The 69,826-nt window shown below is 42.3% G+C and overlaps 5 protein-coding genes across 7 annotated transcripts; 2 read left to right on the plus strand and 3 right to left on the minus strand.

Moving 5' to 3' along the window:
• Nucleotides 1-3,579: 3,579 nt before the first annotated feature.
• cdk13 (cyclin dependent kinase 13) lies at nucleotides 3,580-13,017 on the minus strand. The gene is made up of 14 exons (XM_079361543.1): nucleotides 10,863-13,017; nucleotides 9,953-10,519; nucleotides 9,703-9,861; nucleotides 9,482-9,621; nucleotides 9,203-9,373; nucleotides 8,922-9,111; nucleotides 8,768-8,824; nucleotides 8,555-8,656; nucleotides 8,100-8,177; nucleotides 7,448-7,564; nucleotides 7,230-7,361; nucleotides 6,914-7,110; nucleotides 5,725-6,243; nucleotides 3,580-5,089 (listed from the first exon to the last, which is right to left on the minus strand). The coding sequence occupies exons 1-14, from the start codon at nucleotides 12,032-12,034 to the stop codon at nucleotides 4,404-4,406; spliced, it is 4,287 nt and encodes a 1,428-aa protein (XP_079217669.1). The 5' UTR covers nucleotides 12,035-13,017; the 3' UTR covers nucleotides 3,580-4,403.
• A 1,651-nt stretch (nucleotides 13,018-14,668) lies between these two features.
• Nucleotides 14,669-22,311, minus strand: ralaa (v-ral simian leukemia viral oncogene homolog Aa (ras related)). The gene is made up of 5 exons (XM_079361919.1): nucleotides 21,983-22,311; nucleotides 19,629-19,826; nucleotides 19,303-19,511; nucleotides 18,922-19,096; nucleotides 14,669-18,131 (listed from the first exon to the last, which is right to left on the minus strand). The coding sequence occupies exons 2-5, from the start codon at nucleotides 19,740-19,742 to the stop codon at nucleotides 18,009-18,011; spliced, it is 621 nt and encodes a 206-aa protein (XP_079218045.1). The 5' UTR covers nucleotides 19,743-19,826; nucleotides 21,983-22,311; the 3' UTR covers nucleotides 14,669-18,008.
• On the plus strand, nucleotides 20,579-30,089 carry med1l (mediator complex subunit 1-like). 3 transcript variants are annotated; one of them, XM_079361918.1, is made up of 17 exons: nucleotides 20,579-21,225; nucleotides 22,961-23,061; nucleotides 24,060-24,135; nucleotides 24,230-24,284; nucleotides 24,406-24,532; nucleotides 24,608-24,636; nucleotides 24,790-24,861; nucleotides 24,953-25,027; nucleotides 25,516-25,592; nucleotides 26,266-26,331; nucleotides 26,403-26,514; nucleotides 26,619-26,743; nucleotides 26,868-26,986; nucleotides 27,089-27,287; nucleotides 27,399-27,494; nucleotides 28,128-28,230; nucleotides 28,447-30,089. In XM_079361918.1, the coding sequence occupies exons 2-17, from the start codon at nucleotides 22,969-22,971 to the stop codon at nucleotides 28,805-28,807; spliced, it is 1,785 nt and encodes a 594-aa protein (XP_079218044.1). In that variant the 5' UTR covers nucleotides 20,579-21,225; nucleotides 22,961-22,968; the 3' UTR covers nucleotides 28,808-30,089. The 3 variants fall into 3 exon arrangements, with proteins under 3 accessions (XP_079218044.1, XP_079218042.1, XP_079218043.1); XM_079361916.1 differs by lacking the exon at nucleotides 20,579-21,225 and adding an exon at nucleotides 21,295-21,984; XM_079361917.1 differs by lacking the exon at nucleotides 20,579-21,225 and adding an exon at nucleotides 22,373-22,461.
• A 595-nt stretch (nucleotides 30,090-30,684) lies between these two features.
• Nucleotides 30,685-54,059, plus strand: LOC306835419 (F-box/LRR-repeat protein 7). Its single transcript, XM_079361924.1, has 4 exons — nucleotides 30,685-31,076; nucleotides 36,299-36,388; nucleotides 50,849-51,466; nucleotides 52,639-54,059. The coding sequence occupies exons 1-4, from the start codon at nucleotides 31,040-31,042 to the stop codon at nucleotides 53,373-53,375; spliced, it is 1,482 nt and encodes a 493-aa protein (XP_079218050.1). The 5' UTR covers nucleotides 30,685-31,039; the 3' UTR covers nucleotides 53,376-54,059.
• A 1,178-nt stretch (nucleotides 54,060-55,237) lies between these two features.
• LOC306835188 (TNFAIP3-interacting protein 1-like) lies at nucleotides 55,238-58,825 on the minus strand (the record flags this gene model as incomplete). Its single annotated transcript, XM_079361615.1, has 10 exons — nucleotides 55,238-55,894; nucleotides 55,990-56,115; nucleotides 56,694-56,771; nucleotides 56,897-57,025; nucleotides 57,118-57,252; nucleotides 57,352-57,417; nucleotides 57,500-57,574; nucleotides 57,822-57,912; nucleotides 58,015-58,133; nucleotides 58,796-58,825. The coding sequence occupies 10 exons, from the start codon at nucleotides 58,823-58,825 to the stop codon at nucleotides 55,775-55,777; spliced, it is 969 nt and encodes a 322-aa protein (XP_079217741.1). The 3' UTR covers nucleotides 55,238-55,774.
• Between the last annotated feature and the right edge of the window lie 11,001 nt (nucleotides 58,826-69,826).

A 69,826-nucleotide genomic window follows, 5' to 3' on the forward strand; every position in this document is an offset into this window, starting at 1 on the left:
TAGAGCATTTAAGGCCTTTACGAGTCACCTTGGTAACACAACTGTAAGAGGGACAAAGACTTGGAGAGAGAAAGGGACCAACACAACTCTGAAGCAAATGTACATGTGAAGTAGACTCTTAACATGTTGGTGATGAAGGCTAGCTGGTTTCACTCCGCTCCCTTTGACCTGTGTGTTGGGAGATGATGATGGTCAGTGATTCAACTGTTGGTTTATACACATTGTAACCACATGTACATTTCCCTTGTCTGGGATAAACAAAGGTTATCGGATTTTTAAGGACTTAGATTAATTAGTTGTACACCTTAACTCTGCCCCATTGTCAGGTTGTATCCTGTATGGAGAAATGTGTTTGAAATTATGCATAAAAAGAACATGTTTGAACTTGTTTAAATTGTGTTAAAAATTGAAGCCAACTTAAATCTACCCAAATCCTATAGCTTTAAACTCAGGTATAGTTCTGGAAAATATGTTTGGAAAATAAGCTTGTTGAGAATAAGTGGAGAAGATGTGGCTATAGTGCTAACAGCCAATTAGCTTAAGTTCGCTTGGAGCAAAAAGTAGAAATGTGATTTTAGCTAACAAACAAAGGTACTTTTCTGGAGGTGTCTTTGTTGCCTGTTCAACTTGTTACAAACTGGTAACAGGAACATCCAATTTCTGAGGTAAATGGAGAGCAACATTAATTTTCAACCATGTTGTTGTAAGCAAAGCAAATAATGCTAATTGTCTCTCCATTTCGTAACCACAAGCTAAACAGGACATTTGCTAAGCTAATTTGCTGCTGACGCCAGCTTCAAACCTACGAAGATATGTGAGTGATATCCATCTTAATTTACTCTGAGAAAAAAATGTCAAACATGTAGCAGTATGTATGAAGTATGTATGTTTTAAAGTCACTGAGAAGGCATCAGTGTTCAAGAGTTGAGCTTTCAAAAATGGTCGTATGAAATGTGACCTCAGTTGTCACGACTTGGGAATAAGCTCTCCGTTACGCGGCTCAACTTTTTTTTGGCACTGAGAACAACGAGGCGCGACAGGCAAAATATTATGCACAGCGTTGGAATTGCCACTTTTTTTTTCTCCATTTGAAATATTCGAAGGCCTCTTTGTAAGAAGTGGATTGCAGCTGGAGTTGAACAGACGTTTATCAAACAGCTACAAGTGGGTGCTGTGTTTAAACACCATACCGCTCCTGTCTTCTCCTCCTCCTCATCTCCTCTTCAAAATCGTACTCACTGTTATTTCAATCAGTCACACAAAAATATGTTGCTGCCAGTCTCACCGAACCCGCTGCGGAGTCTGGGCAATCCATCATCCACACAATATTAATCACAGACGAGCTGCCATCCACGTTCTGAATTAGCTTAGCAGAACGGAAACCCCTCTGAGATAATCACCTTTTCATCAGCAGCAATGTGACGTGTGGATATGATGGGTAAAACATAAGACAGTGTGTTTCGTCAGATTCACATCCAGTAAAAGTCATTCGATGGACAATGTTTACTCTACTTGTGGCTTCAGTAGTGCTCCTACAATTATTTTTTAGATAAATAATTCACCTTAGAGTATTAATATGTAAGACAGCTTCTACATTAAAATGATAAAATGGCCTTTCTATACGATCAGACATGAAGGCAACATGCTGAAGTGTTGAATGCTGTGTTTCTGTTTTGCCCAGAGAACATAGGGGGGTCTAAGCCATGACCACACGGCCATTTTGGACGGCAAACGAACAACTGTTGTAGCGATGACACGGGGCAAGCAAACAGGTTCAGAAATAATCAGCTCGCTATTCTAGACCCAGTGTGGTTCCAGGGTCTGTTGGGGCCCAAGGCATAAATTCATTGAGGGCCCTTCCAACTATCTGTCCTCTATTACCTCTTTTTTTTTAATCACTCCCAAAGAAAATGCCTCTTAAATTACCTCCGTTGACAAATTTGGGTTCAATGCTGTTATTTAAAGTTTGTCAGCAGGGGGCCCCGAGCAGTTGCCTGCCTTGTCTATTTGAAAGGCAGCGCTTCTGTTTAGACCCGAAGAAGCCTTTTGGAGGAGAGGTGAAAAGTCTTCAGGATCTTCAAGTAAGTCCAGTTTGGGCCTTTGATTTACCATGACCTGGATGACAAACATCATGCTATGGTATATTAGTAGTTACTCTGTACTTTTTTCAAGAAATTAGCTGACAGGGTAGTAGTTGGTGCTCACACCCCATGTACACAGGCTGTTGTCCTCCCAGCGGGCAGCCCGGTTTCAAATCCGACCTGTGGCTCCTTTCCCTGCATGTTGTTCCCAACTCTCCCCGTCTTCTGTCCTGTCTCTACAATAAAAGCACAAAATAAATCTCTTTCTAAAGATATCTTTGGAGAAATACAGTTCGACATGACGGGGGAGAAAATCTTTTGAAAGATTTTTTATTTTCCTTGAGAGCAACATTTTACTTGATAAATGTGAAAAAGAGGGGGGGGGGGGGAAAGAAGCTAACATCCGGAAAAACTCGCATCAAAGCTGGCGCAAATAGGGAACATTGAGGAGGACGGGTGAGTGATCTCTGAGAAACTGTTTCCCATTACGTTCAAAAGCTTCAGTTAAAGTGCTTGAAGATCGAGTCTGCAGGGAGCTGACAGACATTGGAACGCTTTTTTATTTTTTTCCTTCCTGACAGTCGTACAGCTCTGAATCAGAGTGTCAGGGTGTGTGGAAGTTCTCTGAAACATGATGTGTGTGCTGCTATCTCCTCAGCCATGTTGTCTCCCTTGATAAAGAGCCTTCAGCTGTGCTAACCTGTCTCCCTCTTCTTTTCTCACTTTCAGAAGATAACGGCTTTCATGCTACAGAACAGAAGCAGAAAAAATATGTCTATTTGTATTATTCTGACTTACTGGAGGAGCTTGTCATGTTATGAATGGTGTGTGCGCTCAAAGAGTCGAGGTTTAGCTCCAGTGAAGTCATGGCTGCTGAGGTCTGTCGCTTCAGAGCGAGACTTGAAAGAGAGAACATTTGCTCTCCGTCACAGCGCTGAGCGTCAATCTGCATCACAGAGACCATTATTCAGATGTTGCATCGAGCGCACAAAGCAGGAAAGTGATGTGAAAGGGTAAGAATATTTGATTTGATGCTGCCCTCCAGTGGTTATAACTATGCAGGGCCGGTTTTTAATGGTGGACATCAAGTGTCAAAGCCTTTTTATTTTCTGTAACGGGCTGAATTTTTACGCTTCAAATTCTGATAGAAATGTAAAATTTGTAAAGAAGAAAAATGGGTTAATTGACATTAAGTATAATTTATTATTTCTTGATAACTGATGTGTCCCTCATGACGTTCTCAATCGAGTGAGATGAAACAGTCATCTCATCACTAAGAAGTACACTTTTTCAATTCCGAGATGAGACCTTCAAAAAGTGATCTGAACGGACTTGAGTGCAACACCAATTTGAAGTAGGTCAAACCCATTTCTGAAAACTTGTGTCTATCAGTCGGTTAGATATTATTTGTGATGCCCTTGGAGCTGTGATGTCACTGCACCGTCTGCAACTGCGAGAGGTTCAGTATCAATCCCTGAAGACACTCGACAGACAATAGATTGTTGGCATTTCTTTAATAAACATTTGCCAAAAGGAGCAGGGAGAGGGACAAAATCATTTTAGTACAAAAAAAAAAAAAAAAAAAGGCTTCTTTTTTTCTATTTTTTTTTATAACTTGGGTTATTTGTCATTTTTTGCTCATGATTTTCGAACACCTACCGGCAAAAACGGTGTGTGGAATCAAAAGTGAAAACAGCCTTTTTCTCCCATCACATCATTGGCTGCGGACATCCAAGTGCTAGCAGTCTCTCTGTGGAACTAACAGTCCTCCTCCTTAAATAGCTCCCCCGTGTCGATACCCAAGCCATCAACTCAATCAAGTGAGCCATTATTGTTTCAACATAATCAGGGCCATAAAAAAAAAAAAAAAAAAAAAAAAAAAAAACGAGGACACTACATTACTGGTCATCCTAATCATCCATTGCCTTTCATAGCTAAAATAGTTTCCGCCTACTCGAGTCAGCAGTGCAAAACATTAATACTATTCTGCCCTGGAGCAGTTACAGGAAGGCGAAGGTAGAGATTTTAAAATGTACCCGGGCCTGATAAATGTACACTCAAAAAAGGTAGAAGTTTAATTTAAAAGACAGCAGAATAGATTACAAAAAATATGAAAATGGTATGAGCAAGAAAAGCTCCTCCGGCGTCGTGTCCGACATACTCCACATTCCAGACTGAGGAGGAACACGATGCCTTTCACGGATTCAAGTTATTACAAACTGAGTGTGCATCTTCAGATGGGCCCGCTCCGTCCTGAGAGGCTTCACGACTCCTCCCGCCTCTTTTGATTCGCTGCGCCTTTTTCCAATGTTCTCCAGTCTTTCAGAAAGGCAGGCCTCGTCCTCTGATTGTTGCCGTCGAGTTCACGTGTGGGACAAAGTCGAGGGGGAGCGGTGGAGCCCCGACTTGGGAGGGCGAGCCCCAGGGCTGTCCGGGTGGAGGAGGCACGCTGTCCTTTCGAGCCATGGCGTGGTTGTACATGTGGATGGCGCTCGGGTTGGGCTGCCCCTCCACGGGTCGCGGGCTGTGATTGTACTTGAAACGGTGGTCTTTGTCCCCCATGAACACCATGCTGCTCGGGCCCGTGGCTCCGGCGCCTGGAGGGAAGGGGTCTGGGTGGGCGGGGGCGTGAACTCCCCCTGCGGACGAGGATCCGGAAGCCTGTCCGGATCCACTAAACACTTCTCTGAGAGCGTGAGGGGGCAGCCCTCCGCCCAGCATGTGACCCATGTAGCCGTCCCCGAAGCCTGCTGGGGTGAAGGGTGGGGGAGGGGGGTGGCTGTAGTCTCCCCCGTAACCCGGACCCTCCGCTGTAGGGAGGGGAGGGTAGTCTGGCTCAGGCGGCCTCCCTCCATCGCCTCCACCTGCAGAAGCTATAGGAGGGGCGTGGCCAGTTTGGGGCTCAGGCGGAGGCTGCCGGTAGTCCAGGTCGGCGTGCGGCGGCGGTTCTGGAGGCTCAGGCGGTCTCTGGTCTGGAGGAAGGATGGAAACTCCGCCTACTTCAGACACTGGAAGACAGAATGACATGGAATTATGATCCTGTGACGACCCCCGACTATTCCCGCCTTCCCCACTCAGGTTGCCATCAGGGAGAAAGGGGCGTGGCCACTTAATTTGAAGTCATGCACCTGGACCTCAGTATTTAAGTTTGCTTTTATCAACACTTCCTTACACTGATTTACACACTGCAGCTTTTATTTGAACATTTTGAATTCCTGCTTAAATCACTGTAACACTGTGGGGTCTCTCTGGTTGTGACGATCCCTTTGTTTAACCGAGTCAATATTGTTGTTGTTGTCTAGAATTTAGCCGTATCAGAAAAATGTCTCCTACACGTCCTACAGACAGGATCAGGACTTTGCATTGATCCAGTCCCATCTTGTTTTTTAGTCCTAAAAGTCTCAACTCTTTTCAGCGGAAAGTGGATCATTGTTTTCAGCCTAAAACGGCACGCTGCGCTTTGCTGACACTAGGAAAGCATTAAAGCCTTTTTTTCTTTTTTTTTTTTTAAACTAGAGCAACAGATAAAACATCTCAGGTAACTTATGTGACAATCAACCGTTACAGTTCTGTCAGTTCGTTTCCATGCACAGCTGATATCTGATTGGCTGAATGTGCACAGTCAAAACAAACTAAGGGTTACCTGGAGAGACTGGACTGGGCTCTGGAGGCTGTTTGGCTTCAGGAGGAAGGAGCTGCTGACCTCCTCCTCCTCCTCCTGCTGCTGCAGCTGCAGGGTTGCTACTCTCTGCTCCTTCTGCTCCGTCGGCGGCTTCCTGCCTCGGAGCCTTCTGAGCCTGGAGGAGCTGAGCCAGAAGCATGGTCATGGCGGTCTGCGTGGCCGCTGCGGCCTCTCCTTCTGGATTACTCGATGGTGCCGAGGCGGGGGGTGAAGGAGGCTTGGGCATTGGGGGTGTGCGGGGCACTCCTGCAGGAGCTGGGGGCTGCGGGGGCTTGGAGGGAGCAGGCTGGGGAGGAGGAGGCTCAGACGGGTCAGAGGGAGCCAGAGCTTTGGACAGCTGCTGTAACGTTTCCTGATTGACCTTGGTGCTCATGGACTGGACAAACTGGGCCGTGTTAACGGAGCTTTTCGGCTGACCGAGGAAGTTGAGCAGGACCGCCAGCTGCTCCTGGGTCAGCTGGGAGTTTGGACCCTTAGCGTCTGTAAGAAAACAGAAAATCAACCTGAGCAGGGAGATCTAGATTTCACCTCTGAAAATCTATAAAAAAAGTTTTATAGTAAAGCTTTTGAAAAGAATACATTTGTGTCTTCTTTTTTTGTTCCAGCGAATAAAAGTCTGAGGAGTTTAAGTCATTTTGCGGCAACTTTAAAACCTGCTCACTTGTGTGTGAAACAAACAAAAGAAAAAACACTTGGAGTCGGGCTTTGCTGATCATTTCTTTTTACACGCAGCTTGATAAGTCGAGCTAGTCGAGTTGATCTCCAGGTGTTGGGATGTAAAGGGATTGAGCCCAGCAGCAAACCTCATCGACTCCTCAGTTTAAAGGTGCGTTTGTTGATTTCATGTACGTAAAAGATTTCTACAGTCACTACTGTTGTATTTACCTTTTTAACTTTCTGAGTAGAAGCAGATTTGTTTGAATAAGATGCAAATTGACTGATTCAAGTCTTTTCATTTCATTTGGATTAAAGTCTTAAAGTGTGTCTCAGTGGATGATGGAGCTCAGTATAATAAACAGTATCTAAGTGCGTCATAAACTGAAGAGAAGAGACAGATCAACAAGAGGAAATAAATGACTCATAGTGTGGCGTAGTTTACTTTGCATATCAGCCACTTTACGTGTTTGCTGTCTTTGTTTTCATCACTCACCGAGCAGTGCAGACGCTGCTGCGTTCGGAGCTTTCACACCTCCGGCAGCAGGAAAGCCCTGAGGCGTGTTGCTGCGGCTGTCGTCAAGGCCCAGCTCCTTACGCGGGGCCTTGGGGGCCGCCAGCTCCTCTGGGACCTGCTTCTGTCGCCGACGCTTCTTACTCCACAGCTCGTGACAGTCCTGCCACAGCGGGAGGCTGCAGAGCGAGAGAGAGAGAGAGAGAGAGAGAGAGAGAGAGAGAGAAAAATCGGGAATGAAGATGTGCTTCGTGAGCAGAAGGATGGAAATGCTGCTGCGACATGAAGCGAGACGTACTCTGGTGGGGGCATCTTGTCGGGGTCCACGTCCTTCAGGAACTCGCTGCCCAGCGCCTGTTCCGCGGTGCAGCGTTTGCTCGGGTCCAGGTTCAACATGTGGTCAAACAGGTCCAGGGCGGAGGGAGGGATGCTGCACAGCACAAGCAGCTTTCAGTAAGAAGCACCAATCTCATCTGCTCACATACGATCTGCACACCTTCACAAACATTCACTTACAAAGAGTACTCCTCTCGTAGCCGCCTCCTGTACTGCTTCTTTGGTTTCATGGTGTTGAAGAAAGGGAGCTTGATCACATCCGGCCACACGGCAGGACAGGGACTGCCACATATTCGGCTAAAACACAGAAGCATACATGTCACATTATGACAACGCCCAGAGAACAGGCCTGACTTGTTTCTATTAAAGTCAAATCATGTTGGTTCACAGTAGAGCTTTTTTCTTTTGTTTTAAAGTGACTAAGAGAAAAACGTCTCCTAAAGTTTCTGATGCACACTCGCAGAGAAATAAAAGAAAAATGCTGTTCACACTGTCAGGCTTTCCTACGGAGGAGGAGGAGGAGGAGGAGGCGGCAGCCGACTGCTTCCACTGAACTAATTACCACCTTCACACTTCAGATAACGAGGGCAACGATGACAAAACATGCGAGGCCCGCTCATCAAAACGCCTCTCGATGCTTCTTTAGTATTACGTCCAATGTGGAAACAAAGGCACTGAAATGGTGAGAAAAAAAGTGAGCTCTGCTTTCTCTTCCTGTTTTGGATAGTGGGAGGCTCTGTGCGTCTCTGGTTTGAGTGGGTGAGACAAATCTCAACATCTGACTTTTCACTTTTTGACTTCTTCAGCCAAAAAAAATAAATAAATAAATTACCTTATAAGCTCTAACTGAGCGAGCTCCTGATTGGCTTGAAATATTGGTTTCTTTGTAAACAGTTCTCCCAGAATGCATCTGTAAAAAAAAGGGGGGAAGAAAAGACTTAATTCAGAATTATTTTTTGAAAACAGTTACACTGAGTAGCAGATGATTGAGTTTGACACCACATGTTTGAGACATCAGTAATGAAAGAAACAACAAAGACGCATGTAAAAAAACAAACAAAAAAACTTAAACCTACCTAGTAAAAAAATCTGATATTTAAAAAGTTTGAAAAAATCATAAACTTGCAAGTACGCCACAATTTATGATGTTTAAGTGTTCAATATACAGGGGGAGCATTTTGAGTTTTCAGTGCTAAATTAACCACAAACACAAACACTAATTTCAAACAACTTGCATTTTCTCTTAGCTTATAAAGTTAATCATCTGCCCTGCAGGCCCGCTCTTACCCGCAGCTCCACACATCGATGGCCGGCGTGTACCTCTCTTCTCCCAGAAGCAGCTCAGGAGGGCGGTACCACAGTGTGATCACCTTATTGGTGTACGGACGACTAAAACAAACAACACAAGAGGGTCAAGCTTTAAACCTTCTCACAGACACGAGGGTGAAAGAAACACTTGAGATTAACCGTGGAGTTTATCAGTGAAGAACGGAGGCTCACCTCTCTTCTGAGTTATAGAGCCGAGCGAGACCAAAGTCTGCCAGCTTTATTTGACCTCTGATTAAGAAGGAAACAAAAGGTGCGGGGTTACGTAACAGAAACGTCAACAATTTTCTGTTCGCTTTGCGTGTGAAAAAAACGGTTCGACACATACTTGTTGTTGAGCAGAATATTGGAGCACTTGATGTCTCTGTGCAGGAAGTTCTTCTTGTGGCAGTAATCGAGGCCCTCCAGCAGCTGCCGCATGAAAGACTTAATGTGGCTCTCGTTGAAATGGACCAGGCCAGACTCGAGCAGACCCATCAGGTCGTGGTCCATGTATTCAAACACCAGATAGAAAGCACCTGAGGCGAGGGAATGAACCGATCCAGTCACTGAATAAAAAGGCGTTCAAAACTCTTTTCTGGAACGTTTCGGAGGAAAACTAGAAAGTACCTTTGTCATTCTTGAAATCGAGCGCGTCCTCCTTGTCCGTGACGATCTCCTTCATGTTTATAATACTCTTGTGGTTGAGTTGTCTCAAGATCTTAATCTCTCTGATGGCCGTGATGGGGAAGCCCTCTTTTTCATTGTCCAGTCGAACCTTTTTCAAAGCCACCATCTCAGCTATAAAACAGAAGTCAAAGATCATCAGGAGCTGCTCCGGCTTGATCTGGCCTTGAAGTAACACTGAGAATGGATCCATGTTAACAACAATCATGAATGAAAACGTACCCGTGTCCTTGTCTTTAGCTTTGTACACCTGACCGTACGTGCCTTCCCCCGTGATTCCAATGATCTCAAACTTGTCCACGCAGCGTTTCCCCCAATCGATCTCGGTTTCTTTAATCTCTCCATATCGTGGGCCGCAAATTCTAACGTTGAGGAAAAAAGATTTCAGTGAATACACGGCAAACAATAGATGATATAAGACACCTGGATGTGTGTTTACGTACTTGGGTCGTCTGCGAATTGCTCCAGACTTTTTGTCATCGGGCGGGCTGTGCGGGGAAGTCGTGCCGCCAGGAAGTTCAGGCGGCAGCGGCAGGTCAGTGAGCAGCTGACGGGCTTTTCTCTCCGACTTTTTCTTCCCCGCGAGTAAGCTGTCCTTCAAGCTGATGGAAGAAAATACATACGTTTGAGTGAGTCTTAACAGTCATGTATCGGTGTGAATTTAAATTACAGGTCAACAAACAACACTCATACCCGTCTCCTTTATCCATGTGCTCGAGAACCGTTTGGGGCAGCGGCAGGGATGATAGAGTCGACAGGAGCGGGATGTTGGCTCGTTCCTTGTCCTTGATTTGTCCAGATAATAACGCTTTCCTTTTGTCCCGATGTACAGAGTCGTCTTTCCCCTTGACGTCTCTGTCCCTGCTGGTCTGGTGCTCGGCTGCCCTCTTGGTCGATCTGTCAGAGGGGGACTGAGGCTGGCTGGATGTGGGGGTCCTGGGACCTTTCTCGGGCTGCGGTGGGGAGGGAGGGCGACCCTTCCTGGAAGAGTGATTGGACTTGGGGCTGGGCTGAGGAGCGGATGAGGAGCCCTTGGTTGGAGTAGACGTGTTGCTGGAATTCTTGGCCTTGGCAGCGGCTTCTGCTGCTTTGGCTTTTTTCTGCTTGCTGAGTTCGGCGGCGAGGCTGGTTTTGAAGGTGAGCGTGCTCGGCGAGAGGCTGGAGGGGCGACTGCGGGAACGCGAGTGTCGGTGGTGGCTGTGAGAGCGCGAGTGCCTTGAGGACGTATACGGACTTCTGCTACGTGACCTCGCAGAGCGCCTGTAATCAAAGGAAAACAGACCTTGAGAATGTGTGCCTTCTTTGTGAACTTGACGTGACAGCTGTTCGCTCCTTTGCATTCGATGAAACAGTGGGTATTCAAATTTGAAGAATACTGGGACAAAGATAACACACAAATAAAGTCATGAAACTCATTGTACCTTGTTTAATGATATCACTTCGTATTTTGTAGCGGATGTTGAACCACACAAATTAAAACTTTTAAAATACAAAATTCCTAAGCAAGCTTAAAGCCTTCAATCTGAAGCACAACTCAGTTATTATAACCACACTGCACTACAGCCTATAAACAAACATCATAATCTGCTTTGTAAAGACTCACCTGACATCTGGACTTGGACTCAGGGATTTTCTGTAAGGACTTCTTGACCTCCTCCGGTTCCCATAAGGGCTCGACGTAAACTCTCCTTGTTCGTATGGACTGTGTCGTCCATAACTCGGGGACCTGCGCCAGTTCGCTGGACTCGTGGGCGACCTTTTCCTTTTGTTGCTGGAGTACGAACTGGGAGACTTGGTCACGCCGTACGCCCCGTACACGTCTGCATCCCGACCGTAATACGTCGAAGTGGGAGAGAGTCTTTTGCTTCCGTACGTCGGACTTCTTCTAGATATTATCTGGTTATAACCACCAGGAGACTGGTAGCTGTAGGAATAAGACGTCCCATAGGGACTTTCTGATTTCAAACCAGGACTTCTCCTGTACGTCCTGAGGTCTTCGCGGTCATCTCTGTAAGACTGTGGAGCCTCTCTGTAGGCAGATGGGGGCTCCTTGTCAGATCTTGTTTTACTTCTGTGTCGTTTTGGATCCCTCTTATCTGCAGATTGTGAGGTGAGGGACGTGGATGTCCTTTTACCGTTTCTGTCACTGCTTCTTGTAGTGTCTCTGTGATTTTTAGACGCACTAAGACTGACTCCGCTCCTGGCTTTTGAGGAGTCTCTCTCCCGGCTCTGGCGGTCCTTCTTCCTGCCTGTCTCCTTCTCATGCTTGCTCCTGTCAGATGGTCCTCTAGTTTGCTCGTCTTTGCCTATGCACACGGCCTCTCGCTCTCTCGTGTTTAGACTTTTATCCGGGGTCGCTGGTCCGTTGTATTCCCCGAAGTCCACATCGCTGAGTGGGTCCACTGAGATGCTGTCAGCGTGGTGGTGGTGGGGGTCGAGTCTGGGAGAGGGGCTGCCTGAAAAGCGCTCAGACTGGGAGCTCACGTCGTCGTACTCCACCAATGTGCGAAGTTCATCCTCTCTTTCAAAAGTGCTTTTCCGGTCTTTGCCTGGGCCGTCTGCTGCACCTGCAAGCAACAAGCCTCTGTCCTTGGCCTGCCTGCGTTTCTTCTTCCTTGAAGCCGAGGACCGTCTCTTCTCCCGGTGTCTGTCTCTCTGAGCAGCAGCAGCAGCAGCACCGCTCCCCGCTTTACTCCGCCTGTCCTGCCTGTTAGCATTTCTCTGTGCAGAGGGGCTCCGACCCCGACCCTCCCGAAGCACCTCTGAATTAGGCATTTAACTGCTCAATAATAATAAAAAATAAAGCCCCCCGCTCAGAATTACCCTTTAAACTAACAACCTCACCGACGTTGTGTGTTCCCGTCGTGTCGTGAAAGCAAACATTGGGGCTAGCTGTTAGCAAATTCACAATCACGGCTAGCTATCGAGCTATATCACTTAGCTTAACGTTAGCATTACAAAACTGCCTCGTTAAATAAAAATAGTTACCCGAGACGGTAATTTCGTAACACCTAGTTGCCTTCACGTGAAATCCACACGTCCTTAGTGTTTAGTTATATATCCAGTCTGTGCCCATATCATTGTACCTCCTCCAGGACGGATTTGCTCACACGGTTGAAGCTAGTTAGCCTCCCGTAGCTAACTGTGTCCGGCTAAATCGGTCCCTCTCATGGTCAAAGCGCACACACAGGCCCGGAGCTGCTACTGCTGCCGCCGCTGCACCTTTAAATCCAGCTCGTCGGAGAGGTTTCTGTTTGTTGTGCAAAAGCGTGTGAATCCATGAAACAAAAGATAAAAGTGCTAGAGATGAAACAAAAAACTCCGTGTCCCTCCGACAAACTTTTTCTCTCCTTCCATCTCGCTCCGATGTGCAACAAGGAAGTGACTAGCACGCGCGCACACACACACGAGTTGGCTGCTTAGCTAACCCACTTAGCTTCCCTTTTGCATGGAGTTCAAGTCAAGATGCAACTAAAACAATGCAATTAAAAAAATAAAAAATGAAAAAAAAATACGTCGTATCCGGTCGGGTTGTTGCCGCCGCATGGTCCAGAATTAGCTCACGTTATTTCCAGTCAAAATGGGCATCCCACCCCCCCTTCTCAAAAAAAAGCCTTGTATTTATTTTAAAATGTTGTAACTTTGTTCGCAATGTGGCCGCTCGTCTCTGGGCCCCAGACAGCTTTCAAACTACAGGCCTTGTGCGTCGCTGTGAACCAATCGGCACCCGTATGCGTAATCCAGATAAACGGTTACGTCATCGCAAAGGGAAACCCTATCAACAAAATATATAAAACAATCACAAACATTTACAAATAAAACTAAATATATAAAATAATCACAAACATTTACAAATAAAACTAAATATATTTTTATTTGTAAATGTTTGTGATTGTATTTTATTTTATTTGTAAATGTTTGTGATTATTTTATATAACAAACACAAGCGTTTATAAATAAAACAAAATATAAAAGACTATTACAAAAAAGTGGGATTTTTTTTAACCTCAAGGTCACATTTTAATTCAGGAAGTATTTGGTTTGAACATAGACATAGATAATGAAGTGTTTGAACATATATTTGGGTAACTTGAGTATCTACCGACCCACAAAATGTGAAATAAACTCATCCGGTCCTTTGTTTCTGGTCTGCACAAGTCTTACAACACAGAGAAAATAAATACTGTAAAAGATAACTGCCTCATATTTACTTTATTGTCCTTTTGCACTACTCACCACCGCACTATTATCTTATTAATTCCTTGTGAGTTAAACATACCTGTCCAATAAAGCTGATTCTGAAAAAATCTCTTTCAAATTTTCTCTCCTTGTGACATCACAGTGGCATTCTGTTAACATATAAATAAATAAAAATACCCTCCCCTCCGCTGGTATCTATACGCATGGACTCAATCCCTAGTATCGATTAAAACTTTTGCATATGCCGCTATTTTTTATTCTCTCTTCACAGGACCGACGTCTATTGGGAAAACTCAGAGGGGGTCATTGCATTTAAAGAGACACACACACCAAAACGGAGCATTCTGAAAGAGTTGGTTTCTACAGGGTCACAAACCTCCTCTGGTGCTTGACCCATGTTATATTTGGACCAAAGCACAGCACAGATGTTTCATTTAGAGCACAGAGCACGGACTGTTTGAAAAGTTGTAAAAGGGCTATAATATGTCCTCTTTAATAAAATATAAAAAAAAATATTTGTACCCCTTACAAAAAGATTGACATTTTGTAGGTATTCTTCATGAACAATGAAATGCAATTCCTCAGGTTTTCTCTCGTCAACATCAGCTTTTGCAAAATGGCTGATTCACAATGGCTGACTTTAACATGCCGCAGTTTCAAGTTTCTAATCAGTACATACATGATCAGGTGGGTCTGCAGGTGGTATCAGCATATTCAGGATATTCATGAGCAGCAAAATGTGGAGTCCAGACTGAGTTACTGGTTTCAAACCACTGAGTCTGTAAATATGTCAGGACATACAGGAAAGTATGGAAAGTTCCTGGAGAGGTGTCAGGTTACTTCCCGAGGTGCCCTTGGGCAGGCACCAAACTCCAAACAGCCCTGGCACACCTCTCTATTACGGCAGAAATAAACTTCCCTTGCATGTCCACAGGTCCTGTTTGTCCATGTCAGTCAATAACAGAGTATCAAAAAGTTAACAAGAATTTTCCTTAAGGAAAATAAAGTATAGAAAAGATGTCCCTAATCTATAGTGCACTGCTCAGAACATTATTGTACTTCTTTTCTCCTAATAATTCTGAAACAGTCGGAATAACAGCTCCGACTGTGGTCTGGTGACGTCCCATAAGAGTCTGTGTGCTCAATGTGTGAAAACAACTCAGCATAGAAACCTTCACACAAAGAAATCATTGAATACATTATAGAAGGTGTTATTAGTAATATCCACTTTATTTGCCATTTCCAAAGAACTCACAAAAAATGAATTGAAATGTAAGCTTCACCTCTTGCATTCACAGACAGATAGGCTACATTAGTGGTTATGTTCAAAAGAAAGTCAGCATGAAGGAAAGACACAACCATCCAATCAAAAGACATTTATATATCTACTTTTTACTCCGAGGGTATTTATATAAAAAGGCAGAACAAGTTATCTGAATACCCAGAAAGACAGTTTCGCTCATAACTTTCACACACAGATCGCTTTTAGTATCACCCCATCAGTTCCATTGAAAACAGAAGGGCCATTAAGTCTATTCAAACTCGACATGAAGACAAAGAACAGAATTATAAAGAGAAATATTTGCTCTTGAAAAAGCACTGAAACAGGAATTAGACTGTAAAGCCGATGTTAGGAGAAAGCAAGCACGACGGTGGTCACTTCACATTTAGTAGCTTCTGCAGTCATCGACACTGAAGACACACGCCGGGGGGGGTTTAATGTTACGATCGTAAGCTAACGACACTAGATGTCCGTTTCTGTCTCTGTAACTTTCGGGGGTGTTTGGATCGCGGTGTGGTGTACTGGGAGGTTAGCCCTTAAGAAGTATCAGCTCAAACTGCCTTCGAAAGCATTCAGTTGTCGTGACGTCCCAACACGTTTGGGTTCGTCGACTTTGCCTCGTCTTTAAAAAGTCTCTGCGGTGTGCTTATTTTTTTCAGTTTCCAAGAAATGCTTCGGACACTCTTCTGCAGTCCTGTCTGTTTGCGATGAAAACGACGACGCGTGTCACAAAGCACAGACGATAAAGGAGAAGTGGATTCTAGCTGAAGATGTTTGAACACGAGCTGGTGACGGTCAGCAGGAGCGGACTCCACTTGTGTGCACGCCGAAGTCACACTGACCATCCTCAGTCGATGTTTGGTGCAGATTTGAAGGTCTCTGCTGGAGGTTTAAAGTCTGTACGATAACCGCAGCATGATGCTCCTTTTCTAAATTGTGTTTTGAGAGCGTAACGGGTGGTAAAGATAATGAAGCCAGCTAAGCTTCAGCTTGTGTCTGCCCGTGACTCGTTAGTTTCTTCAATTGTAATCTGTCAACCAGATTAGAGACGTCTCAATGTGCATCGACCCTGACATCCAAATACTTCTAAAACACTAAAAATAAATAAATTAAACGTGGCGACAGTCGATAAATATGATTCAGAGCTTCAAACAGTCGGTTTGTAAACCTATAAATGATGTCACAACAGTCACGTCCACTTCTTTTGAACAGTCTGTGATCAACAAATCCTCCAGTGAAGAAAGACTTGTTAGTGTCCATGACAAAATGAAGACATGACATTTTTAAATATTTTTTAAGACAATTTAAAGTGTTTAGGTACACTGGGTTTTCTAACCAGCTTAAATGCTTCAGTATAATTATTATAGTATTAGTTAAAGTGATTTAGTCTCTGACAGAGTCTCAAATTGTTTCTCCTCTCTTTGCAATCAAAACTATGATTTTTGCATAGACTCCAGCGTCGGGCATTTTTTAGTGTTCATGAAATGACTTTAACAGGGTCAGAGTGAAATGTAGCAACAACCACTGGGCAGCTGACTTAATATTAAATTATATAAATAAGAGGACAGTTTTCAAAGCTGAAACAAAGTGAAGAGTGGCTCAGTGATAAAAGGGAAACCTTCAGAAAGGAGGGGGAGATTTCACAGTGTGGTTTGGGACAATTTTCAGCTCTTTTTTTTGGTTACACTGTGTCAATCTTTACGTGTAAAGTTAGAACTTCACCAGCAAGATCAAATGATACTCCACTACGTAGTAACTACAGCATTATAAAATCAGGTAGCCTTACACAAAATGTACTAAAAAGGTAAACAAAGCAGAAACCTCAACAAGCTGCAAACTCTACACATCATTGGCAGCCTCAGATTACAGGCAAACAGGATGGGAAAGGGGAGGGGGAGGGGGGAGGGGGTTTGTTCACATTCACAATGGACAGAGAGGCAACAGTGATGCACTGTACATGAACTAGTAAATCCCTCGGAAATGTCGCGCCCCTTTCTCAGGCCTTTAAAAACTTCCTCAACCTTTGCCACCATCACTTTCACAAAGAGAGTTTGTACACAAACACCGGGTGCTTTCCTTTCATGCTCACTATTAGCAAGTTGTCATTACTTCCTTTTTTTTCTAAGTGGGCACTTGTTTGTGCTAGCTAGCTTTTTTTCTTTGGTGACTGAGAGCAACTTTTGATTTTTGGACAGGCATCACCTCGCGTGCATTCGTTCCAGATGTTTTACGTCTTTAAATCCATCAGTTCAAAAATCGCACGCAAGTCCCTGTTCAGAAATACATTTAGGTTGTGATTCAAAGTCTGAGCCAGGAGAAGTCGTATTGGCAAAATAAATCTTTACATGACTGGAGGCGATGTGTTCGATCAGCTCCAGGGTTAAAGACGGCATGTAAAGGACGTAGTGTTGTTGGAATCGCCTTTCATCACAGCACCAGGGATTCCTGAATCGCAGAAATGAGCAGAGTGAGGTGAAACTCCTGAAATGTTAGAATTGAAAAACAAAGTTCAAGTGTTGATAACTCCCTCACTAGCTCAAGGGGAACGATGGCGACACAGGTGACGCGAAAAGGGGAAGGGAAAGCAGACGTCGGTGCCCTTATCGTACGGAGAAGAAGAAGAAGTGAACGAAAACAATCAAAGATGGAGTTTGGATTCTTCACCCCATATGACAAGTCAGGTGTAAAACAACAAAAAGGGATGGCGTCAAACTGATCAATTAAGATGCTTCATCGACTCACCAGTGCAGTGAATTCATCTCCTCTGTGGCACTTGATGAAATCTGGGTTGACACTGAGTCTCTTAGCGTTTATTTCCTAACCACAATCCAGTTCCCCGTTAAAACCTCGGCTATGACACTTTCAATTCTTCTCTTTTCTTTTTGAACTGCACAGCTGTCGGAATATATTTTGCACATCAAACTTTACACTGAAAGGTTTTTTTTTTGTAATGTTTTTTTTCTACATTTCAGGGCTTAGCCTCTTGTCAAGCTTAGACCGAAATAAACACCATCCATTTATTACACTCTGCAATGTGGTCAGAGGGAGACAGAGAGAGAGTAGATAAATTATTTGGAGTGTCAGCACATAAAAAGTTAGAGCTATAAATGGTGTATGGAGTGCCACCCTACTACTCCCCGACATACGGTCAGATGTCCTGCGAGCCAGAGACATGAGAGAGTCATGGTCGGGTTATCGGCACAAAATAAATGCAAAAGTCTGAGAAATGTATATGTACAGTAGCAGCTGCCCTGCTCTCTTTTACCCCTATAAAATACAGCATCTCTCTCGGATTCTCTTGGCCAGACTTTTGCTTTTCTTCTTCCCGTTCTTCTCTTTGCTGTCCTCCATTTTCCTCGCCCGGATCTCTCGCATCAGGTCAAAGAAGACCTGTTGGAAGAAATACAAAGAGGACGGGGTTGAAGCTCAATGCTCACACAAGAGCCAGACGGATACTTCAGTTAGATTATATTATTGAGCCAATCCTGGCCTGGATCCATATATGGGCATATCATTTAATCATGTGCTGATGTGACACTATTTAAACATGCAATCCAGAGATCAATACTTTGGATTATATTACGTTGACAGGAAGTATGTCCAGCAGAGTGCGCTCTAACGTCATCATTTACAACACTTTCCTCACTTTACTGCACATGCAGCACAGCAGTGTATGGGCAACGTCCTCAAAGCTCCTGTGAGCAACTATGGAGTTGTGTTTATTTGGCCTGTACTTCTCATCTCTCTGATGATTTTTGTGCTACGTGTGAAAGTTGGAGCTTTTTAGCCGAAGTGTAAATCTGTGCTGTAAATCAAAACATAGACGAGAGTGGGGATGTATGCAGCGTGCTGCTCATCACTTTGTCTGACACCTGCCGGTCTGCAGCTGTTCCAGGGGTTTTAATGACTAGAAATAAACAGGAAAAACAGTCCACATGTAGGCTGATGGTCTGGTTTGTTTTTGTAGCTCGTAAAACATCAGATTCAGATTCAGTCCAATTCATAACAGGAGCAGGCGTTTCATAATTTCATTTCTTCAGCTGTGATTTATTCATCAAAGCTCTGCCCTCGTAGTCGTATAGTTGCTGGTTGCACTTCGTTTGCTCTGGTCGTGCTTTCACTGTAACTGTTGGACACACAGTAGGTCAGGGAGGCCTTTTCTTAAGCTAGTCAAACGTACCTTGTCGACATTGGCACGGGTTTTGGCAGAAGTCTCCACGTAGCACACACCCCACTGCTCGGCGCGCGCCTTCGCCTCGTCTGCGCTGACCTGCCGTCGGTCGTCCAAGTCCGACTTGTTGCCGACCAGGAGAAAGGGTACGTTCTCGTCCTCCTTCACTCGCAGGATCTGCTCTCTGCAAACAGGAAGTGCCCATCAGCCATGAATTATGTAAAACAAGCGCTTACGCTTAAGTGAAACGTGAACGAGGTGAAACTGAAAAAAATACATTTGCTCTTTATGATGATCCTTAAAGTCAAAACCACACTTAAACAGGAGGAGGAAAATCTAATGGGGAGCTGTCATTAACTCCTAATGAGTCTCACTGAAACACTACCAGACCTGAAGTCTACTGTAGCTGCGAATGATTCCAGTTCTGTGATGGAAAAGACGCAGAGAAAACCCTCGCCGCTGCGGAAGTAGTTATCTCGGATGGCTGCGTAGTCCTCTTGTCCAGCCGTGTCGAGGATGTCGATCTGGACCTCCTCTCCGTCCAGCACCACTTTCTTCCTGTAACTGTCAGCTTTGGTGGGCTCGTAGTCTTCCACAAACTAGGAGAGGGAGAAGGGGAAAAAAACATGCCAACAACTGTGGTCAACCTGCCCGCTTTTCCGAAAACTCTAACGACTTGTGAATCTCACCAGGCTGCTGCGGAGCGTCTTACTCACCTCGTCATACATGAACTGGAGAGTGAGGGCCGATTTCCCAACACCACCGCTGCCCACCATGATCACTTTGTGAAGGGCGAGGGAGTTCTGCCCTTTTGGCTTAGCAGCTGCCATGGTCTCTTTGTGGCGAGAGATCCGAGTGTTGGAGATGGAGGGGAAGGACTGTGTGAAATGATGACCTGGGGGGAAAAAAAAGTCCTGGGGAGACACAAGAGGGGAAAAATCTGAAGACGTTTCATCCATCGTTTCCGAGCCTCCAGAACTCATTTCTACAGTTAGATTGCAAAGCCGTCATCCCGGAGGCAGGAAAATGAAACGAGGAGAAACTAGCTGTGCAAAAGATTGTTTCCCGTACGTGGTTACGATTACAGCGACACAGAATGAAGTCATGACTCACTGGCACGAGGCTGAGGCATTAAAACCTGCTTTGTAATCAGTATTTTTTATTATCACTCCTCCCTGCAGTTATGCATCCTCAAAAAGATTAACCGTCCTCCGACAAACAAAGTGAGTGAGTGAGTGAACACACACACACACACACACACACACTGACATTTGAACACTGGAAAATGTAATTTGAGCAAGCGTTTGATCCAATATGGGACACGGTATAAGTAAGAATCATGAAACACTGCTACAACACAAAGCAATGCAGGATTTAAGATGACTTTATGAAACTATTTCAAGACAGACGATATCATGAGTCCTTTATTATTCTGCCTGCTTCATACTGAACACGTTTCTTGTGAGGTTACTCACTCGTGTACGCTTAATTCTGCACGTCTCCGTTGGTCAAATGGTCGAAGAAAGACGACAAAACTGTCATTTAGTGAGGCCAGGTGTTTAGAAACAACACAGAGTGGAACACTGGCATGAGTCTTTGCACGTTAACGTACGTACAGATGTGGATCACAAGGTGCATGCTTAAGTCTTGACTTCCTTCGACCGGACATGTGTGTGAATATAAAAGCTTGAAGTGAAAACAGTGTGCTGGTCTGTCTTGTGTAGAGCAGCATGGTAATGAATGAGGAGCTCCCCTGTAATGGCAAAGTCATTTAATTACATTAAAACAGACAGTCAATCTGTCTGACAACTACAAGCAAAGGGAAAATACTGCTCCTGGCACCCTTGGAGCAAACCAAACAAGAAACATATGCAAACACAACGTTGTATTTGTTTACAGCAAGTCAAACTAAATAGTAGTCAAATTCTTGTTTTACAAGTCGAACCTGTAAAAGCCATTTCAGCAAAGAAATATAACCTGTTTTTAAAAGCCTCTGGCAGTAATTTCCAAACTTTGGACAGGAGCGGATAAAATGTGACACATGCCAAAGCTATCTTAGCAGTCTATTTCCCCACAGCAGACCGTCCAAGAAGACTATGGGAATAACATGTGGGGTTCTTAAGTGTGTGTTAGTGCTGTTGTGCAGAGTCCAGGCCCGATGGAGGGGGAAAGGGATACAGATATGGGAAAGCAGCCAATAGGTCTATCTACAAATTAACAAAACTGAAAGTCAATACAACAACTTAGAGCTTAAGGAAATGTCCTTTTACTTAACCACTTAAACAGTCACTGAAAGGATGAAAATCTGCTGAGGTATGTTTCCTACAATATGTAGGTGATAATAAGGTTTATCCATGTGTTAGTGTTTTTTAAGTCCTGAAGAAAAGCCTGCAATGTTCAAGTTGTTTTCGACAGTAGGGTCATGCAGATTAAACTTAATAACGTCACTAAATGACAGCGACAAGTCAGTAAGTTTAAAACGGTGACTTCATGTTGAGGTGGCTCTGTTATTACTTTAGGTGTGTCATCACATCATACAATAAACAAGTGTTAATGCTGGCTCAGCCTTGAATACTAATAATGGGCTACACACATAAGACACAAACACACACCGAGTCGAGCAAAGACATGTACAGCCTGCCTTTAAAATAAAAACACAGCTGAGAAAAACTCATTAAACGACACACCAACCCTTCAAATGATCAAGTTAACTTATTAGCAAGTTAGCTGTTGTCATGTCAACTGGGGCTAAACGAGCTAGCAGGTGGAGACAGTGGGCGACGCAGCTAGCTGACTGACTAAACTAACTAAATTGACATCTGAAGAAGTTCAAGATGAGCGTGGCAGCTCAAATGACACATAAAAGACATATTTTAACATTTCATACTCCTTGCAACAGATGTCAGGTCTGACCCTTTTCAAACTCAGCAGCTTCCTCGCGAGCCAGCTAGCAGGCGATAACGAGCAGCTAATCACAACCTCAAAAAAAAAAAAAGATGCCATGATGAGGGCAAATACAAGCAACAAGAGTCGACTTGGCAATGCGTATTGCTAAAATGAGAATACTTACAGGTAATTAAAACAGTACTCGCCCGGCTCGACTCTTCACGAAGGTTGAAATAAGGTGGCGAAATGAAAAAAAGACTCAGCTAGCTGCTTGTTAGCTCATGGCTAGCTGCGTGGCTAACTCCAGAGACTTGGGGCGGGTAGCTTGTTTAGCCGCAGACTGACTGCTCGTCCTGTGGGCTCGGTTCAGTCTGACAACGCCCGCCCGCCTGGGAGAGACACACAACACTCAGGTTTACTTCTCCTTCGTGAATCCAACACTCATTTCTCTCCTTCTTTTACACACAGACACACACAAAAACATCCCTCCCAGTTACAGAGTCAAACCAGTGATGTAGCTTTAATGTGGTTTAAACACAAAATAAGGGTTTAAAGGAAGTGGATTAAACATGCATGATAATTGATTAATTAGCTAATCTGCATAAATGTTGGCACGTTTGTTCAAGGGGAGGCAGAAACAGTGAATACACATTCAAGAGCCAGGTAATTAAACTGCACACAACTTCACATTTCAACTATTTATTTGTAAATTAAAAACTAATTGCCTTAAATTGAAGATAATGCCTTAATGTATGAGGGATTCAAGTTTAAAACTGTTAAAAAAAGAGAGCCAAATTTGACGATTTAACTTGTCTTTATATGTGACATTTATCAATGTACAATTTAGATTTTTTCTTTAAAAGGTTATTTAAGGGCTTTTTGGGCCTTTATTGTAGAGATAGGAAAGAGAGGGATAGCGAGAAAGAGAAATGACATGCAGGAAAGCAGCCACATGCAGGTCAGACTTGAACCCGGGTTGTTGCCTGGAGGACCACAGCCTCAGGGGCACCAACCACTACACCACCTGCACCCTCAATTTATAATTTTTAAATTCATTTTAATTTAACATGAACCCTTTTATCATTTAATTGTTGTCTTATCCTTTCATATTTTCCAGCTTGTGGATACTAGTGATGTTTTTTCTTCTCTTTTTTTTTTAAAGTTTCAGTGATGAAGGGGAAGTCCATCCAAATCTCTGACCTGCACTTGAAATATGCAGAAAAGTCATGGAATGAAACCTTTCAGCTTGTTCGAAGATGCATGGTAGGATTAACCCCATCGTGCTCTGCCACTGATATCTTCAACGCTTATTATTTTGATTCCCCTGTTAGCAAGGCCTCTTCAAATCACATCCTATTCCCATTTGCAACGCTGATTAAAAGTAGTTCTGCTTTAGTTGTCTGACTGGTTTGTGGATGGCTTTTCCAATATGGTGACGTGCTATGAATCAGAAACTGGTGTGGCGATGCACTGATAGATGCACTGAGATCATCTGTCCCGGAACACATGAGTCTTTGTTGTTGGGTCAGCAGGCCGTGCATTCACTGTTACTTGGATACACTTCAGTATCTGTAGAAGTTGTTTTTAGGGTTTGTGAGGCTTTGGCACTATCATGTTTGAAAATGCTATTACTTCAGCTTCCATCTTTTGCATAAAATATTCATCCTTATTAACCTTTTTGCTCTGTTCTTAGGAAAATGTAAATGTTTTCCGTTCATGTTTAAGGATCCAAAGGTACAGTTCATAAACGCCTACGTTATTTTAGATTAAAGGAGGTAGCACTGGTTAACCAACTTGTACACTTAGGCTTAGTGTGGGTGTGTTCGTTTTCAGAAGATTTGTCATGGGTGGAGCAGCGGGGCAGATAATACATAGAAAGTGGAGCTTGGCACTGGTCAGTCTCTGGGGTCTGGTTAAGATTAGGCGGTGGTCTGAAGAGATGTGTGGTCCTAAAGGGATAAGGCAGCTGGGGCGAGTCATAGAGTTTCCTGCCAGCAGTGAAGCAGAATAGGATTTTGTAGGACCAGGCTTCTCCTGAGGGCAATTCATGACATATTTGCACGCACTCATATGCATGCACGGCTTATAAAAACACCCAAATGTGCAACGCATCCAAATGACAACGCCCCCCCCCCCCCCCCCCCCTAGCAGGGTGTCGTGCAGTTTGGATTCTAGCGGAGGACCAAAGACTGTTTACACAAGGAGGACACTGTCACACAATGGCACCATTGTTGTTTTTTCCTCTTTGTCCCCCCCAATAGGACAAATCCAGAGATGTGTCCAAACCCTGTGAGCCGCTGGTTAGATCCCTGGAAAGGCTCCAGGAAGTCTTGAATGGTAAACACACTGCATGTTTATGATTCTGTTTGTATGTTTTAATCAATGTCATTCCCTTTTTAAATGTGAGCGAGTTGGTCTTTGTCGGTTTCAGTGTCTAATATGAACACCATGAAGTCTCGTCTGGAAGTGATTGCCAAACAACAACGGTACAGCGTTGCTTTCCCACTGCAGCTTTTTTTTTTTTTTTTTAACGTCTCCTGTCAACGGCAACATGTTCATATTGTTGTGTTGTGATGGCACAATCATTCCTCTCTCTTTCTGCTGCAGAATGGGCTTCCACATAACGGATGTTACATGCTACCTGACAGCTGATCTCTTCTACCTGGAGGTGGTGCTGCTGCCGTGTGGCGAGGTGAAGGAGGTCAAAGTTGCCCCGCATGGAGCACCTCCTGTTGTAAGTCTTCCAACAGTTCCTACAAATGTTTCTCAGTTTATCTGAGTGATAAAAAACTGTTTTATTGTCTTTCAGTCCAGTGAGACCTTTCTCCAGCTGCTGAGGTAAGTAGTAGAGCAGAACATGTTAAGGTTGAAGTTTAAAGGCAACTAGCAGCATCGTTATTCCGTCCGCAACAAGATTTGAATAAGACGGATCGTTTGATGATCACGATTATTCAAATTGGCTCGAGATGAAGGTTTACGTTTTGGCTGCAGGTCCAAAGATTTTGCAGAGTTCTCCGTGAAGCTTGAAGGCCTCTACGCGCAGTACAACATCCCTGGAGACAAGTAACAAACTCCTCAAGAAACATTCTTTTACCGTCATCATTTCCGACCTCCAGTAATGCTTTTTTTTTTTCTTCCTTTTGTTTTGTTCCAGTGAACTCAGATCAAAGTTGTTTGCCTCTCTACAATGGCTCGGGAAAGACCTGCAGCAAATATCACAGTTGCCAAGGTGAAAAACAAAAACTGGACAAAAAATGTACACAGACGCATACAAAATATTTATTGAATGAAGCATCAATGAAAGGGTTAATTGTTTTAAAAAAAAGAAGTAAGATTTTGACTAATATTTAGGGAATAAAATAGAAATGTAAGTTTATGACTTTTAGATCTAAACCTTAAAGTCATTTTTCACAAATCCATGATTTATATTAAAAGTAATAAACAAAAATAAATCATCCCTGAGTGGAGGCCGGATCAAAAAAAAAAAAATCCTCCACACACCAAGGAGCTCCCATTTCAAAGGATTTGTTGATGAGTTCCTCAAGACTCGGGAACAGCAGGTTGTCTTGAAGGGTCCCATGTGGTTACCCTAACCCTGATCGATCGGGTCGACAGGAGCTGCTTGGTGTGCCGATCTCATTTTGCTTCTTTATACGTATAAAAAATACAAATGAAGAGAAACATCAGGAAGGAAAAATATATTTGTTTTGCTTTCAGGGCACCGAAAGACTTTGACCCTGACGTGGACGAGACTAACAATGGCCGGATGGGGTCCCTGATAACTGGAAAAGAAGGTGAACACATTCATCCAGTACACCCTACATAGAAGGATCTCTGTGGTGAACTCTGCAGACCTGCACGTTGTTAATGACACTACACGTCTTCTCACCACGGCCCTGCGATGACGATGTTGCTTTCACCCTATTGGAAAGGGCAGCAATCAATAATGAACAACAACATTCATTTTACACATCTAACTTTATATTTAAACATAATAAATTCATATAGAATACAGTATATTTATTAAAGTAATTCAACAGTTTCACACCACAGTTCATTATTTGGTGCATCCACATCAGGAGTTTCTTTTTTGTAAAAATGTTTGTTGTTTTTTTTTTTTGGGGTAAAAATGCAAAAAGATCAGAACTTTTTTTCTGTTCCTGCTGGTCGGCTCTTCTCATCGGCCAACCTGTCGGGATGAGAGCGGTTAAACCTCCCTTTCCACTTCTCAAAGCTTTGCACCGCAATGCATGATGGTACATGTATTACTCAGTTACTGGATGTACACTGCTTTTCACAATGCATTGTGGAATACGAGTCCTGGACAAACCTTACAAAAATTCTCGCTCATAATTCAGACATCACTACAAAAAGGAAACTTCACTCTAAAGAGCGTCATTTTAGTGAGTAGAGGGTGATTTTATGTGCTCATCGTTTGTGCAGTTTATATTCAGTTTCTCCTTCTAGATTGCCCTCTTCTGATCCACTTCTTCACCACCCGTACTGATGGGAAGACGGAGACGTCAGATCTGCGTAAGCTGCAAAACAACACTTGACGTGTTGTTTCGTGTAAAGTCCTAACAAATCTCTCTCCTCCGGGTCAGATACCGAGAGAGTCATCTATGCGGCCCAGGTGACTGTGGGGGACAGTGATGTTCCACACAAGCTTCAGGTGGCGTCTGTGATCTCGCAGCCTGCACAGCTGGACCCCCGGGGGTAACACGTTACGGTTTCATCTCTCACTCGGCAGGACGCTGCTCATTTTACACCTCACGCAGAATGTGAATGCCTGTGGTGTTTCAAATTGTGTCCCGTGGCAGTAATCCTGTGTCCCTGCCGTCGAGCGAGGGGTCGTATGAGACATTCCCAGCCGTCTTTCTTCTCAAACTGCAGCCGGCAATACCGATGATGGCGTCTTTCATAAACGATATCAGCCAGATTACAGGTGAAGCCAGGTTTTTTTTTTTTTTTTTTTTATCATCAAAAATATCTCATGAAATTAGTGGCTTTTTTTTATTCTTCTTTTACCCTAAGAAGATTTTATTTTCTTCCTCTATAATAAATCACAGACGTGACCATACCAGATGTTGGCCTGCAGTGGGCGCCATTACCCAAGCTTCTGATGAGACGTTCAAGTGCAAACACCCAGCAGGAGACGTCACATGAGCAGGATGCTGTTTTTAAAGTGGTGTGCATGTTTGGCTTTAAGATCAACCTCACCTGCTAGAACGAAATCATGTTCTGTTCAAGCACTCAACTTCCTGCGTCGGCGCTTTATCTTCTCCTCTAGTCTCCCTCAGGTGACGGGATTCACAGGTATGTTCTCCCCGGAGCTGTATGGCAGCTGCCTGCCCAAGGTGCTGCCGTGGTGCACACAATCCCCTTCACCCAGCCGTCCCACGTCCCCGCCGTGCTGGAGCTGCTCCGACATCAGTGTGCCATTAACACCCTGCTGGGGAGCTGTCTCTCTTCTCAGCGTCACACAACAGGTGGAAGAATATTTTTTTTCAGCCATCGTGAAATCAGATCAAATGTATAAAAGCTGTCAATGTGAAACTGACGAAGAGGAAACGTATCTGTTGTGTTAAATTGGCCGTCAGATTTGGGGTGTGACCTGCACTTTGAAGTCCTTCCAGAGTCTGACAGAAGCTTCTCTGTGACGTTCCAGAGACCCAACACCGACTCCCTTGCTGTTTGTGAGTGGCTGGTTTTTGTTTGATTTTGGGGCTTTTACTGTAGAGACGGGTCAGTGGGTAAAGTCAGATATCAGAGGGGGGAATGACATGCAAGGACAGGAACCAGGTCGGATTTGAACCTGAGGTCTACAGCCGATAGGCATGCAAACAAACCGCTAGGCCACTGGTGCCCTGTTTGTGAGGGCCTTTTTTTTTATCATGATTGTTGTTTTTTGAGTATTTCAGTCGCGGCACAGATCGAGAACTTTTCTGATGAAGGACGACGACTTTTTTTTTTTTTTTTTTTTTTTTTTTTTTAACCCCCTCGTGCACATGGCATGAAAACACGACCTGAGGATTTGTTATCTATATACAATCACGTCTTTCCTCTACTTACTCTTTGTGAGATGTGATCTTTCTTTGTATGTGAGCGACATCATCGAAGTCCGAGCAGATGCGGATTGCATTTCGTTCGTATAGGATGAGATCATTGAAGCTGGACCATGTCGAGGTGAAGTCACTATCTGATAAAGACGACCTGGAGACGACCTGCTCCTTCTCAAAACTCCAGACATGCATCACGTTTACAATAATGAGTTATGTGTTTAAATCTATTGACGAATAATCATGAAGGTTTCTTTGTGTTTGGCCCAGTGCTGCTGAATGTGTCGGACTCCCGCCTCATTACGTGCACGTTGTTCGGAGCAGGGATCGGCGAGCCCTCCGTGGAGGAATACCTCTCGACTGTGGTGACGAGGTATGGCTTCAAAGTGTGATCAGCTCCTTCTTTCTTTCCAGTCTGATACAGAATGAAACATGTTCGAATAACGCGTAGCTTTCATATATATTGCACATTTAAAATCAGAGTGTTAGACAGACGAAGGAAAGTCAGGAGGAGAAAGTGAGGTTTGTCCAAGAGATAATAAGATGGACAATGATAGTTGACAGCCTGATCCTTCCTGTTGTCTCCCAGGTCTGTGTCCATCCCCGTCACCCTGAGGAGCTTATACAACAAGCTGGAGCTCACCTCTGCCCCACTTTCTCCCCGCCTCCCGGACACCACAGAGGCCGAAAATGACCACTGTGCTCCCTCTAACGGCGCCGTGACCGACAACGACAGCGCCTCCACCACCACGCTCTCCCAGAGTGCATCTGTGCCAGAGGAGAGCTCGAGTGTTTCAGGGTCAGCCTGCTACGCTGTGTCTCTGTCCAACTCGGAGCTGCACCCGGAAATAAACACAAGTCCTGCGGTCGACCTGTACACGTACACTCCACCTGCGGGTGTCTTCCCCCCGTGGGTGACCAGCAACGGACAACTGTCAGAGCCGATCTGAACCTGTTCATGTGGTGACCTCAAAGATAAAGCCTTTAAAATTTCTTTTTTTTTTTTTTTTTTTTTTAAAAAGACTTCAATAAAGCGATTTTGTACAGACGTTATATTTACTTTTTCTAACTTGTATTAGGTCAGAAAATGTAATTTATCTTGTTAGGGTTTTGTTTTTTTATTCCTGTGGTGTTTCTTACTCTGCATTCCAGCGTGGCAGAGAGCGACGGCTGTAAAGGTTTGAGGTTTGGCGTTTGACCTCTCTCCCTCAGACAGCCAAGAGCCACTTGATTGGTACCATGTGAGCCAATCAAACATTGTTAGAGCGCAGGACGCATTCTCTATGGCTGGTAAGAGCAAAACAGAGATCAACCAACTGGACACTGGAGGAAGAAATAGCTCTGCTAGATGTATAAATAATGGAAGGGGAGGAGCTTAGACATGAAAATACTTCTTTTGTTTTGGAGTTTTTTTTACCTTTTTTTTTTTTTTTTTTTTGCACTGTAAAAGTGGTTGGTTGTGTGACTGCATCTCTGTGGAATAAAAAAAAAAGTCATAGCCTTCATAAATGTGACTTTTTCCTACACACATGGCCAAACAAATATTAAAAATGGTGATTTAGTTTATTTGAATGATTTCAGCTCTGCTATTAAAAAGTTGCTCTGGAGTTTTTGTGAGTCCAGATTTGAGCTGAAACGGTGGGTGCGATGTTGTTGCCCATTGTGATCTCATCAGAGGATAAAGCAGGTCAGTAAAGACAAAAATACCACGCTTTCATCATCCACAGTCTGTGTGTGTTTAGAAAAGAATTTCCACAAGTATCCAGATTATTAAATCACCTGTCAGCAGAGGACAACTGCTTTTAGTCCAGAGCTTTAACTTGTAGGTATCCAATGACCTGCGCGGCTGCTATTCATGGAAACTCTCCGACATGTGCAGTGAAACTATTCTCTGCTTTCAGTATGGAGGCCTATCCTCTGAATATTTCAGAGATTATGTGTCCTCCGCTCTGATTGGCTGAGCCTGAACCTATAAAAGTACCACCTGTGATGGCACCCTTGAATGTTAAAGAAGCAGAGGAGCGTAAAGTTTGTTTTCATAACACAGACTGTCTTTTTTTAATACTCAGACAAATCATATTTGTCACTGTTTCTATTTTATATTATAGCTTCCTTTTTTTAAACAGGTTAGGGATTACCTAATTTCATTTGTATGTACTAACAGGCTCTAAAATGACAATAAACCTCATTGAATGCTTTTATTTTTGTATTTAATAAAGATTTTCTTCTTCACTTCTGCTGTTTAGTTTTGTTGGAGGCTTATGAGATGTGTTTATTTGTTTGTTTACTGTCGTTAGAGCCTATTAAGCTTTGACTATAAAAAGTGTGTTAAATGTAAGTCTAAGCACCAACCTTGTATAGCCTACTTGCAAATGTTAAAATTGTTTTAATGCAAACATATAAATAGACTTTTTTTTTGTTTTGTTTAGCACAAACAAGAAGTCCCAGATACAGAAGAGCTCAAAACAAAACAACACTCTACATCAATATAACAGCATTAATTCAACACTTTAACGTGAGTTTTTACATTCTGTGAAGTTATTAACTTAATGTGCCTGTTTCCATTCTGTCACGTTAAAGCTGCAGACACATTTTTGTTTAAACACGATGACAAAAAGTTCCTTCTTGGAAAAGTATAAGAAGAGTTATCCTATTCATGTTCACACACAAAAAAAAGCATGAGCTGTGATTTCTCGTGACATTTGTCCTGTGTGTAGCTCCTCTTTCTTTAAACGAGTCCACATCTCTGCCTCTCTCTGCTCTGCGGTCTCTTTAAATCCAGAGGAGGAGAGCTGCGCGTCCTCTCCTGTCTGACTGGAGACACACTCAGCCTCACAAACAGCTGCACTCAATCCGCTCACAAACTTTCCTCCCTCACTCCTCCAATTTGGATAACTTGTTTCTTTTGTTTCTTTAAGTCTACAACTTCAATGTATATGATCTTGATCTGTGGATGATCAGAAAGTGGAAAGTCTGCACCGCTGGATTTTCGGGTTTTTGCGTAATGCTGAGGCGTCCTCTCTTCAACATCTGGATTAACTATTTGGAGTCAGAGCTAGCGGCCCTGCACAGACCTCTGCCTGTCCAGCCTCTCTTTAGGGAAAGTCGGCCTCTTTTTCTCTCTGGAATTTAACTCTTTTTTGATTACACGAGTCTTGTGGATAGATTATGTATTCGTTAAAATGGGTGCGAACAATGGAAAACTGTATGGAAGCGAGGGTAAGTGCTCTTATTACGACTTTTTAAAAACACGCTGTGTGTTTAGACCCCACTAAGAGGAAACTCTTTTTCAATCAAACTAAACTCAACTGAAGTAACTGTGGTGTCGCTGTTTGGCGAGACACTGGATGCAAGTGTCCACGAGTTTGTCTCTTAAAACCACCTTTATCTTTCATTCTGTGTGCTTTGTTTCCCTTCTATAACACACACTCAAACAGCTTCCTATTCAGATTCACATTAACCTCAAAAAATAAAGTTTAACCACATATCCAACTTTTCATACTTGAAGAATAGCTGTGCAGCACTCATATTCTTCTTTTATGACAGAGAAAGAGACATCTGGTGGCCGTGTTTAAAGCAAATGAACTGTTTCAAACTGAACAAGTTCAACATCTGATGTATAAAAAAGCATCACAAAGATTATCTAAAAATATGACCTTTAACAAGCCTGTTTGGAAACATTTTCCTTTTCATATTCAAATAGAGGCAACAGTGTTTTCTAGTTTATTAGTATCAGGCTCTTGGATTGTTCTTTTATTTCTATTGTTTTTAAGACTCTTCTGAAGGCAGTCCAAGACAAATGTGATGATGGTAGAATAAAGTGTTGTATCATATTGTATTGTTTCCTGTTGTTCTGTGTAATATCAATTGAATGGCATTCTATCTCATGGTATCCTTTCATATTAAATCAGATTATATCATGTCTTATTATATCATGTTGTACAGCACTGTATCTTATCATATGTCTTAGTTTAAGCAGAAAAGGTTGATGTGTTAGACCAGCTATACCGTCAGCTTGAATCAAATAATACCTTAAATATTAACAGCTGAGCATGGCAGGGTTTGTTAGATCAGTGGTTCTCAACTGGGGGGTCGGGACCTAAAAGTGGGTCTCCGAGCGGTGAGGTAGAAACTGAACTTTTTCCATTTTAAATAAATCTGATAAACTGGAAGAAAATCGATGGCAGATTTATCTTCTGCAGGTTTGATGGAGGCGGGTCAAAAGGACAGAAGTGTTTGCGGGCACTCAGTCATTCTGATCTTGATAAGAGCCAATTCCAGACATTTTTTTCTCCACATTCCCGTCACCTATTGTTGATTCTATGTGCAGCACTTTGGGCTATAGTGGCCAAAGAACAATTGTCTTACACTTGACCAGAAAAGCTCGAAAACACACACAGCCTTTATATGAAAAAAAAAATAATCCTGAAACACCTAAAAGTCTACGAATTCAACACATTTGAGAGACAACTTTGAGTTTAGTTTGTAAGTATTTGACCTTAAGTTGCTCTCTTGCAGCTGACTGTTATTAGTATTGGCGTTGGGTGGAGTCGCTGTAATACAAAAAGGCAACTGGCAAATACTGTGTGTCTATCTTAATTTGACAGAGAAATTCAATAAAGATAAGTAAAATTGGGGACCAAAAAAAAACAATGCAAGTGAATCGAATAAAATCCTGGCTCATTTAGGATGATTGTTATCTATAAGAGGAGAAACAAAACAAGGAGCTAATGGTCTTACAGTCGGAGGTATTCACTGTCTGTCTGATTTACCTTCAGAAAATGATTTCACCCAACTGGAATGCATCTTAAAGCCGGGAAAAACCAGCCATAGAAGTTTTTCTATGTGCTGTTATAATAACCTAAATCCCCATCTAAAGACTCCCATACCAAAAATATTGATAACATCTCCAACCTTGGAGTTCTAAGCCTGGATGTTCAGCCCCAGAGGACAGTCAAACTCACCTTTCATTACATCGACTTCAATCAGTCAGTTCTAATAATACTTCACTACCTCCCCTCTTCTCCATCTAATCTCCAACACCCAGAGACACTTAAGCCAGTCCCTCCTGAACGAATCCCTTCTGTCTCTGGAGCAGAAATGTTTGTATAAATAACATTCCAGTGTGCTCTCTTCCTAAGTCAATAACTGCAGCGAACAGAATGAACCTCACGATGTTAGGAATAACAAGTGGATCGGCTCCACCTAAGAATCCAGACTGTGGAGGTACACGAGCAGATCCTCTACTGTGATTTGACTCCTCCCTGAACTTCACCCTCATGTGAGCAGCCAGGTGGGAAAAGAAACAGGCGATGTAGCTCTATCTTATTGATGCACAAGTCCTTTTAAGTAATATACAAAGTTCTAATTCTCCTTTTTATTGCAAGACAGAAAAACTTCAGAGGCTTTGGCAAGAGGTTGCAATCCTTTGGTAAAGATGTCCAAACACTGCAAACTACGAGTGCGAACACAGGCCGGTGCTTTTTGTTGATGTCAGAGCGCCGCATGTTGAGGTGATGCTGTCTGACTCCCACAATTAAAAACCGGGATCTTCTGTGTGTTGAAACATCTCTTTTATGATTCAGTAGTTTACGTTTCTGCTAGAACAAGAGAAGTGAAGTTGATTATTTGCGTGTGTTTCAGCAGATTAAAGGAACGTTTCATTGTGAGCGCTACAGGTTAGAAGATTAGACGCTTCCAAGGGTTTTAAAGGGTAGTTACACCGCTTCTGGTTTCTATGGCATCCCAGAATATCAAAGATGTTTACCATCTTAGCTTTCAGCAGATGGAAGTCTTTTGTTTGAAGCGTTGAAATCTAAAGACATCGACCTTTGAGGCTGATTTTCAGTCATTTTAGTCAGACACAGCAATAGCACACTCTTGGAGTTCATGATAATGCAGGTGGGGGTCAAATGTGCTTCATGTCCACATTGTGTACCCGAGCTTGTGCTCGTGCATGAGCAACTGTACCATGCCAGAGCACACCTTTTCCAACCGTGTCAGCGCTGAGGAAGTGTACTGTGAGAGTTGGGAGTAGTGGTTTTCGTTGCAGTGGCTTCAAGTCCAGCCTTGGGCCCTTTTAGGCTGCATGTCATTCCCCACTCTCTACCTCCCAACCTTCCCAGTTTCTCTTCAGTTTGATCTAATAAAGGCAAAAATGGCCCAAAAATATTGTAAAAAAAAAAAAAATGCAGGGTAATCATTCCAGATGAATCTCCTATATGCATGCATACAATAGGGAACGGCGTCGCTACCATACAGTGGGGTCATTGAATAATTTATAATGTACGGTACTGTATTGGGTTTGAACGTTTATATATTCAAAGTTTCAGCATTTCAAAAAAAGGCTTCATAGCCTTGCATTTGTGTTTCACCGTTACAAACTTGCAGAATCCTGCAGTTCTTCTGTCCAAGTCTGTTTTCAAGTGTGACTCCACTGGTATTACATACTGGTCCCAACTATGCACCAAGTCTCCGACAACACTTGTGTAAGCAAATGAGACAGGAAGCAGAAGCTTATCTCAAAGTTTCTGTCATTTTTCCTGGAATACAAAAAAACAATCGGCCTGCACGGATCCACATGTGTCAGACAAACAGCCCTGCAGAGTTCCTCATGCTGAGAGAGAAAATAATGCTGTAACCAGAGAAATATTGCAATATATCTGCTTGTCTCTACTTGGCTTCCTGCTTTCTGCTTTGTTTAAGCTGCTCATGAATCATGAAGCGGGTGTTAAATGTGCTGGCTCAGATGATATCTTCATAACATGTCATTCATAGCTACCAGATAAGCTGCAGTAGTTGCAAATATTATTTAAATATGGAGTATCTTTGTGATTTTTAGTTGTAGATGTAAACACACATCTCATATTCTCTTATCAACTTGAGCTTTGAATCTAGGAATCATTTCCTGTTTGGCACATACAGTGTGGTAGCTGTATTAAAACTTTCAGAATAAAATGATCAGGTGAGCAACCAAAAATGGCCAAATGAAAAGTAAGTATTCTAAAAAAAAAAAGAAAAGAAAGGTTGCCAGGAATTTTTGGACCAAACATCATGGGTTTCAGGAACAGGCTTGTCATGTTAACACGCTTTTAAACTTTGATGTGATAATAATAAAAAATGTAAGGAAAGCAATACCGCCTTTTAAACCATGGCAACAACCAAAAAGTCCTTGACACCCAATATTTGGTAACTTTTTATTTTTAAACTCCAAAAAAAAAAAAAAAAAAAAAAGCCACTGCTTGACACTTTCTGTAAAAAACAAACAAACAAAAGTGAAAATCTGAAACTTTTAGGTACCATCAATCATTAAAATAATGTTGATCTTTTCATTTTATAACGTAAATAAGTATTAAAAGTAGCTTTGACCACCTTATTCAGGAAAATGATCATGCTAATGGTTTAAGTAGTTAACAAACATGCTAGGGATGTAGCTAATGCATGATACCAAGCTAACAAACGCTGTGTATGACTTATCTTTTTAATACATTTGATGAAATTAAGGAATAAAGTATCTTTAGGAGCAAACCAAGTAAGGTACATTTTAAAGAGTTCTTCTGGATTGTTTTTTTTGTTGTTGTTTTATTGTGTTGTTAGCACTACATTACCCAACTTCATTGCTAACTCAGCACCATAAACGAGAGGATAGCATCCAGAATGAGCCCTACGTGTCAGTTTGAGTCAGAGTCTCGTGTCTTACGCTCTCAAACTTTTGTGTTTCGACGTATTTTGGGGATTGGCCTTTTGTGTTTAAGAGGCTGCGTTTGATTTGCATGCGGCTGTGACTGTTTGAGAATACCTCTTTTCCTTGTTGTGCAGGCATAAAGTTGCATTCTTGGAGTCTCAGGAAAAGCCACAGAGCTGCATTTATGATCTGACTGCGGAATGAAATGCCATAAACAAGGACTCCAGGCTGCCTGCGTCATCGGGGCAGTGCAGCCAGTGGAGGCAAAAAAAAAAAAAACATCTCTGTGAAAAATTAACCAAACATGTCTAATAACACAAGGATAACACATAATGTAAGAGCTGTAAATTCAAAATTTGTACGAACAGTACAACCTTGGGACGAATTGTGTTGAATTATTGAAGAGCGTGATTGCTTGTATCGAGTAAAGGAGTGTTTGCTCACTTGTCTGCTGTGGAAATAAGACCTGGGCGGGTCTTTATTTGCCCTGCAAGTCTAAAAAGTGGACAGTTATTGTGCACACAAACCAGTAGAGGCGAATTATTCTTTCAAATCAAGGCACATAAAAGTCAAGAAAGCACTGAGAAATGGGCCTCAGATCGCAGACCTCCTAATTTCTTACAGACAGTCCTCAAGATATTTCTCTCTCAGGGAAAGATGGATTGAAAGTTTAGGAGGTAAAAACAACATTTTATAAACTTCAGTTTGTCATGATGAAGTTATCTTTCTTCTGCTTTTTTTCCCCCCTCCCCTGCAGGTAAAGGGAGCTCAAGCATCTCCTCTGACATAAGTTCGAGCACAGATCACACACCAACCAAAGCACCAAAGAATGTGGCTACCACCGAAGGTAAGGCATCTGGTGCTCATTAACCAAACTCCCCTCCCCTCGCCTTCTTCTTCTTCTCCTCCTTCTCCTTCTTTTCCCTCCTCATCCACTCTGTGCTGCCTATTTTGGGAGAGAAACCTGCGTGTTCCTGGGATAACCCCTAAATTGAAAACAAACTCTCGGCTCCCATCAGAACGCAGAAACCAAAGGCATTTCTAAGGCTTTGTTTGAGTAGCAGAAGAAGAAGAAAAAAACGAGTGCTTCTGGCTTCTCATTGTGGAAGAATGTTTATCTAAACTGTGGTCGTATCAGGCTCAAAGCGCTGCCAGGGAGGGAGGTAGAGTACGTGAGCTCAGGAGAGGAGGGTGAGAAGGATTTAGCTGGAGACAGAGGTGTAGGGAGTGAAGTTTGGGAGAAAAGATCATCGTTCTCTGCTCAGATGCTTTTCACCCTGCCAGAAGCCGAGAGGTTACACATGACTACTGTAAAGAGTTGACTTTGAAAGCCTCCTTTTCATCAGGTGTCTTTCGGGCAGAAAGGTCTGGACATCTGTAATAATCGATCAATCAAAAGTTTTTGTCTGAAAAGAACATTAAAAAAAAAATGCATAAAACAGAAAAACTACCAAAGTGTCTTACAAACCTTGGTGTCAAACTTATTTTCAACGCTGGGGAACCAAAGTCTGTTGTGACATTTGTGTATCCATGAAAAGTCCAAATGGTTGCAACCAAACTCGTTTTTTTTTGTTCATTCTTTTTATGTTTGCAAAAACTTGCTGACCGAGCAAAACCTGCCCACAGGGTTAACCAAAATCACTTCTTAACCCTTAAGTTTACTTTTCAAAAAATCATTTGACATAATGTTAAGCCAAACAAACCCACCCACACCTTGGCCACCACAATTGCCATCAAGTCTTCTTTTCTCTTCATCTTCTATTCTCTTATTGTGTGTGATTGTTTAAATGTAACATTATCCTAAAAGTCATTGCTGCAGTTTATATCCAACTTGGAAGGCTACAAACATTTGTACCTTTTGAAGATTTCTCCTTGGTGATGTCATCTTCATTTTAAATTGATTTAGTAAAATGATGCGGCCACTTGGTGGTTGGTTTTGGTATAGAACAACGAGGGATGTTTCCAGAAGACTCATTTTTGAGTTGGTTAAACAGAAAGTTGAATTCTGTTTAATCAATTAGCCTAAAAGTCAGAAAATACAGTTTAAATTAAGCACAATCTTTCTAAAATTGTCTGCGGGTAAACAATGTTGTTTGGCTAACCAAGTGTGGTTGATGTTAGCTACCACCGTTAGCAACACCAGTTTTCATTCGTCACAGCAGCCCAACATTAACTTTCCTGAGCCGAATGTGATCACACATTCCTCTTGTTGACGTGCCGTTCAACCTGACACAGTCTACAGACAACTTTAACTCTATTTTCGAGACAATAAAAACCACTGCCAAGCCACGCTGCTCCTTTGAGAAGTCTTCTGTTTACTAGGCTTGTTTACATCCAGGTTGTAGAGCAGAAAGAAAAGGACGATAGAGCTACAGCCACTTTTTGAAGCTTATCTCACTTTGCATGACAAGTTGAAAGAATTGGATTGTAGAAATGATAAAAAATGGGATTAAAAATCTTATCAAACTCCTCCCAATAATACTTTAAAGACTACCTGTCTGGTCTCTCTGAGTCGTCGAGTGACTCACCGTCTGTTTTGCACACTCATACGCATTTATACTCGGAACCCTGTTCTTCTCATGCATTGTCATCGCCAATCTTAAATTTGCTCTGGCATGATGAATGTAGTATTCTTGTGGTTTGGAGCTGCCCACAAGAAAACAAATCTGAGCTCCAGTCTGTGTTTACGGCCGTCAGTCAGCCGAAGATTTCACGGTGTTTCTCGGAGAGAGAACAAAGACAATCAGAGGGAACAAAGAACGCCACACGAGACGTCAGATGCACGTTTGGTTTCATGCAAGATGGGAGTCAATTAGTTTGTTTTAGCGAGGTTAATACACTTATTAACCTCGCTAAGTATAGAGCGAGACGTACTGCGGTCCTGTGAGTCTGCATTAGGACAAGGCCGTTTACTCATTCCACTTCCATGGAAATGCTGACTCACTCGGATGCGTTTGTTAGAAGCCGCTGGAAGTGCAGCCAGACTATTTTTGGAAAATTGATAATAGTCCTGAATGTGTCTGCTTGGAGAACAACCTGTGCATTTAGAAATATATAGACAGAGTATAGACCGAGTCCAGCAGCTTCCCCACCATAATTTCCCTCCCGTGTTATGTCTGAAATTGTTAGTTTTTTTCTCCACGCTAAGTGGGAGTAAATTACATGGTCTGGAACCGCCACGGCCACAGTCAAATCCCCCCTCCTTAAAAAGACACACACACAAACACACACACATGCATGCCAGCGTCCACACACACTCGCACAGTGGCAGATCACACGGTCCTTCCCCACCTCGTCCTGTGGTCCACTAAACTAATCAGGAAGCAGTCTGGGCTGTTTCCCCCACCACACACTGAGGGGATTCAGGGGGCCTATAAAGTTTCCTCAGGCCACAGTAATGCCACTGTGGAGGAGGTTTAGGTCGTTAGTGACTTAGTTAATTCGTTTTTAAAGGTTTTAAGTCAGTAAGCCGGTTACTTACTTAGTTAGGTCAGGAAATATCTCTTGTTAATGTCAACACAAACCCAAATCCAAAGTAAACCAGAAAGAAAGAAAGAAAGAAAGAAAGAAAGAAAGAAAGAAAGAAGAACATGGTAACACAAATGCAGAAAAAAAACATAATAAAAGTAATAACATTTCGGACAATAACTTTAGTTGTCACAGCAAGGATTCAAAAAGCAACCTCCGCAAAGTTGTTCAGCTGCATGTTTCCTTGTGGTTTTTAAATGTAATGTTAAATAATGTACCGCTACATTAGCCATAATTAGCTGCTGTTCATGATTTGTTATGGGGGGGGGGGGGGGGGTTTGGTCCTTTCAACATTTTGTTCAGATATAGGACACTAGATAGAGTCAAAGATCAGGGAGAGAGAGAATGGGGACTGAAATGTGAGAATGGAGTCATGAGACAGATTTGAAACAGACCCGCCCGCCTGGAGGACCACAACCCTTCCACATTGGCACGAACCCCCCGCCAAGTTTGATTCTTTCTAAGGTTGTATCGCATAAACTGGTCAGGGGAACGTATCAGCAGAGGAGTTGTGAGAAATAGAATTATTTCATCCATCAAACTAAACATCACCTTCCTCTGGAGCTGTGTGGGAAAGATTCAAACCAGACTGGATGGAGAACCAAACAACCTAAAAGCAAAACTGTTTTTGTCCAACAAAAGCAACTCAGTGAAGCCTCTCAAAACTTCCTGTATCGGCTTGTTTAAACTCAATAAATCTTAATATTGAATTATTGTCCCGCCCTTCTATCAGCACACAAATGGAAAGTAGGCCACAGCCTGTCATGCTTCACCGACCCAGTAAGTGTTCCCACAAAATCTACATGAGGAAGTTACACTCGTACTCATCCTGAAAACAAACCAAGGCGGGTCGTCATCTGGCCAGTTTTTTTTTTTACAACGTGTCTCTGTTTTCATTTATTATTTAGACGGGCTTGTGGTGGATTGACCCAGTTGGGTTGCTTATTAGCTGCAGACTGAACGGCACAGTCCTGGACAGTAAATCCTTCCTGCGGGATGAAACTGAGTTATCTCCCAGCAGGGGGTCTCACTGTGACCCTGTCGGGGCCTCAAGGGTTTGCTTTGGCACAGCCGGACTCAGGGTACAGGAGGAATGTAACTGAGACACTGAACACATCCACATTTGTTCCAACTTTAAAAGAAAAAAACCAAAAACTTTTTAAGACTGTTTGCTCAGCATTTGTCTCTGCTGAAACTCAGACTCACAGAGGTGTTAATCCTGATAATGAAGTAGGCTTTATAATGGTATCAGGAAGTAACGGAGAAACAGGGAATGATAGGAACAATGAACAAACATTCCCTTTGTCTTCAAGGAACCAATGAAACAGAGAAAACCATAAAGGGGGGAAACGCTTAGACCCATTATGGTGTCATTTCACACCAGAACACACTGCAGGAAAAGATTACACGTCACGCTCTGTATGCAACTAAAGTTTATCAAAAGCAGAGGAAGATTTTTTTTCCTGCCTAAAGCCGCTGCGATGAACTTTTAGTTTCAGGAACAGATAGTGTAGTCGAAACATGTGGACAAAGCTACGAGAAAAAAAAAATCTCATCTTGCCTTCTTTTCTTGGGGGAGCATGGTGGCGCGGTGGTTGGTGCACGCACGCCATTTATGGAGGGAATATTCCAAGCGGGCAATTCCGAACTGTGGCTCCTTTCCCTCACGTCATTCCCCACTCACGCTCCCTGATTGCGGCCTCTATCCACTCAATCCTATCTCTACAATAAAGGCACAAAAAGAAATCTTAAAATAACAACAAATAATTATTATTCCATATTTTCTTTAGCTCACAGTTTCCCTTTAAGAAAAGTATCGGAGGGGAATGATTTGAAACACTGAAACCACACCATGCTAGTCATTGTTTCTTTTTTGTCAACCTTGTCCACCCATGTAACAATTTTAAAAGGGCAGGGGCGCGTCCACTCTTTTATGAGTAGAGGACCCGGGGCGTTGACTTCACCAGGGGTGGCGTGACATTTGTGGGCATGCACACTCGACTGGATTTAAAAAATGTTGCCCTTTCTAAGTAACATAGTTTGGCAACATGCTAATCTTCTCAGATTGATTCTTTGGGCACTGAAAAACAAAAGAGATGTATTTGCAAAGTCACATTTGTGAGAGCATCGTCAATGACGTGTAAACTCTTGTTCGCTGTCTAACTTGCAATGAACTGAAATGTTTTGAATTTTTGGAAAAGTGCAACAGTTTTTCCTTTGAAATGTTTGAATATAACATATTTGTGTACAACTGTACTACCATCATCTTGTTAAAAACAGACAGACTGGTTGATCCCAGCTCTGAGTGTCATCATCGATTTGAATTTTGGGGTTGTCACCTTGGGGTGGCCAGATCCAGATTTCAAGGTGGCCCCACGCCACCCTCGTGGATACGCCCCTGCTAAAGGGCCAGGCGTCAGGAAGGGTCACCACACAAATATCAGAATCAAATGTGACAAGAAAGATCTGAACTAAAGCAAGATGGTGGCTCTTAAATCTCTGCACGTTCACCCAGGTTGACGGGTTCATTCATGGCTAACAACGACAGGATGTCTCGGCTGGATAATAACGGCGTCCCAAACTTTCATTGAGTAACATAACAGCTAATGTAGGTCGTTGTAATGTCACCTTTCTGCTGTCGGAGCGTTGAGGGTCAGCTGTGCAGTCTAAACAGCCCCCTCCAGAGGAGCCGCTGTCTCCACCGTATTCATATTTTTGCCCTCCCAAAGGCAACACATTCCTCACACTTCATCTATTAACCCACCTCGTGTGCCGATGACCCGCTCGCTTGTGTTTACTCAGGCAGATGTATAGTGTTTCCATGTTGATTTTCGCAGTGCCAAAAGCAGGAGAGGCTGCGCTGAGATATGCGTCTGTGTCATTTCTGTCGGGACGTTCGCAGCTCAGGGAGAAGATTGAAGTTGTTATCCTCCACTTGTGCTGTGAAACGTGTTTGCATCATTCATCAGGGGCCGTTTTCTGCTTTCAGCCAAACAACCCTTAAACAAACTTTGAGCCCGGGTGACAAATTTATCTTTGTAAAAACTCAACGCCACGTTTGTTCTGCTGCTCTTCCTCTTTGAGAGAAGTTGTCACAACAGGTGAGGTTTGCTCCGAAGAAGAAGAGGAAGAAGCATCTGTTTTTAAAGGGACATCAGGTGATGGAGTATATTAAGAACGATTGCAGGATTTATTGCTCTTTTTTAAGTCCAAGAAATCCGCAGCCTTCAGATGTTTTGCACTAAAGAAAAATCTGTTCACCATTTGACTTTCACTTTGGACCCAAAAGTAACATCCTGCGCTCACTCCCAGACTTTTTCAAGAAGCCTTAAGCCACTGCGAGGAGTGATATCAGCGCTTTTTTAAATCTAATCCCCCGTTGGACACTGTCTACGTAAAATAAATAAAGAACAGAGAGGCAAAGAATGCTGCTATTTCTCCCCAGATTTTCTCCATCAGCTGTCCCTGCTCCGCCCCCTTCCTCTCCTACCGAGAGCCAGGAAATCTGAGCGAAAAAAAAGCACAGAACAAGGAGGCGAAAGAAAGAAAACAGAAAACAAGCATGAAAGCAGTTTTAATGAAGGATGGGGACGAGGAGGAGGAGGAGGAGGGAGGGGAGAGGAAGGACAGGCAGTTGAGGGAGCTACGTCTCGTCGCTCTTGTCCGATCACTGATTCGTCTTCTCGTTCTCTCTTTTAAAGGGAGGAAGCGCCGCGGGCCTGTTGTTTTGTATGCGTGTGCTTTTTTTTCTTCTTTTTTTTTCTTTCCCCAACAGGGTCACATTTTTAAGCTCTACTACAGCAGCATGTTTGACAGGAGCTGGGAAAGACGCCCACCTGGCCTGAAACGCACGCTTGCTTCACTGTATGAATTTGGCTGGCGAGGGATGTTTTTACTGAGATACACCTGGGTCTCTGGGCTTTTATGTGGCATCGCGGCCGCTGTTGTGAACCAGCTGAACCGACACATCGGACTTCCCCCTCCCCTCTTCTCACTCTGTGGGTTTTGTTTCATTACGTAAGCGTGGAAGTGTCAGTTGTGGCTGAAGCTGCAGTGGTACAAAATGAGGGGAAAATGCAGACAGTGTTCTCGTAGGGTTCCGTGTTGGGAAATCTGAGCCGTTGGTTTTCAAGCAATCACAAATGATTTAGACGTCGAGGCTACGTCGAACACCTGGCTCTTTCATTGAGAGGAAAAAGGTCACGTGGACGTTGACTATAAAATGACCATTAAACATTTCAAGTACTTGTACTTTTAATTCTAATTTGAACACAAACAGAATTTATAAATAACAATTTGACTTTTTTTTTTTAAAGTGGATTTAGCCAGACTCGCTGTGTCGCTCTGATGCTAACTTAAGCTAGCTTCACATTTGGCTTACAGTCTTGAGAGTTGTAACTTCTCTCATAAAACACACAGTTGACTGTATTTCATCCTGTTTCATACTTTTACTTTGAAGTAATCACATCTGCCTCCTTGGTCAGTATTAATTATAGTGACAGTCTTCTCTTTCTCAGGTGATGCACTTTTAGCGTTTCAGACCAAACAAACCTCCTTTTTAAAATTAAGTGGAATTTTTTTTTTGTCTGTATTGTAACCACAAAATGTTCCCTCTGTTCTGTTTCTTCAAACCACATGATCTCATTACATTTGCTCCTCATCACAACCAAATCAACCGTTCAGGCCAGCACTCTTTCTTTTCCATTTCGGTCTGCCGTGCAGCTCCTCTTGTATGCGATGTGTGTAGCCAGCGTTACCCTCCCCAGTCATTTAACTCGACTGTCACTCCACACTCAAACCCCCCTCCTTATATCCTGCTGCCAAGAAGGATCAACTGTAGAAAGGCATTTCAGGCACACTCTGTCGCTCCACCTTTAACATCCTAGTTTAACAACCTGTAAGAAATGACATCATCTTGAATTCCTGTAATTTGCCAAAGTTTGGGACTCGGTTTGCTTGATGCCAAACGGCTTTTTGGAGCCTGAACCGTCGTCTGTATTCTGGAGGTATAGTGATGAACGGACTCAAACAGTCGCTCACTTTTGAAGAAGTAGCTTTTGACTCGCTCACGCTTTTAAATTTGGCTCAAAGACAGCCGAGCGTGTGCTGTCCTCCTCAGTGGAGGATTTATAAAGTGAGGAGGGCAGATTGCGGCGACGTTCCTGTCTTTTGAAGTGACATTACGGCACTCAAGAGGCGGACAACTCCCATGAGGAAAATCCTTGTGTTTGTGGGGAGGAGACTGTCATGCTCCCAGGCCAAATCGGTGGTTGAACAAATTTCAAAGAAAGGATCTCAAGACTAAGTAAGTGTGAGAGTAGCTACGGTCCAGAAGAAGTGGAGCTGTGGGGGATGTGTGGCGCTAAGGAGCCGGTTTCCTGTCCAAGTGTGCACATTGTAAAGGAACCAGAAGGCCCTATTGTCTTTCAGTTATCCAGTGACGTAACACCTTCCTGTAGTGAAGGCTTTGCTGATAGTCCAGCCGCCACACTGTACCGTAATATCAACTTCCATGTATTCAATAAAACCCAAGGCAGACAGATGTTTCTTATCCCAAGAGTTCTCTCAGTCGGATGTTTCCCTTTAAAAAACTAGAGCACGTAATCGTTTAGTGCTGATAAATCAATTTCTCTTCCAGTCGAATCCAAGCTGCCTGGTTGCTTTTATGAACAGATACTTCTTCTCTTTTTTTACATTTCGCCCATCTTGTATGAATCTGGATTTGATTTCCTTACTCATGAGTAGAAAATGAGTGCCTGTGATTCCCTCATATGCGCCACACTGCCCTGTCATTGCCTTGGCAGGGAGGAGCACGTCAAGGCCTGCCGAGCGGGAACATGTCACAGAGCTAATGGCGTTGAGGTAATGGATTGGTCTGTCCTGCCAGATGCAGCGGTAATAATCCTGCAAGTTCCAGACAGGGTCTTAGCAGAGCTTCGCAGCACTGCAAGGGCCTGAAAAGAATCCCTATAGCTTTAGTTTATGAGCGGACCGCGTCTCAGTCAGGATTGACCCTGCCTGTGCACTTGTCTCCGTCTCTGGTAAAGTCTGCAGACGCTTTTGCCAACTTATCTTCCCTTTTTTTTTCCCTTCTTCTTCTTCTCCTCTTCCCCCCTATTTTCTTCAAGAGGCCCTCGAATGACTCCCTTGAATCTGTTTCTCTGCGGTTCTTTTTTTTCTTTTTTTCTTTTTTTTTCTTCTTCCTCAAAGTTCATCAGGTTTTTCGTCATTAAGGCGACATCGCTCTGAACTTGCAGCTGCGCCTCTTCATCCCACAGGCATCTTGTCTCTGCAGTGATCACTTCGATTGATTTACACTCTGGGATCAAAGCACAATCCAGATGTGACTCAGAAGTATGGCTAAGTTGATGTTAATGGGATCCTGCTGCGGGAGCGGCATAGATTTGGGTATTAGTGGCGAAATGATTTCAGCCAAGTATGCCTTGCTGTGGCTATACGCACATTCACAATGCATGAGTTCCTCTTTCTTTTCACCACTGTTCCGTCGTTCTTTGTCCAGGGTGAAGACCAGATGTTCCACTCTTTCTCCTTTGATTTCCAAAAACCAAACTGAATCCACCATCTGCACTTACACTGCCTCCAAGAGCAGTTTAACAGCTGCATGGTATTTGTTCTTTTAATGATAGGCTTGCAGCGATTCAGAGATATAAAACACCACACCAAAGGTTGACTTTGTTAGATTTCAGCAGGGACTGAGAGTTTAAGAAAGTTTATTCTTTCGCACTGCAGGTAGGCCATTATTTGCAGCTGTCCATATTTCCAATGAAATCTTGATCTACCTACTATCTCAATGTAAAGCTTCAGTTATATCAGCAGGTCATTAGTATTGGATCATGTTTTGTTCACTGACAGTACTTGATATGACGGTTCTGTATCGTGATTTCGTCCACATTTTCTCATATCTGTTTCTAAAAAGCTGCACATTAAGTTTTAGAAGAATCAAGTCTCTAAAAGAACCAACTCAAGGTCAGAGATTCGGATCAAAACCCGGTTCCATAAGGACCTGGTTCTGAATTATTAAAACCTGAACAGCAATAACGTTTAAGCCTACTGATAATGAGATGGAGTCCTGTGTGTCCTGTAACGTAACGTCCCTGCTTGAGTCCAGTCACATCTTTTAAATCAAATCACAAATCACTGATTCTGAAATATAAATCAATGTCTTCAAAAACGCTTTATGATTGTCCAAACACATCAGCATTGAGAATAACCAATAACCAAAAGCCTCTTCCTTCGACTGTCAGTTTGAAAAAACTCCCATCTCCTCCGGCTGCAGTCAAACCTCCAGCCGTGGAAACACACCCAACCAAGTTAAAAAAAAGTAATCCAGTTTTGAAATCCACAGAAGAAAGGCGTCTTGGCAGAGAAACTTGAATAATTAACACATTTGTTTTGTTTGTTTGTAAAATTCTTCTCGTTCTTTTTTCCATTGGTGTGCATGTGGCTTTCCAGTGCTTCTGCAGCTCGCCCCAAGTGGTCATTTAAGGAACTGCGTGTTCTAGTATTTCTGCATTGGCTTCATATTCCAACACGGGAGGTCACTGCTTGGTCGTTACCCAAACAAGCCAGGCATGTAGTTAAGTGATGTCTTCGCACAAAAATCTGAAAACAACAATGCAATGTCTTAATACGCGCCTGAGTTGAGAAACCAGTCACATTTCTCTGCAGTCTGAACAAAGCCAAACGTCAAGGTTTGGAAAGAAAAGGGAATATTTGAGTATTTATACAGTCTCAGCCAACATTTACAGAGTTATTGAGTTGATGGTTGATTGTGATTGGGCAAAACGTACTGCATCTTTAAAGAGACCCATGTGCTATCTTTTCGTAATTCCTCTCCAACCTTCAAGCTGTCTTCATTTAACTTTTCCCACCAGCTGGTTGGAAGTGTGAGAAGGGAAGTCGATGGGTGTTGTCTAATTAGTAGCGCTGTGTTTCTGCTGGCTGAGAGCGCTGATCTGATCAGGGACAAATGTAAAATACACCATTTAGTGTTAAATGAGTTTGTCTCCTGTGTGCAGACTCCATCACAGTGGAAAATGAAAAAAAAAAAAAAAAAAAGACGAAATGCCTGAATCATGTATTAAAATCACTGACTCATGAAATGTGTCCGAGTCATGGCACACTGCTCGGTTGAAAATCTAATCCCTGAAGTCATGATTCAGTCTTTGTGCAGATCTTTTTGTCGTACTGACGCCACAGGATTGATACCTGATAAATCAGCACATCGTTCGTTTTCTCGTAATTTAATTGGAAGATCGAAACGATCGGCTGAAGAGACTTCCATTTGTTCGTGGAGCTCGGTGTTTCCACGTGTGTGGTTCTCGCCGCTCGCTGGGTATTAACTCAGGAATCTTGCAATATTTACAGAGCGCTTGAATCCACATAAAACTCCCTGCTCCGCTATTGTCGTGACATATTTGGACAGGTGTGTGAAACTCTAAATAGATGAGGTGTTTATAATGACCTCAGACAGTGAAATCCTCTGATTAAGATGTGGGTCGAGATGCCAAGATAAGCTCGACGGCCACGAGAAAACAATCCTTAACTTTCAATGTTTTGTTAATCATAGAGAGACCACCCACCACAATATGATGCATTCAGCCCAAACTTTGGTCAACAGCATTCAGTGAAAGCAGTAAATCCGACATATCCTCCAGTAAGCTGAATTAATGAAGTCCGAGGTGGATTTTTATCATTCAGCTCATTCTTGGACACCAGGAATGTCGATTTGCTGGAATTCAGATGTGAGTGAGAAGTTTAAGGCACACGAGAGAGAGTTTTAAAGTAGCCGTGAATGGTTCGACATGTTCCCATGATGATAAGCCTGCGGATGTCATCAGAGGCGGATCGAGCCAAAGTCTGGAAGACAGATCCAGAAGACAGTCGTAAGGACGCTGTCACTGTCCAGATGTCAGTCCCTGCACACAAATTTATATGACAGGCAGGATGCTGTCCATTTTTCATGGAGACGCTGACATGTACTATACAACCAGCTGACAGTCGCTCCTAAAGCATCTTTCTACAAAAACTGGGACTTGAAATGTGCTTCAGTATTGTGTTTATACTTCGATTAATGCTTCATAATCAAAGATCACTAACTGTACAGGAAGAGTCACACATTTATTATTCATGTATAACAGGAGGATCAGTTTAGACGACGCTCTCTCAAATGACCAACATTGAACTTCTTGGAAAAACTGACAACTTTAAAGCCACATTTTTTGGACGAGTCTTAACTAAACAACAGCTTGCACATTTGGTAAATGTTTTTTTTTTTTATCTCAACATTCCTCTGATCATCTTTTTGAAAGACGAGACGTTGGTGACGTCATACCCGTGACTACTTAAAATGCTTTTAGCGGTGACTCCATCCAAATGAATTCCTCAAGAATGGACAGGGGGCGACGGAGAGACACAGATAGCATCAGATAAGAGCCCTCGGTGTCCCAGTGTGACGGGTCGACCCCGCCCAGTCTTACAAGGCGAAGGGCTTCACTGTCTCACGCCATGTCGATGGTATCCAGCCAGCAACTTCTCACAGCTGCGTCTTCAGATGTGGCAGCAATCAGCACACATCTGTCTGGAAGCCCTCAGTGTTTACACAGTGCTAACCGTACGTTGTCAGCTCCAGCACCAAGCTCCTCGTCCGGACACTTTGAAGCCTCGGAGTTCATCTGAGGAGGAGGCAGTGCGACTGCCGTCTGAAGCCAGGGAGATAAATGTGACGCATTTGTTTCCCCCCAACATCCCAAAACATGATAACAAGAACCATGGAAACTCCTCTTCATCAACGATAAAACCTGGTGTGGCCAGGGAACCGCCACTTCATCACCCATCTTCGGAGCTCTTTTCTTTCTTCTTACTCTCAGAAAGCATCCAGCAAATGTAAGGTGACATTGTGTTCTTCCCCTAAAAAGAGTCTACAGATCTTTAACATGCAGCCGAACAGCAAGAAATTCATCATAGCATAGTAAAAGAAAGCAGCAAAAATGCATGTTGTTTCCAAAGGAGTGCTCCACCAATTTATGACATTAAAGTGGGTTTCAGTGACTTCAGTGAGTTAAAGAGGAATCCCACGACTTCAAACATCAACGTGTGTTTACAAATCTCAGGGAGTAATTCTGAATAACTAGCTGTTTAAATGTTTGTGGCTGACCTATTTGTGTGGTGAAATTGGATACATTTCTTTAAGAGATGTTACGACAGATTCAGCCGGGAAATGTTGCTAGTTGAAAAATACATAAATGGTTGTACAGAGTTTGAGTGAATGAGCCTAAGACACCTCCACAGTCCCATTTAATTGTTTGGCTTTAAAACGTCTGTTTAGAAACCAATGAGTGACGTCACTGAGCCTACGTCCATATTTATACCAGTAAAAAGATGGAGCAGGTATTAAAATATGACCTAAAGGTTGTTAGAGCTTGGGGTTCAAGGATATTTTTTCTATTTGTACAGAAGGCCTCAAGTCCTTTGTTGCTCCTTTCTGGCAACATCAGAAGCCCTAAAAAGTTGCCCGTTGCTCATCAGATGTTTGCCTACAAACTTCTCACCAAACTATTTCTGGAGCGATGTCTATGCGTAAACATCCCCAGTTTGTTGACACTGTATGACCTCTGACTTATATTCTCTTCTAGCACCCTTGTTGTTGTAAGAGCCATGTTGAGGTAGTTTTTTTCTTTCTGCAGTCATCTTAATGTATTTTTTTGTATGTAGGTTTTTTTCATTTAAAACTTCGTCTGAATACTTGTATTTGTATCCAAACATCTCTAATAACATCATGTCAGTGTTTGTGCCTTTAAAACACGTCAAATTAGGTCTCCCTCTAAATAAATCTGCCTCTTTTTAAGAATCTCTCGTGTGAGTCATCCAGCTGTCAACGTGCAACAATGAGTCAACCTTTAAGCTGTTTTTGTTTTTTTTGTTATTTTTTTTCTGTCTGGGATGGAAACCTTTTCTTTCCCTTACCAACAGAATCACTAATAGCTGTTCACAGATGATGTTACAGTCATTGAGGGCATGTTTTTTTTTTTTGTTTTTTTTTGGAAGTTGTCAAAAGTAATTCAAGGAAACGTAGGGAAGGAAAAGTGCATGAGTCAGATTAAAGGAAAGAACAGCAGGAAAGGAAATTACTTTTTCATTGCAAATGTATTCCTGGAATTCATTCAACGGCATTGATTGTACTAAAAAAAAAAAAAAAAGTTTCTTCTGTGGAATTTTGCTTTGATAGCAGTCGTCTCTGCATGGATACAGATGTCTTCCAACATTTAAACCTCAGACTGAAAGATTCTGCAAAAAGTGAAGAGCTGATTCGGAGTCATTGCTGGACTGAGGGTTATGAACACTTTTACTCTTTATTAAGAGGGGGCTTTTTCATCGACTTCTCCCTGTCATGATTAGACTACTGTTGGTCGAAACCAGTTTACATAAACTTCTAAATCGAGGACGAGATAAACAAACAGCGTCCAGGGAGCGCTTGAAGCTCTGTGCAAGACTGAGCAGGCTTCTAATCTGCTCTTTATAAGGTCTGATTTCACTGTTCTTTTCTCCGTCCAGGGAGTTTAGGAACAGGTCTTAGTTCTCTAAATGAGTAAATAATTCCAGGCATGTTGTTTGAAGAGAGGTTTGATAGTAACAAAAGATGAAAGTTTATTGAATGAATTAACGAAGAAGAAATTCTTCAGGACTTGTTTTGTCACTTCATTTGTCTTTTCTTTCTTTTCCACGTCTTTGTCCTCATATTTTTTGTCCTTGTCCTCAGGTTTGGACTCCAGCACACGGACCCTGAGCACCCCCAGCCCTGGTCTTATCCTTCCATCCAAGTCCTCCTCCCTCTCCTCACCTGCCCTCTCCAGCAACGGCCATGAGACCAACTCCTCCTCTTCCTCCTCAGCGCTCGCTGAAACGGTCGCCGTCGTGCACTCCCAACCGGGCACTCACACACGCTCCCGTCAGTCCAAGACCCACCATCTCGCCCCCATCGACCTCCTCCCCGACCACGCCCTCCTGCAGATCTTCTCCCACCTCCCCACCAATCAGCTGTGTCGATGCGCCCGTGTTTGCCGCCGCTGGTACAACCTGGCGTGGGACCCGAGGTTGTGGGGCACGGTGCGGCTCACGGGGGAGCTGCTTCACGCCGATCGTGCCATCAGGGTGCTGACCCACCGGCTGTGTCAGGACACCCCGAACGTGTGCCTGACCCTGGAGACGGTGGTGGTGAACGGCTGCAAGAGGCTCACTGACCGCGGGCTGCATGTGGTGGCTCAGTGCTGCCCGGAGCTGCGACGCCTGGAGGTCTCCGGGTGTTATAACATCTCTAACGACGCTGTGTTCGAGGTCGTGTCCCGCTGCCCCAACCTGGAACACCTGAACCTCTCAGGTAAAAAAAAACAAAAAAACACTATCTTTTTGAAACACTCACGCAAACTTGCCTTAATTGGGAAGCTCGCTCGGATTCACAAAGAAGTGTCTTCCCGCAGAGATTAACCTCAGTATTTTTCTACTGAAGATGGTAAAATCATTAGACGCTCTGCCAAGAAGAAAGTCTTTCTTTAGCTGGGAGAAAACGACTTACCTCGATGTGAGCAAGCAGAGCGGCCTGCTGCTGTCATTAAGGAAGTGACACAAATAACATTGACTTGGACAGGAGGAGTCCAGTGGCAGAGCATCTGCATCATTAGCATCTGGAAGTCAGGCCTTTTTGGGTTGAAAAAAAAAAATGGACTTGTGGTTTGTAGTTGAAAGGCAGAAAATAATGTAACTGGTAAAGTCTTAACCTCTCTTAAAGGGGCCCCACACTGAGTTAGTAGCATGTGGGAATTGTATGCACTTAAACACTGTTGTTGCTAAATGCTGCAAACTTGACTATAGCTCCCTCAAGTGTCCGCTCACACAATTTAGCTAATTCTACTCAAATGAAAATCCTCCCCCTCAGGGTGCTGCTGCCGCTGTGGTTAGTGGGCGCCTCCCCATATATGGAGGTTATCGTCCTCAATGCGGGCGTCCCTTTCCCGCATGTCAGTCCCCACTCTCTCTCTCTCCCTGATTTCCATCTTTATCCACTGTCCTATCTCTCCAATCAAGGCACAAAAAGCTCAAAATAAATAGAACAAAAAAATTGTCCTCCTCCCAAATTCAAGTGACAGGTAGCAAAATGCTGTGTCCATGCTCAACAAACATATTCTTCTATCTGAAGCTAATGTTGCGCCTTAGCAGTCTGACTTATACAAGTGTTGAGTTGTATGTGTGTTGCAGACTTTTAGTTTTTTTAAATAGAGTTTCTTAGCTGAGTGACATTAATCAAAAGAGGACGTTTTGCACGTCTTAAATCTCACTGCTGTTCTTCACGGTGGAGATATTAAACCACATCATTTGGACTTTGAAGCAGACAGGGCGTCGCTTTCTGAACGGTCGATGTATTAAATGTGAAGCAGCTGTTTCTTCCAACATTTTTTTTTTTTTTGACAGAACTGAATTGTCGACTTGTCTCCTCTGAACAAATGATGTACTATAACGTTGAGCTGACAACCTGTGCCTCCTCTTCCTCTCCAGGCTGCTCCAAGGTCACATGTATCAGCCTCACCCAGGAGGCCTCGCTCCAGCTGTCCCCTCTCCACGGCCAGCAGATCTCCATCCACTTCCTGGACATGACCGATTGTTTTTCCCTCGAGGACGAGGGCTTGCGAACTATCGCCTCCCACTGCCCCCGGCTGACACATCTGTATCTGAGGCGCTGCACCCGACTGACGGACGAGGCCCTGCGCCACCTGGCTCTCCACTGCCCGTCAATAAGGGAGCTTAGCCTCAGTGACTGCCGCCTGGTTGGGGATTTTGGCCTGAGAGAGGTTGCACGTTTGGAAGGCTGCCTGCGCTACTTAAGTGTGGCCCACTGCACCCGCATCACGGATGTGGGCATGCGCTACGTGGCTCGTTACTGCCCAAGACTGCGCTACTTAAACGCTCGGGGTTGTGAAGGGCTGACAGACCACGGCTTGAGCCACTTAGCGAGGAGCTGCCCTAAACTCAAATCCCTGGACGTGGGGAAGTGCCCGCTCGTGTCTGACAGCGGGCTGGAGCAGCTAGCCATGTACTGCCAAGGCCTGAGGCGAGTGAGTCTCAGAGCCTGCGAGAGCGTCACGGGCAGAGGACTCAAAGCTCTGGCTGCAAACTGCTGCGAGCTGCAGCTTCTCAACGTGCAGGACTGCGAGGTGTCGCCGGAGGCTCTGCGGTTTGTCAGGCGCCACTGTCGACGCTGCGTCATCGAGCACACGAACCCCGCTTTCTACTGAGGCGGGGAGTTTCTTGACTGGTCTTTTGAGTGCCTGGTTCGAGTTCAGCGGGTGATGCGTCAGAACTGGTTGTAAAAACTGGTGTGCAATACTGACCAGAATTTGTCCCTGTAAATCCGCCCGGTGGTTGTAGACGCTGTCCTTTGAAAAGACTTCCATAGAATGTATTTAACATATTTATCTGTTTAAAAAAAAAAAAAAAAAAAAAAGCAGGGAAGAGCAGTATTTTTCCTTTTGTTTTTTTTTTCAACACCACAATTTACAATGTAACAACTTGCTACAGCACTGAGCACTGGGTACAGTTTGTCACCATTTAAGAGCGCTATAATAAATGTTATTTTCAATGTCATCACCTTAAATCGTAACCAACTACATCTATTTATAAACAGCAAGTATGTTCAGACTAAACCACTAAGAATGTAGCAACAAGGCAACGACTAAAGCCGATCTCAGTCGAAGTTTCCTCTTTTTTTTCACTTTTTGATGTTGTGTCCATGTGCACTTTACGCAACTGTGCTGACAATCACTCACAGCTGAGCTCAAAGTGTCCTCGCCATGACAGCTGAATTTGCTGTAACATTAGTAACTATCAGTCCGAACATGCCAAATCGATTTTTTTTGGATCATTGGTGAAAATAAACGAGAACACATTGCTGCTATGACTGTGCCAATAAAAATCCTTCAAAAAAAAATCTGCCTCTGGATTTGTCAGTGTTTAATTCAATCCCTCATTACAGTGTGGGAGGAGCTGTGCTGCTCTTGTTTGTCACTATGAGGTGTGCCATGTACGCTAAGAGAGCAACACGTTTACATCTACTCTGCACTTTGATTACACGGACCTAGTTTCTGCGGTTTTATTTCTTTTTTTGAGACAAAGTATGAGAGTAGATGTAGCTCTTTTACCTGACAGTTTCGTGCGAATGTCTCTCGCCTTCTTCAGAGTCTCACTGACGGCGTGTGACGTGTCAGACGGCAGATATTGACAGCCGGCACCTGCGGCACACCCAGCCGGGCCGTCAGATCCACCGGTCTGACCACGCCCACGCCAAAACGGCTGGTGGATCTGACGGCCCTGCTGGGCGTGCCGCAGGTGCGAAAAAAGAAACAAAAACGCATTATTAACTGAAGACATAATGAATGTTTTTTGAGGTAGGACCTAGTTTTTGTTAGACATTATCTGCTGTTTATGTCCCATATAAAGTTTTACTACTGCTAAATATGAGCCGTGTTGACCTGAACCAGAACATCAAACAGCGATGGGTAAACAAGTGTTGAACAGGGAGGCTGTGGTGCACTTGGTAGAGTGGGTCAGCTTTTGAACGAAAGGTTGGGGGTTCGATTCCCAGCTCCTGCAGCATCATGTCCAATTAACCCCCAAAATGCTCCTTCTGATTCGTCAACGGTGTATAAATGGAATTACTTCTTTCTCATGGACTCTTTTAATAACAATGCCATCAGCGTGTGCATGTGTAGGTGTAACATGCCATCTGTTTTTTTTTTTAATGTTGCACTCTCACAGTGTTGCTTGAAGCAGGCACATATATGATATAATTAAAAACAAAGCAAAGCAAGAATATCTCAGTGTCAGCAAATACAGATGTCAGTGATTTATTATCATGATAACAGGAAGAATATGCAGAAACAGTTTTCCTAAACAACATTCATAAACACACTGTTCACATGACTGATCCTGTGATCTACTTTAAAACGTCTACACGCAGTATATGTTCTCTCTGACAGGATTCAGTTGTAAATGAAGTGCTAGGTGGTGCTTTCTAACACCTTTGAAACAGTCACAGCCCCTTTGCTGCTATTCTAACCTGTATTTTCTCTCCTCCTGACAGAGGCCGGTGTAGCTCTGAGTCAGTCAGTACGACGAGACCCCACTTTGTAAAAGTAGTCATTTCTCAATCTCAATAGTGATTTAGGTCATTTGTATAAATGATCGATATTTTCCAAAGGACCCGTGTCACAAGAAGAGGAGGGGCTAAGCAAGACCACGAAGGCTTACATCGCTAACTTTGCACGCAATAAGTGGAGTATATGATGTAACCATTTGCTGCTTTAGATGAGGTTCTTGTTTGTGTGTGTGTGTGTGTGTGTGTGTGTGTGTGTGTGTGTGTGTGTGTCTTTGTGGCCTCCATACAGGTCACATCATGGACCCGGACTGGTAGAATGGCCTCGCCACAATCACAAGGAAAGCTACCTGAAGCTGAATCTGCAGCACACGGTTAGCCGAACAGAGCTCCCTTTATGGACGCTGTCCTGCCTGCTAAGCTAGCAAAGTCTCACCCTGCTAATGCTGCACTCTGAGCTCAGACCTCAGTAAAGTGCAACATACATTCGTAAACATAGCGTGAGGTGACTTCAGAGAAATTTCAGAGATGGTTATTCTCCATTCAACGCCTTTCTAACACCATGTGGTGCTGGTTAATGTGCCGCACGTCCCACGTTGGACTTTTCCCTCGTGTTTTGCAGCTGCACTCAGGTACAGGTTGTGGCATCCGAGTCCAAGTTATCTGAAAATAAACAAAGACGATGCGTTCAAGTCTTTGTGTCCTAAATGTTGTAGATACAGGAGAGAAAAAACACAGAACAAATTGAGTTGTTCTACCTGAGATTTGAGGATACGTAGCTCATTATGAACTTTTCTAAATTTCTTCTCTACATCCAGATACTTCTCCTTTAGCTTCTCTCTGTCCTTCCGCTCCTTCAAAAAGTCCTCTTTGTAGACCTCGGCCTGAAGATAACGAGAAGAAAACATCATGTAAGTATTCAAAGGAGAATAAGTGAAAGTGTGCAAAAAATAACAAAAAAGTTTAATGAACCTTTAATGTCCATCGGCTAAATATTAAGCCACAGCTAGCAGCTAATTAGCCGAGTATAAAACAGGAATTAGCACAATAACACACTGTATTTACCACATGCTTTTCTAGAAAAAAATGGCGGCAGGAGTGCGGGTAAAACGTACTTTACCCGCACTCCTGCCGTACTCAATTCATTTTTAACATCTTTTTGATTAATATTTCCCAAATCGGGAGTATGAAATAATAATTTGTTGAGGCAATAATTCATCTTTATATAATATAGGCTAACACTTTTTTTTTTTCGACAAAAGCTAAATAAATTAGCTTCTTGGGGACAGACTAGAGCCAAGCTCAGAGAATTTGTTTTTGTATGAATGCTCGTGAATCATGCATGAACAAATTTCACCTGTTCTTAATGTCTTTATGCTAAGCTAATGCAAAGAGTGGTATCCTGCTTCTTATACCCAATATTCAGTGAATCTGTTTCTATCAGAATGAAAACAAAGCTCACCTGATGTTTCCAGATCTCGTGTAGTGTTTCCCTGCTCATCTCTTGAGGTTGACTCGTCTGCAGTGCGCCCTCTAGCGCCTGTAAGAACACATTAAACGGTCTTTAATACAACTGTTGCTGCAGGGAACAGACACTCAACACCCACTGTTGCTCTTATCTAGAACTGCATTGAAGTGAAACTGGTTTCTGCATCACAAACTCACCTCGTTCAGTCGCCTGATCTCCTCACGCTGATGCTGCCCTCTCCTGGTCAAAGTGTCGTTTTGCACTCGTAGCTCCTTCACCTCCTTTTCTGCTTTCAGTAACTCGGAGATGACATCAGCATCAGCAGTCTGTAAGACAATTAATGATTAGATCATTTTTTACAGACTGAATCCATTGCAACGCCTTAAATCGTAGAAATGTGAAACATAGATGTGCTTACCCATGGGCTCTTTGTATCCTTCAGTGTCTTGGAGTTTAATTTGTCATATAACTTGATGTTTATCTCCCCTGCTTCACACATCTCTTCTTCAGACTGGCTGGACTCATGTTGCAGCGACGCTTTTAAATCTTGAACCTGAGTGAAAGAGACAAGCACACGTGAGTAATTAAAGTTAAAGGTGCCGGATGAAGACATACTGTAGATTTGACTTTAAAAATGTCCCTCTCTCTTTACCTTCTCTTTGTAGTACTGTCTCATGGTTCGATACTCTTTTGCCCACTTCTCATTAATAGATAGGAGCTGAGTGAAACAGAAAGAACATTTGAGTAAAGGTGAATGTGTTTTGGTCTGAATGTAAATCTCAGTTCTGAAATGTACTCACCTCCTGTTTTTGCTCCTGCAAGATAAGAATCTGTGCGTTCCACCTGGCCTCACTGCCGGCAGCTGATGTGTCTAACTAAAGCCAATAAGAGAGAGAGAGAGAAAAAAGAGGAACAATAAGATTATACCATCTGCGCTTGCATTGCCAAATACGCAACACGACCGTGTCCTCCAACTTCCTTTTAAACACTTTTGGAATTTTTTAATCGGGAGTGTTTCCAGTAACACAAACATGTTCATTTCCTCACGTTACAGGGAAACACACAGTGACTGTATATTGATCACACAGACGTATATTCCAGTGTTGCTTGTGTTCATTTTACCTGCTTTTCCCCGAGAAGAGCACCAGGATGAAACACTGACGCTGGTCCAAGCTTTTCCCCAACAGAGTGAGCCGCCACATAAGCGTCATACCTGAAAACATCAAATCACAAAACCATAAAATTATATTTATCTAGCTTTTGTTATTGAAAAAACAGAGCTAGGTGATCACATGACTGATGAGTGATGTGCTACCTGTCACTTTTGGGAAGTGATGGATACAGTCTGATGGTCTGAGTGTTTTCGGTGGTCAAAAGTTTGTCTGTCTCAGATCTCCTCACAGGAGGCCTCTCTGTTGTGCTTTTGTGTAGAGACTGTGAAAACACAAATAATAATACTTGGTCTTTTATTTTGAAAATCTCAAGACAAACTTGTGATTTGTTTGCAATAATTACCAGTTTTTCTTTTTGATGAAGTGAACAAAATCAAATATAAATATGTGCACAAAGAAAGGACAGCAAAAGGTAAAGCAAATAAATAAATACCAGCAAAAAAAAGACTATTTAATAGAAAGGTATGAATCTTTGGATTTTGCACTTTCTTATAGGTCAGTTTTTTCAGAATAAATGACACAAATATAGTTTTCTCTCTAAAAAAAAAAAAAAAGATATTTTTATTAACACTGGCTTTACATGTAGTTGGTAAATATGAAACATCAGGACCCTCTCAGACAAAGAATCAGAGTGAAGACTTGGAAAGGGATCAAAATCATTACGTATGATTATAAAACACATTCGAAATAACAAAATAAAAGCTTCAGCATTTCTCACAATGTCTCTGGTGTTTAAACTGTAAAGCTCAAAAACTCCATGTTAATGCATCATTTCACTTGTTCATCAGAGCCAAATGGAATTAAAACAACATTTTGGATCAACCTTTTCATGTGCACTGTTTATTTGACACAATGAGAAATGATACAGCTCGAAATGAAATGAAATCAATCCTTTGTTGCAGATGCGAAGTGGTCTGCTCAAACCTGCGTGATGCAGACTCTGGAGTGATTCATTGACACGACGTCGACTTAACTTTAGTCATAATAACCACAGAGGACGTGAAGGATCTTCACACAGTCACGCGATCACTGCACATGTCTCTCTCTAATACAGTTAAGCAAAATGTTCTCAGTTTTTGTCATTTGAGCAGGAATAATAATAATAATAATAATAATAATAATAATGATAATAAAAATACATTTAGGATAAAAGCATTTCTCTTGCACGCTCTAGGTAAAATCAATGAGTTATGAATTAATTATGAATGAGTTTTGGCTTGAGAAGAAGTTCGTGTTTCAACAGAATAAATATATAAAACACTCAAAAACATGAATAAAGAATAGATACGACCATAATAAAATCACACTCACCATGTTATTATTGTCTAAGGTCCGGGGCACGTGCTGCCGAGATCCCACCGATAAACTGGGTTGTTTGAACCTGTAAACATCGTCGTCTCTGAGTTCATTTATACTGACGATCCCCTGTGACGTTGCAAAACTAGCGTTGGCCAATCAGCTGCCGGGGTTCCCTCACCGCGGCTCGTGCAGCCACAGGTCTCGAGCCGCTGACGGAGATTATCGAAGGAAAGGAAAGTACGAGCGGCTCAGACTCAGCACGAGCGGTAATTAATGATGCATTCACGGACCGGATCGATGACTAGGACAACAGTGTACACGCTGCAAGAAATGATACTACACGGTTCATCTTAGTTTAAGCGTCATAATGTTTGAGTGTAGCTTGTCACAACATTGGTTCAAAAGGAGCAAAAGCACTTTCAGGAACACGATTGATATAGTTACTTAAATAAAGGCCAAAATGCATAACAGACAAAATAAAAAAAAATACACAATGTAGGCCTAATCATTGGAAATACACGTAAGCATTTTATATTCGAACACAGCCAAAATGTATTTTTAAATTTAGTCTTCTATCGGTTTAATTAGACTGTAAGTTAATTTTAAAAAACATTTAAAATTAACTTTTTAAACCAAATAAAATAAAATAAAAAACCTTTACACTGTAATTGCCATCGAGATTAAGACTACTTCAAATCTACAGAATTGTATTAATCAACATGTTTTACAGCTTGCAGTTTAGCGTGGGAAACTTCCGGTGATTTAACTAGGCTTCAACCCGTAAGCTTTTTCAGAAAAAAAAAAAAAAAAAGATAAATGAGAAGTCTCGTGCTAGAGTTATAAAGGGAAACTCACACATCTCTCAGGTTCATTTGATTACTCAGTGTTCGGACAGGCTGTTCTAAAAGGTGTTGAGTCAGAGATTGTTTCAGGGAAGAAGGAAAGGGGAAAACACGCTGCAGCCACTCCTCCAGTAACTCATCTGATTATGCAGGGAGTGCGTTTAGTCAGCTCGTGTATTACTGAAACCTATTTCAATAGTTCTACACATAGCTGCATCAATTTCAGTCTATCTGGGAATCTCCTACCGAAATAAAATGACACCAACCTGTTGCACAAAGATTTTTAAAAAAGTGATCTCTCCAATAAGACTTAAAATAATAAATAACTTTTGTGTTTGTGTTAGTCATAATGGAGTTTTACATCTTCTGTTTCTGTTTTTGTAATTTTGATTGTCTCTTTAGAAACAACAACACAACAACATTTGGCTTCTTCTTAAATAAAGAAAATAAGTGAAGAGTGACATTTTTCCTGGCAGGAGGCCAGTAATCTCCATGAGTACACACTTTATGGGGTCGCTTTATTTTCTTTTTTTTTAATGCATCCGTTTTGATTTAATGAATGATATGTGTTATCCATAGAAGCGTGTAGTTGACCTGATTGACAGGTGGGCCCCCCTCAGCTCCAGATCTCAGCCTGTCATTAGGTTGACTGAAGGGGGAGGCTAAGACAGGATTCCCAGCATGGCGGCAGCTGCTGGTTATCCTCCAGAGCTCCCTGAAATAACAGATAGTGAACATCTGTGGTTTGCACTTCATCATTCTTTTAGGATTGGCAGATGTTGGAGTTTGGGATCAAAATGTTGATTTATTGAAAAATGTTCATTTTTTTACACCTTCAGCAACATGATACCACCATTGTGGTTTTATAAAGCTAAAGCTATGACATGAAGGCATATCGGGTCATAGACTGAAAGTAGAAAAAAGCTAGCTTATGAGCTATGTAGCCTAATTACGGTATTGTTGGTTATGTAGGCAGAAGAAACATCATTTAGCCTGTTAGCATGAACCTTTTTGTGAACTGATGGATATTTATTGAAAAGTTTCAAGTATAAGTCTGATTTTGGTTTCTATTGTGTGTAAGTGAAAGTCCAAAGTATTTATTTGACTGTAGGTGTGACTTAAAACAGACCTTGTTATTGTCTTGAAAGTGCTGAAGATTAGCATTAGCATGTTTTTGTTCATGGTTGTTGCAGAGACTTAAACTACAACAATATTTCAGGCAGTACTACACATGTCAGAGAACCACATGTTGTGGTTTTCACAGTCACATCTGTGCAGAGAGAAACCCTCAGGTTCCTTCCCAGCACCAACACACTGATTACGGTACGTGTGACACAGCAGCAAGTCGCTGGAAAGGAAAGAGGAGGTAAACACTGCTCGGCTGAGCCTCCTCCTTCCTGCTCACGACAGTGTAGTCTCACATCGAAGGACTCTCACTCCTCCTCTTTAAGTTCCTGTGTGGTTTGAGATAAGTGCTCACAATACTCATTGAATCATTTCAGACAGAACATAAATGTATCATTAGGATTACCTTTCAAGATTTCTAAACATCACATCATTAAATCAGGGACTGCTTCCATTTTTGATGAGATTATTTTATTGTGCGTTCACAACTGAGTCAATCGAGGTGAGCACATTATTTTTTTACACTGTTATATAATTAAACATTGACACTTTTTGCCTGGTTTTATTCCTTTGCACTTCTCCAGCTCAGATCTGCAATAAGCAAAGAACAATCATGATAATATTAACTATATTAAAGAGGAATCAAGGAAAAGAAAGCAAACACAGGAGAGCAAACAGAAAATTAAAAAAAAATACCCAACAAACATATTTAACCGGACCATCAGAAGAACCCTAAGAGGTTATTAAAAGCAGAAATGGAATAAACATGATTGTTATGTGACAGCCTCAGTACAGAACGATGTTACCTGTGATCTTCAGTCAACTTACTTGAGCACTTCCTTGCAAACATATTTGATTCCTTTTTTCAGTTCATTTTTTAAATTCTTGAGAGATTCATTGTTGCACTGCTTCCTAGATACAAGAAATGCAGGAAAAACACAGAACAGCACATGGTTTATTATGTTTCTAGTTTGTCTTTGCACTTATTTTAAGTGAACTGATGACAACTACCACCAAAAAAACCCAGGCGTATTTTGTTTTTAAAGCGATGTGGCAAAAGCAATAAGAAATACAAATGAAATCTTACCCTATTTTGTTAACAGACAGGAGAACGATCAGTCTATTCACGCCTGGATGTCTAAGATTTGGCACCTCATATTTTGCAAAGTAACTAATAACAGAAGAGAAACATTGAGAAAGAATACAAGTCAGGTTAACAGGATATAATTGACTGAGATATCTTGATGCAGAGTCAAAACACAGACACATCCGTGTTTCATGAAGGATTTTTATACGACATCAGAGTGCCTCAGACTTTCAGTTCAGACTGCCTCTCCACACTTCAAACTTTGTTTGTCATCAGGACAGTCAAACCTTTGTATGAGCTATATATCCTACGAGTTTATGTTAAAACCTCTGTGCTAGCATCGCGCAACAGCTGGGAGAAACTTAACATACTACACTGAGAGATTCATGAATTATTGATGATTAACTTGCTGACATCAGTCGGCCTAATGATAATATTTAAAGCACTCTGCAGGTGTCAAACAAAGCTGCATTTGTTGGTAATCACTAAAGAGTTCATTAAACTGTCCACATTACGAGTGTAGTGCTGCTGCTTACCTGGTAAGATCGTATGGGACATCTACCTCTCCATTCAGCAGCACTGTGACGGTACCACAGGCATGTTGTGCAAACTACAGAAGACAAAAGAACAAGTTATCAATTATTTATTTCATAAATGATACATCTATCCATCATATTTAATTATGTGTCAGGTTTCTGCAGTTAGGCTCAGTTGTCATCAGCTGAGACTCTTTTTGCACACGTCACTGACTGAATTAATGTAAGAGATGAAAAACAAGTGATTTCTTGTCTCTCTTACCTTGATGGAGGCCATTTCAAAATATGAATTACGAGGGACTTTATTACCATTACAGTCAGGACCAGTGAAAGTTCCTGAAAGACATTTAGTGTTATACACTGAACATAAAGATCAGTTTTACTCAATTATATATAATGTATATATTGAATTCAATTATTTCCTTTTACTAAATTGAACATTTATCTTTTGTTTCACTTTGGTTAATTAATTTGTGTGCTTTATTTGAATCTACTCAATTTAAACAAGTAACTAACTCTATTTGAGTTATATTAACTAAACTTTTACCATAGCTTGAATAACTAATAACAATAATAATAATAATAATAATAATAATAATAATAATAATTAGTCGTTTCTTCCACTGATTGGCTAAATGTATCTTCACCAGATTTAGTTTTGACTTCAGGAAAATTCAGCATGCATGTGGTCATCTTTAGTCTACACTACACTGAACTGTTGCTGATTTAAAGACGTCTTAAAGTCACTATGAATAATTACTTACCTGGTTTGTTCTTCTTCCCACACCAGGTATCATCCTCCACCACTTTTCCAAACATAGTGTTCCAAATGTGGGTGTACCACTCTTTTTTGACAACCAACTTATGGATCAAATCCTTTGTTTTGCTGTACAGCAGTGTCTGAAGCCAAAAGAGATAAACGTTAAGTATACCAATCTGCGTTAATTCACAAGAATAAAGATGTTAGTCAGACAGATGTGTGGTTACAGATGTTTACTTTGTGGCATGGATGCGTGAAGGGGACCTCAGTGAAGAGTTTCTCATAGTCTTTCGCAGTGACTCTATTTGGGTCCTTCTTTTCATGACCTCGTTCGAAGAGGGTCCATGCTTTATCACAGCTGAAAAATAAATATTTTTTCGGACAAGAAAAGTTTTTCACACTTTTATACATCATGAATATGATAGACAATATGTTTTTACACAACCCAGATTAAAAATGTAAATATACTTACACTTGTGTCTCATTAAACTTCAAACACCTTGTGTTGAACGAATCTTTGAACGCAGCCAGCACCGATGGTACGAGGAAAACCACGACAACCACGAAGGTGACAGCGCCATCGATGGGCAAGACCTTTCTGGACGGCATTTTCAAGCTTCTTCTTCAGAATAAGCTCTGTGAAAGTTTTCGTCTCACCGAGTGTTTTATATAGGAGTCTGGATGTCCTGTCATGGGTTTGGGCTCTCTGACGAGCATCACAAGGGAGGGCATCGTTTTGCCCAGGATTGGTTCTGTCCTAATAAGGATGTGTTTGATTCTCAGAGAGTAACGGCCCACGTTCATTCAGTCTGAGAGATGTGTGACCTCAGGTACAGTAGAAAGTTCAATACAAATAATGTGGCTTTTCTTAGTCACACACAAACGGTCAGTGTGTGTAAATATATTATTTGAACACTTCATATTCTCATGTCTATAAAAAGATACAACTGATATTCAAACAGTCATGAGCCTAACTTCTCTTTAAGGTAGTGATTTGAATTTTATTAAAAGACTTTTAGGTTAATCAGAGAACCCCATTTTGTGGTTTTCACAGTCACATCTGTGCAGAGAGAAACCCTCAGGTTCCTTCCCAGCACCAACACACTGATTACGGTACGTGTGACACAGCAGCAAGTCGCTGGAAAGGAAAGAGGAGGTAAACACTGCTCGGCTGAGCCTCCTCCTTCCTGCTCACAACAGTATAGTCTCACATTGAAGGACTCTCACTACCCCTCCTGTGTGTGTCAACAAACATACGCCATCATTTCACAAATATAAAGATGGTGCGAGGTCTAAACCCACGAGTATGACACCATCAGGTGTGTATTTAAAGCACTTTATTTTCTTTTAGCGATGTTGTGTTTTTCTTTTTCTGCATACACCCTCGTCAAACCAGAGGCAGCAGGTTCCAGTTTCAAATGATCAAAAAAAGAAACACAGGAGCACAAGTATTCAGAAATTGGATGAAAAAGATAAAGTGGGCACATTTGTCTGTAAACTCATATTATGGAATAGAAGTAACAGAAGGAGCTATAGTAAGGCTGTGTGGTTTGAGATAAGTGCCCACAATGCTCATTGAATTATTTAAGACAGAATATAAATGTATCATTAGGATTACCTTTCAAGATTTCACATCATTGTCTACAGACAGTTTGATATTAAATCAGAGACTGTGTGATCCAACTAAGTCAATAAAATCACACTTTAAATAACTCTTTACATGGACAGACTCCATCAGCAGATTTTGCATGTTCGCACTTCTCCAGCTCAGACCTACAATGAAACAAAGAATAATCATAATAGTAACTTTTTTATATATAACACCATTAGAAGAACCCTGATAGGTTATTAAAAGCACAAAAGGAATAAACATGATTGTTATGTGACAGCCTCAGCACAGAACGATGTTACCTGTGATCTTCAGTCAACTTACGTGAGCACTTCCTTGCAAACATAACCGATGTTCTTTCCTTTGAGGACATTTTGTAAATTCTTGAGAGATTCATTGTTGCACTGCGTCCTAAATAAAAGAAATGCAGGGAGGACACAGAACAGCACATGGTTTACTATGTTTACCAGTTTGTCTTTGTACTTATTTTAAGCCAACTGGAGACAAGTACCAACGTAAAACAAACAAACAGGCGAATTTAGTTTCAAAGAGATGTGGCCAAAGCCTGCTATAAGAAATCCAAATGAAATCTTACCCTTTTGCCTTAACAGACATGATAACAACAAGTTTTGTCACTTTGGGATGTTCAAGATATGGTACCTCATCACGTACTAAGAAACTGAAAAGACGATATGGAGAGAAACATTGAAAAAGAATACAAGTCAGGTTAATGGGGCCGTTACATCAGGCAGCATTTTAAAGTACAGGGCTGACGTATTTTAAAACACAGCTTCAGACTTCATTTGTATACAGCTTTTTATACAATACAAATGTAACATAAAGTGCTCTCCACCGAGAATCTGTAAACACAAATTATTCAAGAACAGTGTTTTTGGTCCGCATGGCCCTGGATGGGGAAATCTGTGTTCTTCTTTTTTCCCCCAATCTTTCAATAAAAATACACAGACAGTGACGAAACAGAAAGTTGTGTACCGCTGAAAATGAGCTACCAACCACATTTTACTGAAACTTATAGCAGAAGTTTATCCTACGAGTATAAGTTAAAACCCCTGAGGAGTTCATGAAACTGTCCAAGTGTCGTGCTGCTGCCTACCTCTCTGGATCGTATGGATCTGGTAAATCTTCAGCAGCACTATGACGACACCACAGGCATGTTGTGCATACTGCAGCAGACAAAAGAACAAGTGATTATCTATCTATCTATCTATCTATCTATCTATCTATCTATCTATCTATCTATCTATCTATCTATCTATCTATCTATCTATCTATCTATCTATCTATCTATCTATCTATCTATCTATCTATCCATCCATCCATCCATCCATCCATCCATCCATCCATCCATCCATCCATCCATCCATCCATCCATCCATCCGAGTTGTGTTGGTGAAATCAATGATAATGAAGCTCTAGCGTAAGTTCAGTCAGGAAGACTATGATTGCCTTTACGATCGGGTCGATCTCTCATTCATTTCTTTTTGCAGACTCACTCACATTTCTGCTGTCATTTTCAAGCTGTCATTTTCTGGGGCTGTCATTGGGTAATCACCTGTCTTCTCAGCTGTACTTATCCAACCAATCACATGGCATTCCTGCCTCATTTTCAACCTATCATCGTTCTGCTCCCCTTTTTAATATGACTCTCGATTTAACTTTGTTCCTTCTTGCTGATGTTTCTCGTGCCCCTCCACCTAACCGTCAACCGCCCATCTTCACAGAATCATCATCCATCAATTCTTCACCCGTCAGATCTCATCAAGTCATCAGCTCCACCACCACCAGGGTCTGGATTTAATGGAGGGATTAATACTGTTGTCGCTCAGAATTGATATTCTCCACACACATCATTCCTCCATAGCGTCCAACGCCAAAGTATCTCTGTCAAGTCACATTTCCATTTTATTTTTTGTCGTAAATATTTTTTTTAATTTACTTCCCTCTCCTGTTTGAACTCCTGATGAAAAACAAATACTTTCTCATTGGTTACTTACCCTGATGGAGGCCGTTGTCCAAAATGAAATATATGGGTTGATCTCGGTCTCCCCACACTTGTTATAAGTGAAAGTTTCTAGAATAAAAGACATTTAGAGTTTTTGTGATAGTTTATAGAGTTTAGGCTTCACAAAGCTTCAACTGACTGTGAAGGATAACAGAAATGACAAAGTAGAAAAAGTGTCTCATTTGTCTGTATTCATTTCAATTGAAGTACATTTGTATCGCAAATTTAATACAGATGTACACTCAACGTGCTTTAAAGACACAAATAAAAAAAACATAATACTTGTTCACAAAATAATTTAAGAGATTCAAAAGCATTTTTTAAGGTCACATATTATGCAAAATAAACTTCTCCAAGTTTTCAAATTTGTTTTACTAATATGTCTCCCTAGTCTGTCTACAAATACCCAAAATTATAATTAAAGTCCATCCTCCCCATCTTTTTCTTGCTCCACTTTTTAGAAAATGTGTGCTCAAACAGGTCGTTTGGAGATTTTCCCTTCATGACATCACAAAGGGCAATAACACCTCCCCCAGGTGGGTGACACTCCCACAGCTAGGTGTGTGTTCTGCCCTCTGAGTCTGCCTTGGTTTCATGTAAACAATAGGACATGGAGCGAGAAGGTCCAAGCCACCCGAGTCCTTCCATAGAGGGGCGTGGTCAGACAGCTCATTTACATATTTAAAGCTACAGACACAGAAACAGCCTGTTCTGAGCAGGGCTGAAATAGAGGGGTTTATAGACATGGTCAAATACAGGATCAGAGTGGAGTCACAACAAGAAACATCACACACACTTTTGGGAGCTCTGAGACTTATTTAAAATTGTTGAAAAGAAGTAGAATATGTGACTTTTGACTCCAAAACACATCTATTAAAGGAGTCTGAACCATCCCATACAACATATATACATCCACTAACTATACACATGTACACACACACACACACACACACACACACACACACAAACACAGGAGAGAAAAGTAATGTTTTAAGATGACTCTTAATAGAACTTCAAGTTTTGACAGGCTCAAGTCAGCGGGCCGTTTGTTCCACTGATGTATCTTCACTAGATTTAGTTTTGACTTCAGGAAAATTCAGCACTCGGGAATGTGGTCATCTTTAGTCTATACTACACTGAAAGGTTGCTGATTTAAAGGTGACTTAACATTAACGTGACTGATGACTTACCCAGGCTGTTTTTCTTCCCACACCAGATCAAACCGTTCAGCACGTATCCCAACAAAGTGCGCGCAATGGGGATGAAACACTCTCCTCTTTCAGCAAACTTGTAGGCCACATCACTTGTTTTGCTTGGATTAAAAATTCAAAGAAACTTACTTGGCTTTTGTCTCTTTAAACTTCAAACACTTGTCCATGAAAGTATCTTTGAACGCAGTCAACACCGATGGAACGAGGAAAACCACGACAACCACGAAGGTGACAGCGCCATCGATGGACAAGACCTTTCTGGACGCCATTTTCAAGCTTCTTCTTCAGAATAAGCTCTGTGAAAGTTTTCGTCTCACCGAGTGTTTTATATAGGAGTCTGGATGTCCTGTCATTGGTTTGGGCTCTCTGACGAGCATCACAAGGGAGGGCATCGTTTTGCCCAAGATTGGTTCTTTCCTAATAAGGATGTGTTTACTCAGAGAGTAACGGCCCACGTTCATTCAGTCTGAGAGACGTGTGACCTCAGGTACAGTAGAAAGTTCAATACAAATAATGTGGCTTTTCTTAGTCACACACAAACGGTCAGTGTGTGTAAATGTGTCTTCACACTTCATATTCTTATGACACTTGTCTGCTGCCAGGTGATTGCGCTATTCCACCATCTTGCTTGGCCTCCCCAATGTCACTGTCAGGTATGCACACCTCGTGCTGACCTCTCTGACCGACCGCTGATTAACCCTGACCTAATCCTGTTCATTGATGGTTTCTCCTCCTGCTCTGACATTGGACTGAAGAGGGTAGAATACGCTGTCTGCTCTAAAAACAATGTGTTGGCCTCTGGCACACTGTCATCTTATTACTCTGCACAAACAGCAGAACTTGTGGCTTTAACTGAGGCCTGCAAATTAGCATCTAAAACGGTCATGATCTACACTAACTCCCGTTATCCCTTCGGAGTAGTTCATGACATTGGAGCACTATGGAAACATCGCTCTTCTCTGAAATCTGACTGTAAACATATTTTAAACTGTGGTTTACATGGTTTCCATGTGTCGAAGCATTTCCAACTAAACATGTTGACAGAAGTGCCGTCGCAAAAGCTCTTTTGACAGAGATCATTCCAAGGTGGGACATACCTAAACCTTAACTCCAGTGATAATGGCATCCATTTTATTAAGAAAGCCAGAACAAGAAGTAAGTGCTCTGTATGGGTTCAAGCTAAAAACACTCTGTGCCTCCCATCTACAGTCAGGTGGCGCTGTGAGCGTGAAAATGGCACTTTAAAAGCAGATTGGCTAAATGTTGTGAAGACACCAAGATACCCTGGACAAAAGCACTTCCGCTTGTTCTCATGTAAATGCGTACACGCACACGTGCACGCACCTCACTTAACTTTTATGAAATATTGTTTAAACATCTAGATAACACTGGAGGGGAAACCAGCACACAACTAACTCCACAAAACTAACTAACATCTACTGCTTTATTAGAACGTAGCATGT

This window comes from Symphodus melops, assembly GCF_947650265.1.
Source record: "Symphodus melops genome assembly, chromosome: 14".
Taxonomy (NCBI): Eukaryota; Metazoa; Chordata; class Actinopteri; order Labriformes; family Labridae; genus Symphodus; species Symphodus melops.

What these genes read in the sequence shown, in the direction of transcription:
- cdk13 (XM_079361543.1), bottom strand. Translation starts at nt 12,034, where the DNA reads ATGCCTAATTCAGAGGTGCTTCGGGAGGGTCGGGGTCGGAGCCCCTCT. An exon ending in CTCTATAACTCAGAAGAGAG is followed by an intron (nt 8,657 to 8,767) that starts GTGAGCCTCCGT and finishes TGTTTGTTTTAG; the next exon opens with TCGTCCGTACACCAATAAGG. An exon ending in GCCCAGTCCAGTCTCTCCAG is followed by an intron (nt 5,090 to 5,724) that starts GTAACCCTTAGT and finishes TCTGTCTTCCAG; the next exon opens with TGTCTGAAGTAGGCGGAGTT.
- ralaa (XM_079361919.1), bottom strand. Translation starts at nt 19,742, where the DNA reads ATGGCAGCTGCTAAGCCAAAAGGGCAGAACTCCCTCGCCCTTCACAAA. An exon ending in GCAGCTACAGTAGACTTCAG is followed by an intron (nt 19,097 to 19,302) that starts GTCTGGTAGTGT and finishes TCCTGTTTGCAG; the next exon opens with AGAGCAGATCCTGCGAGTGA. An exon ending in CCCGTGCCAATGTCGACAAG is followed by an intron (nt 18,132 to 18,921) that starts GTACGTTTGACT and finishes TTCTTCCAACAG; the next exon opens with GTCTTCTTTGACCTGATGCG.
- med1l (XM_079361916.1), top strand. Translation starts at nt 21,954, where the DNA reads ATGCGTATTGCTAAAATGAGAATACTTACAG. An exon ending in GCACAGCTGGACCCCCGGGG is followed by an intron (nt 26,515 to 26,618) that starts GTAACACGTTAC and finishes GTCCCGTGGCAG; the next exon opens with TAATCCTGTGTCCCTGCCGT. An exon ending in CACCGACTCCCTTGCTGTTT is followed by an intron (nt 27,495 to 28,127) that starts GTGAGTGGCTGG and finishes TGTTTGGCCCAG; the next exon opens with TGCTGCTGAATGTGTCGGAC.
- LOC306835419 (XM_079361924.1), top strand. Translation starts at nt 31,040, where the DNA reads ATGGGTGCGAACAATGGAAAACTGTATGGAAGCGAGG. An exon ending in GAATGTGGCTACCACCGAAG is followed by an intron (nt 36,389 to 50,848) that starts GTAAGGCATCTG and finishes CCTTGTCCTCAG; the next exon opens with GTTTGGACTCCAGCACACGG. An exon ending in GGAACACCTGAACCTCTCAG is followed by an intron (nt 51,467 to 52,638) that starts GTAAAAAAAAAC and finishes CTTCCTCTCCAG; the next exon opens with GCTGCTCCAAGGTCACATGT.